General features: G+C 40.1%; 2 protein-coding genes across 2 annotated transcripts; both read right to left on the bottom strand.

Annotated features, from left to right (window-relative positions):
* Window positions 1-4,521: 4,521 nt before the first annotated feature.
* Window positions 4,522-16,628, bottom strand: RHAG (Rh associated glycoprotein). Its single transcript, XM_079332686.1, has 10 exons — window positions 16,415-16,628; window positions 11,401-11,584; window positions 9,559-9,709; window positions 9,217-9,364; window positions 8,345-8,511; window positions 7,387-7,524; window positions 7,030-7,151; window positions 6,271-6,356; window positions 5,376-5,449; window positions 4,522-4,707 (listed from the first exon to the last, which is right to left on the bottom strand). Exons 1-10 carry the CDS (start codon window positions 16,545-16,547, stop codon window positions 4,630-4,632), a joined length of 1,281 nt encoding a protein of 426 aa, XP_079188812.1. The 5' UTR covers window positions 16,548-16,628; the 3' UTR covers window positions 4,522-4,629.
* Window positions 16,629-27,695: 11,067 nt separating this feature from the next.
* Window positions 27,696-62,192, bottom strand: CRISP2 (cysteine rich secretory protein 2; the record flags this gene model as incomplete). Its single annotated transcript, XM_079298251.1, has 15 exons — window positions 27,696-27,947; window positions 28,135-28,223; window positions 28,989-29,083; window positions 29,540-29,685; window positions 30,088-30,178; window positions 31,354-31,485; window positions 32,340-32,401; window positions 38,683-38,759; window positions 54,101-54,299; window positions 56,355-56,443; window positions 58,069-58,163; window positions 58,907-59,052; window positions 60,188-60,275; window positions 60,747-60,866; window positions 62,133-62,192. 15 exons carry the CDS (start codon window positions 62,190-62,192, stop codon window positions 27,820-27,822), a joined length of 1,617 nt encoding a protein of 538 aa, XP_079154377.1. The 3' UTR covers window positions 27,696-27,819.
* Window positions 62,193-69,220: the final 7,028 nt, after the last annotated feature.

The raw sequence follows: 69,220 nt of genomic DNA, 5'->3' as shown, positions 1-69,220 counted from the left end.
AGGCCTCTAATAAATCTGTTGGCCTGACAGTGTGTTATTCTTCTCAAGGTTTGCAGGCTTTGAGGAAACAGGACACCTTTCCTGTTTTCAGATTGTGTGTATTCTGCTTTCTTCCATGCTTCCCAGGGCTTTTGTGGCCTGCTGTTTTCTCACAAAACTGTTGATGGGTGGCATAACTTTGATTCCATTGAATTCATTGGGAATTTGAAATCACATTATTATTGAGGTTGGAAGGGACTCTGGAATTTGTCTGATCCAATCCCCCTTTCAAGCTGGGCCACCAAGTGCCACTTGCCCCAGCCTATGTCCAGACATGTTTTGAGTATCTCTAAGACCTAAAAAATGATACAGTAAGGAAGGAGACTCCACATCTCCTTGGATCTCTCACAATATAAAAGTGTTTCCTGATGTTCAGAGGGAACCTCCTGTGTTTCAGTGTGTGCCCATGGCATCAGGTCCTGAGGCACACACTGAGAAATCTGGCTCTGACCTATTTGATCCTTCCCCCAGGTGTTTAAACTGAAAAGATCCCCCTGAGCCTTCTCTCCTCTGGGTTAAACTCCCACCTCTCTGTGTTTCCTCATATAAGTGATGCTCCAACCACTCCAGCATCTCTGTGGCCTTTAGCTGGACTCTGTCCAGTCTGTCCATCTCTCTTTGGTGCTGGGAATCCCAGAACTGGACACAGCACTGGGAAAGGATGTCCTCTGCTGGCTGGAGAAAGGAGAGAGTGAACAGCACAGGAGGAGGTGTTGAAAGAAGAAGCCAAGGGAAGACTGGACAGAAAAGTTGAGACACAGCACATAGAACATTGTTTGAAAGAGTTTTTTAGCAGAAATCTAGAACACTAAATTGCACCTGGCCTCAAAGTCAGAAGCTGAAGGTCGTATGAGGTGAAGTGCCTCAAGGCTGAGCCCTTCATCCTTCTCTCCCAAAAAGTGTCAGGGTCCCTGCAGAGACATGAGCAGAGGCAGAGGAAAGGGGGGAATGGGGGAATTCCCCAGGGAATGGGGGTGCAGAGACCCAGAGAAAAGGAGCCCTGGCACACGGCTGGAGTCTGGGAGAGGGGCTGGAGCAATCTATCTCTTGGCTTGGCTCCCCCTGAGCCTGCTGCTGTGCCCAGGGGCTCCCAAGGACAGACCTGGACATTTCACCTACCTGGAAGGTCTCTGGAAAAAGTCCAGGGACAGTTTCCACCTTTGTTCCAGTGGGCCTGATTCCACTTCAGCTTTCCAGAGTGGGTAAAAAGGCACTGAAAGTGTCTAGTTTTCCACATATATCTGGAATTTAACTAATAGCAAGGAACTGAGAGGAGGTTGAAAGGTGAACATTTTGCAGGAGGCTTGAGAAGAACAGGAAGAGCTCTACTTTGGCAAGAAGAGACATATTTTGTTAATATATTTTGAGAAAAAGTTGATCCCAGTAAGAGAGAAAGAAGCATGCCCAAGAAATGTCAAACAAATACAGCTGGTCATGCGATCATTCAATTAATGCATTTATTCAGATTTGAGCACAAATGTTAAAAAAAAAATTGTAAGCAAATATTCAGCCAATGGCTTTCAAATAAATTTTCAGTAATGAAATACAAAGATACTGCTCTGACAGGCAGAAATGGAGAACTAAAAGACAGCTTTCAAAGCTATGGTCACCCCCTGGTATTCTGAAAAGAGCTGACAGTAAGCTTGACCTTTGGTTAATTTAAAGGAGATATCATTAAAGTTTTTACTCATTAAAAAAAGTCCACAACACCTTATATAAGCTCTTTTAATATAAAAACAAGTCCAAGTGAGAACAAAGGTAAGACACAAAGAGTGTTGTCTGATTGTTGGAAGGGATAAAACATTACCAGTCTTTTATGAGAAAGAAAAGAAATGCTGATGATTGTGATCCTGAGATTTAGAGTAGTTATACTTTAACTTTTATTTACTTTTCAGTCCCATCCTTTAAACTCGTCCTCCACTTTGTGTCTTGTTTAACTCCTTACTTTCCTTTCCTGACAGTGTAAGACTTCCTTATGGAAGAACAAAAGGGTTCTTAGTAAAATATTTTAAGTTTCTGTCTTTTAAGTGTCCCGTCACACATTACACAGAAGTTGTAACTGATTATCAATGAAGCTCTGCTGATTCAAGGTATTCAAAGCTTTGATTAATTGCAAATAACCAAACAAAGAAAACACCTTGAGCCAGACAACCAAATGCCACTGGTGTCTGCAACGTGGAGGTGAGCAATTAGGGTAAAAAACCTTTGGAGAAACAAATTGCATACTTTAAAGGCACAATCACATGGAAAAGAAAATAACATTTAAAGCTCTGTTTAGACAAAGGGATTAATCTCCTTACTCTGTTTTATGAGACAACCTAAAGGACTGATTTCTCTGGGGGAGGAATATTCTGAAAAAAAAGTTCAGGGACAATAATGAGTACTTAGAGGATGAGAGTATGGATTACTATGGAAAGATTATAAGGAGGACTGAAGAACAAAACTGTATAATTGTTCTTTCCCTTTTGGATAAAAAAAACCCCAAAAATGATAAATGTTATTATTGAGAGCATCAATCACCAGGGAAGGTTTAGGTTGGATATTAGGAAAAATTCTTCACTGGAAGAGTGGTTAAAATTGGGACAGGCTCCTCAGGGAAGCAGGGGAGTCACCATCCCTGAAGTGTTCAAGAAGTGAGAAGACACAGCATTCTCAATGTGGTTTACTGGCCATGATCATGATGCATCCAAGGCTGGACTTGATGATCTTGGAAATAGTTTCAAACCTTAAGAATTCTATAATTCAAAGATTTACTGTCAGAGGGTGGTGCTTCCTCACTCAGGTGCTCCTCTGTGGCCAGCACTCAAACCCAGTGAAATTACCTCACCCCTTGAAAGGGGTGAATGAAAAATCCTCTGAATTCCCAAGTAGGAATTTGAGGGGAGAAATTAATGTATTGAATAATATAAGATTTCTACAAGCTGTCCATAGATGGAATATTTTTCAACTACTTCAACACTTTGTATATTATGCACAAAATACTTCTAAAATATTTACAGATTTGATATTTACATTGTGAAATGCTTCCCCAATTTTCACAAAAATGAATGTGTGTTAGCTTTGAGAGGATAAAGGACAGTTTACAGCTAACAAGGTAGAAGAGAGTCAGTCACTGCATATCTGCAAAAGAGCTTATCTGAACTAAAGTGTGATACAACAAATGTGTTTTTATTCATGGATAGAAATCTGACATATCTAGTAGTATACAGCAGGTGTAACATATGGGACAGCCCTGCCTAGTATCTTTCTAAAGATTTTCAAGGAAAAGCACATCAGCAGAAATGGAAATATGAGAGTTTTCCTGTTAAGTCTGATAAGCAAAACTTGAAATAAGATCCTAGTATTAAAAAAAAGTTGAAAGCTGACCCACTTTGGCCTGTTATTCAGGGACATCAGCAGCAGCTTTTCCTGAATGATGGATTGAAGCACTGTGCTCCTTTTGTTTGATTTCCACTTCCCATCCACTGTCTCTCAATGGATTATCCCAAGGCACCTCATGGAGTTCCTTCAGCTGCCTCAATTTTGTCTCTGAACTGAGCAGCCACTGTCATCACTTCTCCAATAAGTTAATTTCATTAATTTAGCTTCAGTTTTCTTCTTTTGCTTTTACTTCTTTTAGGACAAAGTGATTTCAGAGTTAATGACTTTTGTCTTCTGTGGGTTGAACACAGTTTCTTTCCAATCTGTTCCAAACAATTTTTTTTTTTCCTGGAGCTGGCATTAGTTTAGGTTATATCTCTTGACATTAACACTGCCACAATCCACTTATTATTACACTTACTATTATATTACAATCGACTATTGAATAGAATATGACTTATTATGCAATCACTTGCTTTTCATAGCTCCTGCTCAATTCCCTTATTATGTTCTTGAAGCTAATTAAATTTATGTCAATAAATAAATAGATCTATGACAATTATTATTTCTTTTTTACAATTTCACTTTCTTTTCCCTTTTAATAAGCATATTCACAATGAATCTATGCTCATATTGCCTTATGAATCACTGTATTCTGTGCTTTGCCATAAGAATTGTTTCAACATTTTACTTCCTGTCATAATCAAACTTTAAAATACTGCACAGTTCCTCCTCCATCAGAAAAGAGGATACACTTTCTTAGAAAGTTAAGCTGGGATACTCTGGTGAAAAGTTTTTTTCAAATCCATATAAAAATATAAATTCACTTCTTCTTGATTACCCCTATACTGTTGAAGGATGTAACTCAGAAATCTCACAATTAAATATATTATCCTTAACAATCTTGAAACCCAAAGTTTATTACAATAGCTATATTGTTGTCAGTGACAACAAAAGATAAAATATAGATAATTTTAAAGAGCAGTTTGTGGTGCCTTTTTCTGATGAACAAATATATTATAAGGAGCTAATTTATTCACCTGAGCTTGGCATAATGACTAAGTAATTTAAATCAAGCTTGTTTTCTTTTACAAAAATATAGCTATCTTCAGCCTTTTTTAAAAAAAACTGGTATGGTCTGGACAATACTTGGATGTTGTTTCATTGTTTCTTAGCATTAGAAACAGAAAATACCATAATTAGGGCAAATATTGCAGATTAATTATTTTTCTACATGGCAGCTTCAAATCTGCTGCGATCATCACGGTGGCTGGAGTGAATTTCAGGTACTGTCTCCTCCTCTGGAACCTGCCATGAGAAACAAAGAAGAGTTCAGGTAAGGAAATCTAGATTTGCTTTTGCCATAAAAGAAGACTAAAATGTGCTGAGAATGTAATTCTATTTGCATTTATTATATAATTGTTTATTAACATTGGCACAGCCTGATAAGAACCATCAATTCTGGATGCTGAACTCAGGGTTTTCTTCATGGCAGAAGGAGTTTAATTCATTAAAAAAAACTAATAAAATTTCCTTTAACTTCACATTTTATTTGCAAGGAATTTATATCATATATTACTTCTTGCCTTGCCTTTTTGGGTTTGTACTGGCATAAAGGATCAAGTTCAGATTGAGTAAATTAAGAATATGTCATCAATCTCTGATAAGGAAGAGAATTCCTAACACAGTGAGCACATAAGAGAGATAAAGGCCTCCACTGTGATATCAATTTGTTGTCTCTATTTCTGCTTTTTATTCAAGGTGAGTCCAATGAAAAAGGCATGGTTACCTCAGAAGTCCAAAAATTATTCTGAAGGTGGCCTTGATAAATTCACAGCCAGAGGTAGATCAGCATTTTTGAGTTTTGAAGAGGCAGCCTTTCTGACACGTGTGCAAACCACAAAACCCAAGAGAGTGGGGCTGCAGTGGCTGCACATCCTCCAACAGAATGAAAATAAAATACAATTGTGTCTTACCTCCCAATAAGCAGAGTCATCAAAGCAGTTCTGGTCAGATACTTGTCCCAAGAAGGGCAACTTTAGAATAGCACCTGCAGGAAAACCAGCATCAGAGGTTTAAAAAAAGGAAGAAAATAACCAAATAAATGTCCCTGAGATGTGCCTAAAGCAGTCAGCAAATCTTTCTGACTGATTTCCTCATCTACAGAAATGCCCAACCCTCTTGGCACATCAGGTGAATTCTTCTGAGAGGTGGTGCAAATTTCTTCATACAAACATGGATTAGAACATAAATAAATGCTTGTTTTTAATTGACCAGATTTCAGACCAAAATTTTCTATTTCAGCCTGTTTTTTTGTTTGTTTGTTTGGAAGTATTCACAAACACATGGAAATTGGTGACACGTCATTGAATATTATCTTGATCACAAATAAGTTACTGCTCAGAATTTGAAGTGTCTGAATCTAGAGAAGAATTCCTTCTGGAACAACACCTTATTATTCCTACAGATATAAAAACTCAGTATCTTTGGAGCATGTACTCAGTAAGATATATGGAATAATAGAAATATTTGGGTTGGCAAAACCTCCAAGATCATCAGGTGCAATGAGCCAGAGCAGAGCCCTGAGTGCCACATCCAGTCACTCCTTTCACACCTCCAGGGATGGGAATTCCTCCACTCCTGGGGAAGCCCCTTCCAATGCCTGACTACCCTTGCAGTGAAGAAATTCTTCCTGATGAACCTGAACTTCATTTGAAGACAACAACATTGGAAAACTGCTTTTCCATGTTTGAGTTTCTGGCGCCGGGACCCATTATTCCAATTTTGTATTATGCACACAAAATTGTTGATACATTTTTTAAGTTCTCCATGGAGAAACCTCTAAACTCACATGTGTTTTTAGTCACTGACCTGTGAGTGCTCCTCCCACCAGAGCAATGCCAAGTGTACTTCCCAGGGCAGCAGCCTGCATGGCAGGAGTAAGCAGGTGACCATTCCTGGAAAGAGTAGAAAATCCAACCATTGCCCATTAAAAAAATGTTACACTTCGAGGCTGATGATCAGTCTTACAAGATTGTACTTGCTGCAAGCTGGAAAAGGTGACTCATAGGAAAATATCCTGGAATGTTTATGGTCATTGAGATAAGATCATTGAATCCAATCAATCCTGCCATTGCTGTGTACAATGACTTTAATTTAGCTTTGTTTTAGGCTGTAGATGAAATCAAATTCTTTGAAAAGGTTATTGATGTCCTCTAAGCCATTAGAGAATACTCTCTGTTGTCAAAAACACCAGCATTTCATCTTTTTGAAGTCTTATGAGAGAGTGGAAAAAAACCATTTTGCCTTTTAAAATTTTTTTTAAGTCTTACAAATACGAGAAGTGTAATTGTAGAGTCATAATAAATACTTTTTTATGTTTGAATGGTTCAATGTGCTGTTTCTTTATGATGTTTAAATTAATTTATTTTTATTTGAGCTTTTAAACTGCAACAAGCTTGGCCTTTAAACAGTGTGTTAATGTCAAGAGATCAAGAAGAACCCACATTAAATGAGAGTACAATGCTTGACATCAAATCAATGACACATTTCTGAAAAAAAATTATAGCAAATAAGAACAGACCTTAAAAATAAAAAAAAACTTCTTTCTCTCTTCTCTCTATGACTCACCTTGTTTCCCTTTTTATTGCAGTTACTACAATGCCAGCAATACCTCCCAGGATGCCAGGTAATCCATGTAAGTTATGAACTCCACAAGTGTCTTGAATTTTCAGCTTGGATGCCATCACAGGCTGAAATGAAGGAAAAAAGGAAATTTATAGTGAGTTTATAGTCTCCCATGATCTCTGGATGTGGAAGATGGATATGCAGAAGAAAGAGCAGAAGTACAAGAATCAAATCATTATTAAAAGTCACCCTTACCTGGAGTTTACTGTGTCTATCCTCCCTTTGTAGCAAACCAAGGGAGCACCAGGAAAGCCAAAGAGAAATAAAAAATGAGAGCAGAGCTGAGTGTCCAATACTTACAGCCAGGTACTGGAATCCAAGGACAGAGACAATTCCAGCAATGACCCCAATGAACATGGCAGAAAAAGGGTGGATTGCCAGGTCAGCACAGGTACCCACTGCTACTCCTCCTGCCAGGGTGGCATTTTGAATGAGAACCTGCAGAGGGGACACAGGGCAAGGCAGAGGTGACACACGAGGAGCAGAGGTTTGTTTTAGGGCTGAGTTCCTCTTGCACATGGTGGGCTCACACAAAGAACTGAGCTGCTAGAAAGGATGGGTGAAAACAGAGCTGGATTTTAGGGCAAGGGGATAGAAACTGGTTTGGTTTTTGTCTGCTGTGCAGCTGCCCAGAGATTTCCAGGTCATTTCCTTGAGAGACCTATTTTGGCTGCTGTAATAAGGGAGCTGAAGAAGGAACATCTTTGGAATAAGATCCAGAAGTCCACCTCAACACTGAACTAATGTCACTAAGGTTCTGCAGGTTCTGTGGACAAGAGAGAATCATCAGAGAATCATTAAGGCTGGAAGAGACCTTTGAGATTAATAAATCCAACCATCAAACCAGTACCACCACCATGTTCCCAGTCTGCTACACTGCTTTCCAACCCTTCCTGTGAAGAAATTTCTCCTCATATCCAGTCTAACCTGCCCTGATGCAACCTGAGGCTGTTTTATCTCATCCTGTCACTTGGTATTTGCAGAAGAGACCAGGCTCCACCTGGTTCACCTTTCTTCCTCAGGGTGTTGCAGAGAGTGAGAAGATCCTACCTGAGCCTCCTGTTCTCCAGAATGAGCCCCCCCAGCTCCCTCAGCCACTTCTCATCAGAGTTTACAGGTTTTACAAGCACAATTCTGGCCATTGTATGGGGAAAGCCTCCAGATAGCCTGGACAGATAGATGGACACTAGGAATCTGCTTTCTCATCCCTATCAGAGAGGGTTGACTCATTTAATGAGGGTTATGATGTGATTCTTACCATGCTGAATTTGCCTCTTTTATCCACCAAGCTGGAGAGGGCGAATGTTACAACAGCACAGGCAGCCAAGGAGTAGTAAGTGTTGATGATGGCTGTTCCCTGGCCTTCTGGGCCATTTGCAATGGCAGAGTTAAAACTGGGCCAAAAAAGCCAAAGGAACAGAGTACCTGGATGAACAGAAGTCAAAACAAAAGCTGTTTAGTCACAAGGGCCAATGCAATAGAGTGATCTACACTAAATGAGGATGATGATTAATGAGAAACATGGAATGGACGAAATTCTGGAAGAAATAATAGAATATGCAGAAGGTTTTGACACTGGCAGCTGGGATTTTGACACATGGTCTCTTGTGAAATCTTACTGGAAGGCTTTAATGACCCCCACTCACTGTTAATGACCCCTCACCACTGTGAAGCCCCAGCCAGAGCAGGAGGCACAGGCAACACAATTCACATGCAAGTCCTTTAGCATCCAGCAATACAACTGAAAGTTTTAGCTGGAGAATTGGTCTAGGAACAGTTCTCATGGGCAGATAGATATATAGTTTATGACATTCATTACCATGACAATCACAACTCAATCATGGTTATGGACAATTGCTTTGGAAATACTGCTGAAAAGCACAAGACAACAGAAAGGAAGTCACCTCTAATGCACAGTGAAAACACATATTTAATTTGATCTTTCCATCCTTGGAAGCAAGGAAAAATATGTGTGCCACTGAAAATATGGTGCATGCATGAAACTAAAAGGAATTTGCCTCCAGAAGTGTCCTTAGGAAAATGAATGTAGCATAATAATAGGTAATCAGAAAAAAATGGAGATGGAAGAGGGATGAGCAGCTGATCAGCTCTCAGTATTACTTCACTTACCAATCATGGCAAACATGTCTGAGTGATAGGTGGATTCATCATTTTCATGTTTTTTTGCCAGACCAGGACGGTACAGGACAAAAGCTGCAGCCAAACCAAAATAAGCTCCAAAAGCATGGATGGTCATTGAAGCTCCAACATCTGTGGCCTGTAATAAAGACCCAAAATAATACCACAGATTTTATACAGCATAAAGGCAAGGGTCTGATGAATGAGAAGTCTGGAGGACTTAATTTTTTAATTCTATGGTAGAAAACAGAGCCTAGCATAAGTAAACTGGAAGTATTGCAAAGTAAAAGCATTTGGTATAAAGAAAGAACAATGATTGCTAAGTAGTTGTACCTGTAATACTTCGGTTACTAGATGTTCATTGCATGCAAAGATGGTGATCTCCAGAAGAGTCAGGATCAGCATCTGAATGGGACTTGTTTTCCCCAGGAGTGCTCCAAATGAAATCAAAGCTGTTGCTGTGCTGAAGTCGGCATTTATCATGCTGAAGTTAGGAAAAAGAAAAAGAAAAAAACCCCAAAACACATTAAAAAAAGAAATTAGTTTTAAAAGCTGTAATATCCTGGTAAAATAATAAGCTGGTAAAATTATATTATTAAAATTATATAGCTTTAACTCATCAGATACAAAATTATCAAGCTCATCTTTGTGAATAAAACCAAAATCAAACCTTTCCAGATGGATCTTGTAAGGATCTTGCTATCTAGTGAAGAATAAGTGTAGAAGGTTTTCTCTTATACAATACATGTGCTTAGCTGGTTGAAATTATGATGAAAAGGCAGATGAGAAGTGTATTGGGATGTGCAGGGATGTCATGGAATAAAAGAATCATTTAGATTGGAAAAGGTCTAAGACCATTGAGCCCAATCTTTTACCCAGCACTGCCAAGTTCACCACTAAACCATGTCCCTCAGTACCACATCTGCAGGTTTTTTAAAACACTTCCAGGGGTGGTGACTCCACAGTTTCCCTGGGCAACCTGTTCTGATGCCTGATCATTTCTGGGAAGAGATTTTTCCTATATCCAACTGATCCTCCCTTGGTGTGATATTCTCTTGTCCCTTCAGGCCATTTCCTCTTGTCCTGTCCCTGTTCCCTGGAGCAGAGCCTGACCCCCCTGGCTGTCCCCTCCTGTCAGGGAGTTCTGCTGAGACAGAAGGTTCCCCCTGAGCCTCCTTTTCTCCAGGCTGAGCCCCTTTCCCAGCTCCCTCAGCTGCTCTTCACCATCCCTGTGCTCCTTCCCAGCTCTGTTCCCTTCTCTGGACAAGCTCCAGCTTCTCAATTTCCAGCCCTGACTGCCACCTGGGCTTCAAGGATGACAGTGAGCTCTTGGGTCAGATGGTTTATATAATCCTGAAAGCCTTGCCCACCTGTCTGTCTCTGTGCATCATCTTTGCATGAGCTGTCAGGCAGAACCAGTGTTAATATGTTTTGGAGATTGGCAAAGGTAAATAAAACCAGAAATTGTTCAAAAGCTTAGAGCACAGAGAGGCACTAGCCTATAGGTCCCTCTAAAAATGCCCACCTGCAAGCTTTAGGGAGCTGCTTGTATCATTCCTGCTTTCCCCTCAGTATTGTTTGGATGCTGTTCATTTCAAAATTGTTTACAAGTTGTCTCAGAAAACAGAACTGCAGGTGTGGAAAACACTCTGTGACCTTGGGAGAGGCAGGACAGGTGAATAGGAGGGGCATCAAATATGCTTAGAGATCTTGCCCATGAGGTCTCTTATTCTGTGATCAGTGTTCAGACCCTGCTGGAGTGTGATGCTCATCAAAATCATTCCTTGAGAAGTAAGAGAAAACCTTGTGAGTGCATAGACATGCTGTTCCAGGCTTTCTTCTGTGACCCCATGTGCCATGGAAAGACAGATCCTCCCATGCCTGCTGGATGCAGGATGTGCTGTGCTATTGCTGGAAATTCCCAGCTTCCAGAGCTTCAGAGAGTCAGAGCAGTATGTCTACAGGACCCACACCTCCCACATGTAATGTAGCACCTCAAATTTCTTCACAAACTTTGGTACCTTGTCCAGGAGTGGCCCCCTCAATGGGGAAGGGCAGAAGGATGTGGAGAGGTGGTCTGCAAGGCTTAATGAAATTTAGGTAAAGTCTGACCCCATAGATGTGGTTTAGGGATTCTCCTTATTGAAATATCAATATTTGTAAATTCACATGTACCTTTCGATGCTAACAGGAATTTTCCCTCTTTTCATGTGCCAAAATCCTTGCATCAGAATTCCCCACTGGAGACCGAAGGCAGCAATGAGCATGTTGAAACCAACACTGCTGAATCCATATTTCTTCAGAAAGGTCATCAGGAAACCAAATCCAACAAAAATCATCACGTGGACATCCTGAAAGTCTGAAGGGAAAACATATCTATGTAGAGACTGTGAAGAGGGGCTGTGAAGGGTGAAAATTATAGACACAGGCAGCTGGAGTAGAGAAGAGTTCCAAACTCCAGAAATGCATGTGATCCTTTCTTCATGACCAGTCTACCAGCTGAAAACTGAATGTCTGGAAAATGCCACACCTGATTATTGATTATATTGATTTCATTATGGAAAGTCACTGGATCTCTGCACTTGCAAATTTACTTGTGTCTGGTAGTGTCCTCTCTTTGTGAAGATGCCTGGAAAATCATCACAGCTTCATGTCCTTACAGAAAAGTTATGTTCCCCTTTCAATAAAGGTGTTCAGAGCCAGTGTGTCCTGACAAATTCCAAAATTGTACATGGGATTTGTTTGGCTGAGTGTTAGGGGTCCCAGTGCAAAGGAATGCTTGGGATCCTTAAAAATTACTGTCCAATACATTGATCTTTTTACATGGATAAGAGAAAAATTAATTTTAAGGCAAGGTTTAAATTTAAAAACTAATATAGTTAATCAGCATACAATTAGTCTTCATTCATATATTTGTTTGGTTTTTGGAATACGAATTTTGTTAAAATATGGTTAGTTTTTCTATTTTTTAAAGTTAGTACTTTATTTTTTATTCTTTTTTTTTTTTTGCTTTTAATAGAAACTCAGTATATCACCATGACATGGATACTTCATATTTAAAAATATTTCTTTTTACTTTTAAGCATTATGTGATCTAATTGACTCTAAACCAGACAGGTTTGACTCCTGTAATTGCAAATTTTTCTGTGATTTTAATGTTAGTAAGAACCTCAGTACAGAGAGACCATTTTTAATAATTTTTATTTCATTGCTCTTGCATGCCCAAAAGCATGAAAAACTTGAGCTGGTTAATATAACATTTGGCTTGAAGTTGTAATTCCCATCACCTGAAGCATTCCTCACTTTTGCATTACCAGGCTTGGTCAAAAGAGGGCCCAGAAGTATAAGAAGTTACTGGGGATTCCTAATAAACTCTTTTCTATTTTCAGTGTTGTATTCCAGCCCTGCCCTAGCCCTGAAATAAGCAGTAAGAGCCTTTACTTTGCATTTAAAACACAGTATTGTTGGTTGGCTTGGGATTAGATGATAAACTTTAAGGTCCCTTCCAACCCAGGCCATTCTATGATTCTGCAGAAATGCAGGTGGTTCACAAATACCTCCAACCCTTTTCTTTCTCTTCAGGATGGATATTTTAAAGCTGTCTGGACTAATTCACACAAATGGTTTAAAGTCCTGGTTAAAAATAGGTTAATTCATGGGTGTTGAGAACAAATTCCTTCTAGTTTAGCCCATACCTTGAACTTTTTCTTATTCGTGCTTTTAAAGAAGAGTAGGTTTGGAGTGACTTTAAATAATAAAGAAAACAGCATGATTTGAACTGAACTGTTTCACTAACTAGTTGTGTTTGACAAACCATAGCACTTCTGTGAGAGAGGAAAATAAAGATTGGGAAAAACACTTGAGCAGATCCTGAACAAAGCCACTACACACAATTCTGCAAGGCTGGCCCAGACCAATAAATAACTCCACTGCAAGGTAGTCTGTCTCAACACAAAGATGCCTGAGACATATTCTAAAACTGATCTTGCTTGGCCTAAAGTTGTAAACCATAGAGCCCTGAACAAGAGTGATGCAAAAGTTTTCCTAAGCAATGAGTCACAAATGCTCACAGGACAATGTGTGCAGAATGCCAACATGAAAAAAATCCTTTTGAAGTGCTCTGAGAACCACCACACCTCCTTATTCTCCCATTCCAGTGGCACAACACACCTGAAATTCTCCATCCAATTGGCCATGCCTGTCCTTGTATCCACCAGAAATAGATATAATGCAAAGCTACACTGGGAACAATCTCAGCTTAGACCTCCTTACCTGACTGCAAAGCTATGCTGATGCTCCACTATTATTTTCATTTATTTTCTGTCCAAAACCACTGAAACAGCTTGAATTCATGGTGTTGAGGTGTCTAAGGCATACAAAATCAGGCCTTGAACTGCAGTCCTGAGAATATAAATGACCTCCTGGATGAAAGAACTAAATCTCTGGTATAGACAGGTTAACATCCTAAGGCATAGCATGGGAAGCAGTTTAAACCCAACAGTTTGGGGACTCAAGGGAAGTCCTGGCTCAATACATGTCCTAATACAACTATACAACCATAGCATTAAATTTCTGCCAGTTCCTCAGGCAAACTGCATTTTGTTTGCACTTTGTACAGATACATTTGAGAGTAAGGGGTCCTAAAAGTGCAAATATAAGTATTGTGAAAATCTACTTTTATTCCCATTCCTTATTGGGAATTACCTCTGTGAGGTCAGCATGTAAAAATTCAACATGGCATCAGTGGCATTTGCTTGGTTTATGTCTCTTGTAATCTGAACAGCCTGGCCAAAAGAAATACATGTTCTTCTCTCCTAAAACACTGTTCCCAACTTAAGAGCAGTCCCTTATCCATGCTATGCCTAAAGCCATGCCTGGCAGGAGGCCAAGGGGCCAGTTTGCATGAGCCCAAACCATTCCAGAAGGATGCTGACAGGTCAGTAGTGTGGGCAGCCAAGGGACAAATGCAGAATGACACAGCCACACACTGCCTGTGCAGGGAGGCATGGGAGGCAGCAGGAAATTCCTCCCACATTTTAGACACTGATATTAATGAAGAAAGAAGGTGATCTCTAATTGGGTAGGTTTCATTTCAAGACCTGTATTGGAGTGTCAGTACAATTACCTGTGCTGACAAATTATTCATGTGGGTTTTGGCATAATTTTCTCTAGACCAACAATCACCTCCTGGGTGACAGTGGACCAAGAATAATTTCCAATACACTGTCCAGATAAGACCACCTAATTTGGGAACTTGGATAGTTCAATACAATTTGGATAGTTTAATATGACACCAGCTAAGAGAGCTGTGCTTGCTCAGGAGAAAAGAGAAAAGAGAAAAAGAGAAAAGAGAAAAGAGAGAAAAGAGAAAGGAAAAGAGAAAAGAGAAAGAGAAGAGAAAAGAGAAAAGAGAAAAGAGAAAAGAGAAAAGAGAAAAGAGAAAAGAGAAAAGAGAAAAGAGAAGAGAAGAGAAGAGAAGAGAAGAGAAGAGAAGAGAAGAGAAGAGAAGAGAAGAGAAGAGAAGAGAAGAGAAGAGAAGAGAAGAGAAGAGAAGAGAAGAGAAGAGAAGAGAAGAGAAGAGAAGAGAAGAGAAGAGAAGAGAAGAGAAGAGAAGAGAAGAGAAGAGAAGGTTCTGGGGAGAGCTTAAACACCTTCTAGTACTTAAGGTGGGCTACAAAAAAGTTGAGAGAATGATTTCTTAAATGGGCAGATAATGATAGGACAAGAGGGAACAGTTTTAAATTAAAAGAGGAGAGATTTATATTGGGTATTAGGAAGAAATTTTTCCCTGTGAGGGAGGTTAGGTCCTGGCACAGGGTGCCCAGAGAAGCTGTGGCTGCCCCTGGATCCCTGGAAGTGTCCAAGACCAGGCTGGATGGGGCTTGGAGCAACCTGGGACAGTGGAAGGTGTCCCTGCCCTTGGCAGGGGGTGGAATGAGAGGAGATTTAAGGTCCCTTCCAACCCACACCCAAGGTCTCTTCCTTTGGCTCTATGAACACCAGTGACATGGCCAAGCTGTGTCACACAGAGGGGGCTCTGGCACAGCCCAAGTTGCCATATCTCAGGGATTCTGCCACATCTCAGTGGAGCTAACCTAAATGTAATTAGCCCCTGAGGTTCACCAGCTGACTTGCACCTGGGGCTGAATAATGCCCTCAGTCCCTGTTCTCTGACCCAGCCAATGCTCTCTGGGAGAATACACAGGATTACTCCAACCTGAGATCACATTGCCCTGGACCAGCCATGGGAAGGACAGTCAGAATGACAGAAAAAGAGGGGTACATTCAAAATTACACAGATCTACCTGCAGGAAGGGAGTCCTGTACTCCAGCATCCTCATCAAGCATGTTGCAGTCAGGGCTACCTTGCAAGTCATTGAGACCTCAGAGCCAAAAAACTGTACAATAAACCTTCAATACTGCCAGGAAAACACAGTTTGCAGCTCTGCAAATGTTTTCTATTTATTCACAATAGCCTTATCTTTGCATGAGGAGGAGGAGGGAATGAGAGAAGTGAGTAACTACTTCTCAGGCCAAGAGTTTTTCCTGATCTTCACCAAGTATTTGCAACACATCAACAGAAACATTTTCAGGCTAAACAAAAGCTACCTAATGGAGGCACTGCTTTGGAAGATAGCAGGGTGTTATCCACCTTGTCACCAAAACTGGCCCTTTTTGGAGCCCAGCTTTCACAAACATTTTATAACAATGATGCATACGCAGCTCAATTTCCACATTCTCACAAGACACTTTTCCAAACCTGGATGGTGCTAAGGAAACATTCTATTAATTTTAATTATTAAATGCAGCAATCAGAATAGAAGGTCTGACAAGAAACACCCCCCATCTGTCTCTGGAAAATGCTGGAATCTTTCAAAGTAACACACAGTTCTCCAAGTCCTAACCCGCTGTGCAAACACTAGAACTACTTCCCAGGCTCTTCTCTCCCAGCACAGAAAACTTCTCCTCAGTGAGGTAGTTGCAGAATTTTATATGTGCTCAATTTGGATTTGTCTTTGAAGTCTGCTGCTTTCACTCCTCAGAAAAAAAAAAAAAAAACGTGTTTACCCCAAAACACAACTTTCTTTTCTTTTCTTTATCAGTAGGTTTCATAAGCTATTCATAAATCTTGCTTAGGATCAGTTTAAAGAAATTCCAGCTTCTATAAATCATAGACAGAACTACTTACGTGGGTATAAGCCTGTGGCAGAAGCTGTGTCATATTCCACAAATATCCCATACAAAACAATGACAATCACTTCCAGAAAAAGCGCCAGGATCGAGAACTTGAACCTCATGTTGGTGTCAAAGTCTGGAGGCATTGCTGGAGAGCAGGTGGCTGTGAGAGCTTGATAATGGGTGTTTGCCCTCAGAGCAGCAAAGTAATTCTGTGGATCTGGGTGATATAGAGAAAAAAAAAAAAAAGAAAAAAAGAGACGTGAACACACCGTCACACCCACTATGGGAGGGAAAATGTGCAGGTCAATACAGCAATTTCAATTTCCCAGGGTACTTCTGTGTGTGAAATGCTGGCTTGCATGTGGTCCTGGTGTTTTTTTTTGTTTTGTTTGTTTTTTTGGTTTTTTTTCCCCAGTTTGTAATACAAGCCAGCTCATTCAGCCATTCAGCTGTACTTTTCACTGCCTGTATGAATTTTACAAAGGAAAAAGCCTTCAAGAAAATCTCACAGAGCCTGGTTTGCTGCACGTAGTGAGGAACAGTGACTCTCAATTGTGTTTCCTGTAGCCAATAATATTTTCAAGTTGTAGCTCTTCTTCCAATAAAATAAATAATTTTGCATTGCAAATGAAACGTGGAAAATCACCTCTCTTCATATAGGCTGGGCTAAGCAAAGAGAATATTTTTTAACAATCTGAAGAATTATTTTTTTATTTCACAGTAAAGTATTTGTTCTTAGAGCATAAGCTCTCATTTTAAACTTTTATTTAAAAAGGAAATTATTGTACTTCTTTATATATAAAAAGAGTATTCATAGTTGGTTAACAGAAAAGCTGTAATTACTAAAAAGAGTAATTTGAAGAAATCAGCTCCATTTTTCATTTTGAATGATTGCTTTTTTTTAACATTTCTCTTAGCTCAGACAATGGAAATAGGTCAGAGACCAAATCTATTATATGGTTTAAAAAGTTTAGTTTGTAAATTTTGTCACAAATGGAGGAGAAAATTAAATTTCACTTAGTTTATTGTTGGATGATCATTTTGCTCTTGAAAGTCACATTGCTTGTGAAAATTTGTCTTGTGTGTTCAAAGTTTTATGGATAAAATATTGTATTGATGTGAGCAAATTAATCTTTGTTAATCCAATAGTCAGAAAACAGGCAAAAATTGTACAGAAGCTTTTATTTAATGAAAAATTGTATCTATTAAAAAGAGGGATGATATTGTAGTAGTTGATTAATTGGTTGTGAAGAAGTAGTGCCAGGTACAGCAATAAAGTGTTGTTTCAGTCCTTGGGTATAAAAACCAGCTTAATATAGAGATGTTGGGAGGTGATGCTAAGTTGGGCTGCTGTCCTGGTGAGATACTGCTGGAAAACTGCTCACATCCTATTTTAAAAATTCAGTTATTTTTTAAGGTACTTCTATTTTAGTACAGGGCAGTGCCATGACCTTTTCTCTGTTCCTAAGTCCACTTAACAATTCTCTAATATAAAGGTAGATTATACCTTTCATATACCTACATTATCCAAACTAAGTTTAAAATTATCACAGGTTTTTCTCCCTGAAAATGACTCTGTGCATTTGGAAGAGAAACCAAAGTATTTAGAAGAAAAAACTTATCTATCACATAATCAAGCTTGTGAGGGACAAACTAAAATAAGCACATATGTGTTTTGTTGGTTTTTTTTTTTCCTTCAAAGCAACTGTATTTCATTTGAGCAGCTCAAAGAGAGGAAACAGGAACTTTGAGGAAACTTTGTTAAAAAGCTATCATTCATCCTTAGTGCACCACAGGATGGGACACACAGCCAGGTTTGATTGTGAGGACCTGAGAGCTCTGGAACTGATTAAATAAGCACAAATTAATGAGCAAAGTTCATTGTTTTTTTTTTTTTTTACTCATAGCTCAGACACTAATATCTTGTGTATTCATTGCATAAAGTTTCTCCTAGTGAAGATCTCACATGACATATGTGCAATTCTTATGCGATCCTTCAGGGGTGCAGAGAAGTTTCCTTGCTGAAATCTTATCAGGAAAAGAGCCTTTCAATAGTGTTTAGAATTTAAAATGGGTCAAGTCCATTTAATCAGGGCTTTTTCTGAGGTTATTATTTTATATCTTAAATCTTATGCAAGTACATACACACACAGGGACACACAATCTGCATTGGATGAGTATTTATCAATTTTTTTTTCTTTTTTCCTTGGCCAGGAAGAATAACTTAGTTTTTTTCCCAGCGAAGTGAACTAATGCCCAAAAGTCACAGAATGACCTCTAGACATGTACAGGTGATTTACACACAAATACTAAAGAAATGACATATCACAAACTTTTTGTAAATAAATGTGAACAGTTATGGCAGAGTTTCAAGCTTCTGGAATGATAAAAACAATAATTAAAGGGGTTGCTTGGGCAGTTCCTTACCTAAAGAACGAGAAAGAACGTGCATTTAATACTCTTCTTACAGAATACCCTCTGGCATCATTTAAGAGTGGCATTCAACTGACCAGACACACTCTGTGCATTTCTGTACCTGACCTAACCTGCAATGTTTTCCTTTTAAATCACAGACTCATGAAATCATTAAGACTGGAAAAGATCTCTGAGATTGGGAAGTCCAACCACTAACCCAGCACTGTCATGTTCATCACTAGACCAGCACCACCAGCTATACTCCCTCAGCACCATATCTACAAGTTTTTGCTTTTTATTTTTCAGAAGAAATAAAAACTTCCAAGGGCAACTGTTTTCATGTTAAAGGAAGTTATCTAAAATACCTGGTTAAATAGGCCAGGTGAATGGAAATGCCCTTTTGGGTCATGTTTGTTGGCTGACACAGCTTCAAATCAGGTTCAGGATGTCTCCTGGAAGAGGCTGATATTATTTAAGACTCTGTGCTCAGTTCACTGAAGTCTGGGCTACAAGGATACCTCAGTCAATTTGGATTTACAAAGCATGACTTGTGTGCACACTAATCTTCAATTTTCTTCTTGGTGCATGCTCTTCTTGTAGACACAGCTATGGAGACCAGCAAGATAGAACAAGGTGCATCTTGCCTCCACACTGGGACACAAATATTTCTTAGATTTCCTGAATTTTGAGCTAAGTTTTCTTTGAGAACATTTATCCCATTTCTGCAGCGTTGCGGGAGAAACATTTTTTTCATCAAACATTAATTTCAATTTTTCGAGTCATCAGACCCCTATCTCTCCTCAAGTAGAAAGCTCAGCCAAGAAAATGCAATTTGTCCATACAGTCCTTAAATAGCCTCCTTCACCTTAAAGAGGGAAGTGACATCCAGTGGATTTTCTGATTCCTTAGATAGCAAAAATAGGATCACAGGATGGGTTGGGCTGGAAGGGACCACAGGGGCTCATCTGGTTCCTCCTCCTGCTCCAGCAGGGCCATCCCAGAGCTCAGGGCACAGGATTGTGTCCAGACAGTTCTGGAATATCCCAGTGAGAGACTCCAGACCCTCTCTGGTTTCTGTTCAGGGCTCAGTCACTGCACAGTAAAGAAGTTCTGCCTCCTGTCCAGCTGGAACTTGCTGTTCATCAGTTTTTCCTCTTTCCCTCTTTGTCTTCAATGAATCCAAATCACCCCCACCAGCCTCTTAACTGATATCTTGTAAATGTGGGTTGATATTGCAGTATCTCTTTCTAAAACAAATGTGTTTTATTTTTCCATTTCAAATCTCACAGACTTTGTTCTCTAAGACCTTGCTTGGTTGCTAGACAGTATTTTTAATATTTCCAGTACATCAATAGAAGGCACCACTAGAAAAAAGAGCTTTTTTTCTTTCCTCTAAATAGAATAGTCAGGCTATGTTCAGCTAAAGCATGACTAGTTGAAGGGGATCATGTTTCACTTAAAAACTTCACTCTTTCATTTCTGCTTTTATTGCATGAATGCTGCAAAGCAGGGGTTAAATGCTGAAACAGAAACTTTTTGTGGAGGTGTATCCCAAAGTTGCAGGAAAGCTGTTTGCTGGAGATAACAGGGTTCTGCTGTCCTCTACAAGGGCCAGTGGCCTGTCTGAACTGCTCTTGTGATAAAAAGGAACCTCAGCTAAGAGGAATGCTTTGCACAACACCTAGAAAGTCTACCTGTTATTTTGTGAAAGCAGTAAGAAATGCTAACAGTTAGATGTCTATGTTATAGTCTCAGATGGTGTGAGTGATGAATCATGTATTTTTATTGACTTTTCTTATGTTAATGTGCTTCTCATGCTCCCCATCAGTGCTTACTTGTGTCAGGGTACTTGATGTGGCTGTTTTTGTCTGTGTGAAATCCCTTACAGAGCCTGGTTCTAAAGGCAAGCAGGTCTTCAGCTTCTGAAAAAGTAAAAGGAGATGACTTCAGGTGGCATGGCAGTGAATCATCTCAGCTGTATTTCCTTACAGGGCACTGGCTGCCTCTAGGTTTCAAAATCCACTCTGAGTACACCTGGCTTTGTGTTCACTCTTCACATCATGCCAGAAGAGCACAAGGAAAGGACTCTTGTAAAGGGAGTTGGAGACAATTGCATTAAGTCTTGGATATTAGGAAGAAATTCTTCCCTGTGAGGGTGGGGAAGCCCTGGCACAGATCTCCCAGAGAAGCTGTGGCTGCCCCTGGATCCCTGGAAATGTCCAAGGCCAGGATGGATGGGGCTTGGAGCAGCCTGGGATAGTGGAAGGGGTCCTGCCCATGGCAGAGGGGTTGGAAATGGGTTATTTTAGGTCCTTCCCAATCCACACCATTCTGTGATTCTGTGATTCCATAAATCTTTTGTTCCTCAATGACCTTTCATGATGCACTCCTTACTTAAATCAGCAGATACTGAGCAATCCCAAAAAAACCTCCTGCTAAGTGTGGCTCTTCCATCATTTATACAACCATCAGCCTCTGGATGAGCTGTGATGTTCTCAGTGGTGTCATCAGGGTGTGGTTTGGTGGTGCCATGAAACAGCTGGTCTGATCCACACAAGGATTTGTCAAGCCAGAGAGGGACAGTAAATGTAAAATTTCTATGAGTCAGTGAGTGTTGTAAACTCTGAGCTACACCACAAGTTAAACCCCAACATAAGCTGTGTATTTCATCCATGTGTTCACACTGACCCACAAGGTCTGATCATTTTGACCTTGGCACAAGTTGCAAATGTGGGTAGAACAATTAGTACATAACTAATTCCTATAAGAAACTCCCATATTGTTTGTTTTTCCTGTGTACAACTAACATCTCCAGCTGGCTGAATGTTAGGCCAGTGGGGGCTTTGTTTTGCAGTTTGAATGCTGACCTGATGGAAGATATGATTTGGGACCTTCATAATTAATTTATATGACTGTTTTTTTCAATTGTCAGGAAGTAGGTGCTAAATCACTGAATATCCCAAAGCAGTTCTGTGCTATTGAACTGACAAGATGAATTTATTATTTCCTTACAATGGGCCAAGGACAAATTCAATGTACAACTACAACTCAACTTACTATCTAAACTACAACACCCCTTCCGGGACAAGCCAAGGCAGGAGGTACTACAATCAATTGGGAGCAAATAAATATGAGTATTGCAGGAAAAATTACCTCAGTGGAAAAATCCAGGCTCTGAAATGTTCATCCCAAGCTGTGAAACGTACAAGTTTTTGTGCTATAGCTCATTAGATGCTACATTCTCCTTAGACACCTCTCATTTACCTCTAAAACATGCATAGAGTGTTAAATAACACATATAAAGCTGGATAAAAACCTTTATGTTGGTTTGTTCAGATCTGTCTAGATATGCAATGGCTCTTAGTGCAAGGCTACTGGAATAACTAATATCCAAAGACTTCAGCTTGGTTTAGGACATGTTATGGTTAATATTGTGTTAAAATGGTCTGAATTGGTTTTCTGTTCCAATGCACCTACCTTTATGTTTATTGATTTCAGAAAGGGTGGCCCAAGGCTCTTTCAGGAGGCAGGGCAAAAAGCAAGACCAGAGACAGCCTGAGCCCAAATGGTGCTCCTGGGCCATGGGAGGTGCTGGGAGAGGCTTCAAGGAGGCTGAAACCTCCTCAAAGCTCATTATTTAATACCGGGCTCAGATGATTGTTGATATTTCTGGCTTTTTTTACCTGTCCAGCAAATTTCCACATCTTTGGGTGGCTTCTCCCTTATCACAAGGTTTGTCTATCTGCCTTCACAATGTACAACTAGTTTTCCTTTCACCTTTCCCCTCCAGGTTCTTTACACATTTCTTTTCCATTGCCAATTTTCTCCTTTCCCATTTATAAGCTGATTTCCTCATGAGCACTGAGCCACTGCTGTCTCTGGAAGAAGCATGATCACTGCTTCCAACACCTAATTTATTGCTACTGACATTTTTTACCTCTTCAATCACCCAGCATTTGTCTCTTCAGGAGCATGGAATTTTTAGGTCATTGAGGACTTTTCCTGCAATTGTAGGTAGGTCACCACATAACATCTTCAATAAATAATTTGCTCTAAAGCTTTTATGTTCTTCTGCATTCAGGTGGAAGGCTGCTGCTGACCTGTCCAGTTTTATTGCTTAGAAATTGACTTTTTCATTAAATTTCTTAATGAAGTATGTATATATCTTCATTATTTTTTGTGCTGAAAATAAAGAATAAAATGCAAGATGTTGAGAAATATCTCCTGCCATAAGAAATAGTAACATCTGCACAGAACCCACTCCTAGAAAGAAGCATCAACTTAAGAGTCTCTTTAGGAGATATTTTCTGGTATGTTGTTGGGTGAGTGTGAAAAATCACCTCCATCATATTACTTACATAAGATGTGAATTAATTCTTGCTTTGAATTTACAGAAATTTTGTAATTTCTGTGCTTCAGAAGCTGTAGTACTCAGAAACTGTCCCTGACTCCTCAGTGTGTCAGTCCTGTGCAAAAATCACAAGGGCTGCAGTTCCATTTTTATGAAAATAAGCTTCTTTTGACCCTTCAGCCATCACTTTGTGGGAAACTTGCCATATGTGCCTGCACAAAGAAAGCTGTATATCATTAAATAAAAAGAACACCTTTAATATAAGATAACACTTCCTTTGTTATTTTTAGTGTAGTTTTCTGGACTTTGTTTACATTGGGAAAAGACTTTTTTAAGAGGATAAGTGAATGGTTTTGAACGCCCTAAAAAACCCTGATGGCTTAAAATCAGTGAATGAAATAAACAATTTGTGGTTCATTCAACAAAATAAACAAAAGCCGTAACTTGATTTTAGTGTGGTGTCCAGGTCTTTCCTCTTTTACTTTCAGGACCTTGTGGAGTAGTGGAAGAAGAGAAGAGAAGAGAAGAGAAGAGAAGAGAAGAGAAGAGAAGAGAAGAGAAGAGAAGAGAAGAGAAGAGAAGAGAAGAGGAGGGAAAGGGAGAGAAGAGAAGAGAAGGGAAGAGAAGAGAAGAGAAGAGAAGAGAAGAGAAGAGAAGAGAAGAGAAGAGAAGAGAAGAGAAGAGAAGAGAAGAGAAGAGAAGAGAAGAGAAGAGAAGAGAAGAGAAGAGAAGAGAAGAGAAGAGAAGAGGTGTTAATAATGCAAAACACCAAGTGAAAAATATAATTTGATTTTAAATGGTCATTTCTGTGAAGGAAAATCGCCAGGAATCTGAAGATAATGATTTTAAAGAGTAATGTTTGGTTACATGAGTTGAGCCTTGGACTCTCCATCAGTGGCTGAATGAATATTTAACATGGCTCTTTTCCATGCCGGTTTGCTGCCTCAACTCTTCCTAAAATTTGCCCTTCTTCCAGCGTTGTTGCTGATGCTGGGGTCAGAGTATCTGCTAGTCCTGGGGGCAGTCTGAGGGTGGCATTTCACCAGCCCCAGAGCAGGGGGTGAGCCCAGCCCATGAACCCTCAGATGTCGCCTGTGGGTCGGAGGGAGTGTCCCGTCCTCACTTCTATCTCCCAGTGCCCCCTGTCCCCTTTGCCTTGTGGTTACACTCAGATATAATTATGCTGGAGGTGTGGCTATCAAATGTGATATTATAATTTACAGGACTTAGTGCTTGGTGGGCTCTTTCACTAATTAATCTTCCTTGTCCTGGCTGTGTGGGTTTATCTCTGCCTCGCAGTCCCTGAGGCTGAAGCTCACAGGTCAAATGTCTTGCTTGGGATTAAAAGTCTTGCTCAGAGCCCAGAGTGGAGACAGGAGCTGTCAAGAAAGTTCTTAATCAAAGAGTCCATCTCCTGTTTTTCACAGTTTAACCACGGCCTTTACATTTAGAGGAATCCCATTTTTGGCAGCTTGGCCTAGAGAGATGGGAGCAGCCCAGGGGTGGGGAACATCCTCTCCTGTCCCTGCTCTGATGGACCTTTTCTCAGCTCTGATATCTTGCCATTATTTTATTTTATGGGAATAACTTGGATATTCTGACAATACAAATTTCTCATGTCAGGTGAAGGTTTCCAACCCTTGCTTTCTATTTAGTATGAGGTCTTGAGGGAGTAGCCTCAAGTTGTGCCAAGGAAGATTTAAATTGGGTATTAGGGAAAATTTCTTCATGGAAGGGGTTGTCAAACATTGGAATGGACTGCCTTGGGAAGTGGTAAAGTCACCAACCTGGGAATGTTTAAAAAGCATATGGAAGTGCCACTTGAGAACATGGTTTAATAGTGAAGGTCTTTTCTGACCTTAATTATTCTGTAACTTCATGCTAACCTTTTGGTGAGATTTATTAAGAGCAAGAGTGAGGCAAGTTTTGTGGAAGATTTGTTCTAACACAGCAATAGGTGGAGGAAAACAGGGGAGGTACAGACCCATGACACTCAGCAAGACATTGGGATAGAAAGGGAAGACCTTCCCTTTGCTTTAGCCTAGAGGCCAAATTTGGTGATGAAACTACTGCTGTTGGTGCATTTTAAATATCAAAACCAATTTTCATTCAGAAACTGTCAGATTGTTAAGTTAGTTCATAACCTTTGTTCAAAACTGTGTTTAAGGCCCTTGTCATATGGGTTAACTGCTGAAGAGCTTTTACACCCCTCTCCACAGATAAGGCTTAGACTTGTTCTGTAGTAGTTGCTCTTATCTTCTCTCAGCATATGTGCTTCTTGTGAAACAGAATAGAAATTGTAAGAAATTCTTGGTGTTATTTGCTTCTTGCCTGGACTAACACCTAAAAGGTAGCACAATTCAGCATAAAACCAAAAAGCACATTTCATCAGAAATGAAACCACTGTCAAGACATCAGTATGAAAAATAACTTTGTGAAAATACAGGCAAGTGAAGGAGAGGAATGTTTGACATGCTGGATCTCAGCAAATGTCATATTGCTTTTACCCCATCTGTGTGTGATAAACTCACATTCAGCAGCATCTCAGCTTTTCCAGGGACATGAACAGCAAAGTGAAGTATCCCAAGCACTCCTTGATGTCAGCTCTGAGAAACAGGAACACCCAGGCAGCATTTCATCTCACCTCCTATTTGTTCTATTTCACATCAGTAGGGATTCAGAATCTTTTGAAATCTCCTACAAAAGCACAAAGGTTGTGCCTGGATACCCTGGAGTTACCCAGCAGGGTGCCTGGTGCTCCAGGGTGGCACTTCAAGTTGTAGGAGATCCCTTCCAGCTCCTGCTGTGCTCAAACATCATAGCTGGATATCCAGAGCATGAAACTTGGCTCTCTGGGGAGGAGCTCTAGCAGAAGTCTCTGATAATAAACTAATTCCTTGTTAAATATTCATTGGCCAAGATGAAGGGGGAGAAAGAAGAAAGGCTTGGAAAATTACCCAGAAAACACCTGAGAGTTTTGCCAAAATTATGCAACCTCCCATAAGGGAATTGGAGTTTTGCATGTTAGTGCTTTCTGAGGAAAGCATAACTTTTGTAGGAAATTTTCACCTGTTTTAATTTGAATTACACTCTCTACAAATCATAGAATCAAAGTCTGGGTTGGAAGGGAGCTAAAATATCATCTTGTTCCACTCCCTGCCATGGGCAGAGACACTTTCCACTATCCCAGGTTGCTCCAAGCCCTGTCCAGCCTGTCCTTGGACACTGCCAGGGACCCAGGGGCAGCCACAGCTTCTCTGGGCACCCTCTGCCAGGGTCTCACCATCCTCAAAGCAATAAATTGCTTCCTAATATCCAATCTAACCCTGCCCTCTCTCCATTTGAAGCCACACACCCATGTCCTATTGCTCCATGCCATTGTAAAAAATCTCTCTGCAGCTTCTTTGGAGCCTTGCACAGTGGCAGTGGCCATGAAGTTGAAATTGAGCTTCAGGAAGGTAGAAAAACAAGGCTACCAGAATTGGTAATTTACACCCTGGAAATTCTAAATTTCCCTAATTCGGCTCTCTCAATTGTTTTAATATGATGGTAATTTGACCAGCAGAAACAGGATGAAACAATTAAAGGGAGGAAACCACTGCCAAACTGTTTCTATATGTTTTGATTATTTATTGAGCCAATATTAGCTAAGAAACTTTGTGCAAGCGTTAAAATCAGGCAGGAGTAGGCCCAGAGCTTTAATATCTAATAAAAAGAGATATCCTTTATACAGGTAGGAAAATGAAGAAGTAATGCAAGTTCATGTCTGGGTATGGCTCACCCTCTTGTGTCTTTATCTAGAATTGCAGTCTTGTGGAGAAAATTATTTTTACTGGCCTGAAATAAGAAGGGGAAGTGGTGAGTTCTGCCCTGCTCAGGGCTGGTTTATGTGATTCAAGGGCTGTGAAAACCCTTTCAGGAGCAGCTGGGTCACCCCAGTGTGGTGCAAGGTCAGTGGGAAAGAGCCACAGGAATAAAGTTGTCATTTATCACCTGCAGGCAGATGTAGCAGAATTTTTGTGATTAGGTCAGAGGAAAAATTGTAGATACAATGTGTGCCTCTTATTTTATCTGCACAAAAAATTAACTCCCTTTATATATCTTTTCCTTTCTCGTCCACACTCACATGAACTATAAAAAGAACCTCAAAATATCCATAAGGAATTTTTCAAATTTAAAAAAAAAAAACCCACTTGATTCATAAATAACTTTAATTAGAAGCTCTGTTTGTGAACTGGTGGTAAATAATGTGTTTATTTAGCAGGAAGATATTCCATTGATAATCAACAAAAGGTTAACAGAAGAAAATGTAGTGGCATTTAACAAATTATGCAAAAAAAAAAACCTTGAAGTGTTTTAAAAATGGGCTTCCCATTAAAAAGAAATAAATCAGTGGCAGACCCACTGCAAGAAAAGACACGAAATAACACATTAGTAGCTTAAACAGGATTTCTACAAAACCTAAAATAACATTAGAGGTTATTTGGAGCTACTAGCCTAATTTAAGACTGAAGTAATGGTCAGATTTCAGATAAAATTATTACCTATAGGTCAATCTGAGCAGATGCACTGAGAGTGAATTCACTTTACAGTGGGTTCTACTCTTTTCTTATAATCTCACAGCAGTTGTGATGACACCCAGCAGGACTTTAGATGATTTGAGTGGTGCATTTACAGCTTGCAGGACACTGCTTCTTCACCAGTGAGTGGCTGCAGCCAAACAACATCTTCAGATTTTTGCAGTTTCCAAGGAGGTCCTGATACTTGCAAGGGTTGGCTAAAATAAAAGAGAAAAGCAAACACATGAAATATTATTTGGAAACTGAGCTCTGCTTTGATACTTCTGCATTTTCCAGAAATTCCAGTTATTCATGCCTATATAAATATTGTACTTTTGCTCTGCTGTTAAAATGGCTTAAGTATTATAGAATGTGGGTTTTTTAAAAGAGAATGGAGTGACTTACTGCAAAGTCCTTTGTCACAGTGGCCAGGACAGTCAGCACATCTTGGTCCACTTCTGTAAGGCATAGCTATTTGCATTGGGTTGTTTCCTCTGAAATTTGAAAGAATAACAAGACAAAACAAGATCAAAATGAAGCTCTGAGCCATTAACAGGAGTCTGTTATTTATTGCAATGAAAGGCATCCAGAAGTTTTTGGATAAAAATATTTTTCTAGGCAGTCATGATTTAGTTTCAGATATTTATAGAATAAAACAAGAAGATTTTAAATAAGAAGGACAATAAGGTTTAAAGAAACAAAATTAATTTATTGCACATGTACAGCATTATCTGGTAAAAAAAGTATGTGCTTCTTAGCTCTGCTTCTCTAATAGATTTCAGCTGATTGAGGTAATCATACAATCAGAGAATCATGGGTTTGGGTTGGAAGGGACTTTAGAAATCACTTAGTTCCAACACCCTGCCATGGGCAGAGACAACTCCCACTAGACCAGGCTGCTCCAAACCTCAGCAAAACCCTTCTCAAAGTTCTTTGCCTGTCTGAATATTCATTTGCTCTTGGCTTACACTTTACATCAGATTTTCTCCTTTGTGGCCAAAATCACAGCATGATCTGTGCTTGATGCCTGATTCTGACAGAGATAAACCCTTGTTCATCTGCTAAAATTTCCCTAATATCTCTTTAAATGCAAAATAAAACAAATCTTGGTATCCAGCATGCTGTTAACCCACAATTCACATTGGTGTTTTCAAAAGTATGAATGGTTAAAGTAGATTGCAATTGTTTTATCCTGTAGCCCAGGATGTTTTGGAAAATTATCCATGATCATCATGAGTGAGTAAGAAGGCAGTACATACGCAGGGCAGTATTGGCAAACATAAAAATACTTGTAAGGTCCTGTGGGACAGTAGGAAACTCCACATCCCACCTTGTAACTGTTATACCAGATTAGCTGTAGATTAAAAAAGAAACATGTTATTTCAGACTGAATTCTTGTTGAAAAAAAAAAAATCACAAAGTAACAAAACCAGAAAATAATTTTTTTTTGTTTCATTTTTTTTTTCTAATCAGCCTTTAAATTTAAAGTTTAACTGTCATAATTTGCTTTGACACTTCTTAATCCCATATTTCAATCCCCTGTATAGAAAATATTTATTTCTAAATTAAATGTTTTTCTATAGACTAATATTTCCTTCCTGGAAAGCTCTTCCAAACTACTGGTTTCATTGCCTCCTGATTAGATATAAAGGTATTTTAGCTTATCATTCATCTTTGGATCAGAGTATGAATTATGGATAATAGTTTAATGACACTGATAATTTTTTCTGATTATAAATAGCTCCCAGCTGACTTAAGTGCACTCCTGTGATTCTGGTATATCCCTGCAGTTTGTTTCAAGTCTCCATACCTGAGTGTAGCTCTCAACATTGACATTTTTTGAGGTTGCTCCATATCCATACTTGAAATTGGAGGACTGACTGTACCACACTTGAATTGTGTCAGCCCATGTTCTTGGGTAGGATGACAATAACACATTCTCACCACAGGTGACACCTGGAGTAGAAATAAATCTATTTTATTAGGGGAGAAGCAAACTGTAAGGTGGGAGGTGGGACAGAGGGGCTGTAGCTATATTCTAAAAAATGCCAATGATGCCACTCATTTGCCCTGTGATTTTAAGGACTTACAAAGGGATGTCTTTCAGAGTGTTCATCTGACAAAAATTATGTTTTTGTGTTTAATAATCACAGAATCACAGAATGGTTTGGGTTGGAAGGGACCTAAAGATCATCTTGTTCCAACTCCCCTGCCATGTACTGGGACACCTTCCATCTAATAGTCCTAAAATTATATTCTACAACAGATTAAAACCATCCTTATCTCTATTTCACATTGACAAGGGTCATCTGCAAACTGTCATTAACCCATCAGCTCAGGCTCCATCCTTGTCATTACCATTAATAACTCTCCTGTCTCTTGGACTGACTTTCATTGCACACTGACTTGCCCATTTCTGAGCATTTTTGGCAGCTTTGTCACTCCACACCTGAAAGACACAAAGGAAGAAGCATCCAGGTTACAGAGAAGTTAATGCAGGCCATGAGAAGGAAGAAAAGAAATGGGGAATGGGTTGGTGTTGAGCACTGAATGCTCCCATGGCCCTCAACAGAAAGAGGAGGAGTTGTGCTGATTTACTCTCCTGGGGCACAGGAACACTTATCTTTAATTCTTAAAAATTTCAGAGCAGATTGTTCTGCACAGTTCTATCACACAGTCCTGATCTCCAGACGGTGCAGATTAAAAGGGTTTTTATGACATACTGCTCAGTTCTTTCAGCTTTGTGTCCCAGTGAGCACTGCAGGGTGCACTGGACTAAACAGTATAAAACTGATTTTCAGCCCAGGTGCAGCTGAGTTGTGATGATTAACATCAGCTGGGCTTTGATCCTGGGGAAGATTTCAGATCTTGCTATGCAAGATTAACCACAAAGCATTGACCAGCTCATCTGCTCCAGGGACAGGGGTAACAAGAACTGCCAGGGGTGACAGGGATGGGGAAGTGTTGCAGATTTAGGTCTCTTTTGCCCTCCTGGCAGTGTGAGATTCAGAAGCTGCTGCTTGGCCTCCCACTCCCCCTTTGCTTTACATGCTCTTTCCTTCATCCAGGGATTGTTTATCTTTTTAGGTTCAGAGAATCAGAGGTAGTTTGTGTTGGAATGGACCATGAAGGGTCATTTAGTCCAACCCTGGTGCAATGAGCAGGGATATCTTTAACTGGACCAGGTTTCTCAGAGCCCTGTTCAGCCTGGCCTTGACACATCCAGGGATGGGACAGCCATGGCCTCACCACCCTCATCATAAAAATCTTCTTATATCTAATCTAAATGAATTCTCTTGACTCCTGAAACCTCTGTGCTAGTTTGTGCTATTGCAAGTGGCCCTGATAAAGTGTTTTCCCTCATTCTTACAGTGCCCTTCAGGCACTGGAAGGGGCTCTGTCTCTGGATCTTTCTCCTCTCCAGGTGAACACCCCCAGCTCTCCCAGCAGAGGGGCTCCAGCCCTTGGAGCATCTCCATGGCTCATGCTGAGTTTCTCATCCACAACACCTCCAAGTCCTTCCCATCAGGCTGCTCTTGATCCCTTCATCCCACAGCTTCCCTCGATGCTGGGTCTGTCCCATCATTTCCCTAAAGGGAAAAGCAGCTGTAGCTCATGGCTCACCATCTTCAGCATGTTCCTGGCTGTGGGAATCACAGATCTCCGAATTTCATTGTGCAGCTCAAGGATCAGTTTATCATTTTGAGACTTAAAATGAGGAAAGGAGAAAGCGTTCATTTTTTTATATGGAAAACCCTGGAAAAAAACAACAGTGAAGGTCTCAGTTAACAGAATTATAATAAACAAGATAAATTATGAGCTGCTTGTCACTTTAGTTTGGTAAACTGAACCTACTCCAATAACTGGTCTCATAAATCTTGTTTAACTTAAGACATTTAAGATGGTAGAAATAACATCTCAGCCAGTTGTTTTAGGCTGCAGCTATACTCAGGTAAAGGAAAGCATCAACTTACAACATGGTTCACCCCAGATTTATTGAGGAAAATTATAATTTTCTTTCTTAAAGTACTTGTTTCTTTTCATTTATTAATAAGATGTACTTGATAAATAGCTCTCATGCAAGTATCTGCATAGCAGATATCTTATAAACTTAATCATCTCTAGGAGGTTTGTGAATGAGATTTCTGAATCTTAATTTATTTATTTATTTATTTATTTACTTATTTATGAAAAATGTCTTTTTTAAAATTAGTCCTGAGAAAGGAAGAATATTTCTATAGGCAGAATCACAGAATTATTTGGGTTGAAAGCTTAAAGAGCCAATAGCTGCAAAAGATCCCTGTCATGTACAGAGACACCTTCCACTTGACCAGACTATACACTAATAATAATAGTAATAGTAATAGTAATAGTAATAGTAATAGTAATAGTAATAGTAATAGTAATAGTAATAATAATAATAATAATATACAAGCATCTGTATAAAATGAGAATGCACTTCAATGCGTTATGTTAACATATTAACTATGCTTGCATCCCTGAATTCTAAATTCTGAATTCTCTAGAGATCACAAGCTCAGACTAAATCAGGTCAGATTTCTATACAAAGGAGTCAAATATGGGTGTTTTGCACAGATGAATGTTCCTACCTGTCCATCAGATTGGTGTAACAAAGCAGCCAGGAGAATAATTGCAGTTAGTAGATCCATTTCTGCAGGGGGAAAAAACCCAAAAACAAACCCCCCAAATCCATTAGTCTCTGTTACATACATTTTATGGCATTATTGATATGTGAGTAAGATACAAAACTGTTGCAAAGTCAAGCCTGCACAAAGAATTTTATTTTAGTTGATCCTGAATATGGATGTGCTGAAACTGTGCATAGGCACCACTGCCTCCTACAGAGAGAAGATTGCACCTTGCATGGAAGCAGGGACTGTAAACAGCATAAAGTTGTGTTATTTGGAATTGATGGATCAGCCCCCTTTTGATTCCTTTATTCAAGATATCTTGAATTTGCAGCATTTCCTTCATGTTTGCCTCCCTGTATATAAAAAGAAGCCCATTAATGTGTTCACTGCTGTCACATCAGAGTCCTCCTCAAGCATCATCCACAGTGAGATTTGGTGTTTTGGGTGGAGCACTGAACACATGGACTGTTGTCTCCATTTCTTTCCCACTTCCCTGTTTCCTCATTAAATCAGCATCATAATCAGCTCAGGAAAATGGTGGTGATCACCCTCATGTTTCATCTGACATAAAGAAATCCTTAAAATATGATGTTATTGACAAATAATGTTGCTGCCCTGATTCCTGAGACACCTCATGCAGGTGTACACAGACACTCTGAAACTCACTCATATCCACAGGATGCTTTTCCTGCACATCAAAAGAAGCAAAAGTTACATATCTTTGTATTGATGAGGATATATGGGGGAGAAAGGTCTTTTTGGCTGTTAAAAAGATGTAGCAAAATGCCAAGGTCTCCAGGTTGCCTTAAACAGGCAAGAGGGAAATAGTGATAACAAAACCCAACAAATATGAAGTGCCTTAGAGCTGGCCTCTGAGAAAAATCCATGGTGTGAGCAGGACAGGTCAATAGAAGTCTAGGAAATGCTGCTTGACAGAGAAACTATCATTATTAAAAAAGAAAAAAAAAAAAAAAGAAGTTCCCCCTTTAGTTTAGAATCATCTTTGACCGAATAAATTTGGTCATTATCTTGTTTTCCTGTAGTTTCATAAGGAAATAATTTGAATGAGTTAGAGGCAGGGATCTCACTGATATTGATGAAGAAGAAATTCTTAAGCTTCAGTGATATTTTTCAACATTGAGGGGTTGTCTTGACCTCCAAGAAACAAAAACTTTTTGGGATTTCCCAGATTAAGTTCCACAAAGGAAATGTTAAATATTTCTAGATCCAGAGTTAAAGCTGATTAAATGCTGCTGCACATCTTCACCTTCCAGATTCCACCATCAAATCTGTCTCTTGGACTAAATGTGCTGGGCTTTACTTTCAAAGGTTGATGATTGCCAGACAATTATCCTTCCCTGTCAATCCACTAAAATCACTTCCATGCTTCTGAAAAACAGATGCCAGCAATGCACTTTAGGTTCTACTTGAAAACCTGAGGTTTGATGAAAATTTGATTGAGTGTAAAAACAAATAAAATAAATATTGATAGCTTCAAAACTGTAAACAAATTTCTATTTGAAAAATGCAGTCTTTATGTTTAATCCTGGTGTTTCATTGCTCAACAGAACCTTTCTGCTTACATCTGATAAAGCTTTCAGAGCATAGCAGGTTTGAAGGTTTTGCAGAGTGGGAATATTTGTCTTTTCAGTTATTTTGATGTATTTTTTCTTTAACTTTCTCTGAATTTACTTCTTTAAATTTCATTAGAGTAATAAATTCACTCTCCATTAAGAAAAGGCAATCAGCTTATTGCATACTATAATATATATTAGACATTTCAGCAGCATATATACATGAATGTTTGGACAGATAGTTGACATTTAGAGGTGACAAAATTCTGAGTTCAGCTGTGCTGGTATATCCCAACACACAAGTGAAATAAATTCAACACCAAAACAATTCAGAATACATTAGAAAAGCTTTTCCTATGACTGATGACCCCATGCAGAATGGATTCATTTATGTTCATTTCAAGAGGGAAGCAAGTAGGTCCAAGTGTTAAATTTTGTTCTAAAGAAATACTGAAGCAATTTTTCACCCCTACTCATGGAAGGTGTGAAGAGATTACATTATTTTACATTCTTCCTCTGAGATATTATAAGCAAAGATTTGCTTTCAATTATCACATTTGGTACAACTTAGCTATTAACTCCACTAACCTTTGCAGCACAATGAACAAGAGACTGTATGGATAAAATCTCTAGGGCTGAAATTCAGTTCTGCATACTTTACCTTCATCCACCAGAGCCCTCCTGTGCCTGAGGAAGTGGCAGCAGAGTGAAAGGCTCTCCCTAGCCCAGGGTTCTATATATATATACATTTCCCCTTTTTTTCCCTTGTCAATATTTATTGCTGATAAATGACATCACCTTTGGGGCTGCCCATTGTGTAAGAAGAACTTTTCTTAAGGAAAAGGTGACTGAAAAGGAATCAATTCAGCTGCATTGTTCTGGATTTCTTTTTTTTTTTTTTTCTTGTCTCCAGGGCAAGGAAAAAAGAAGAAAGAAGACCTGTCCTTTTGCAGAACTTCAACTTCTAGTCTGATCAGCAAGCTACAGAGCTAATGTGTTCAGTATATATAAATATAAAATATAAAAGCTTGAGTTCCTAGCTGGTTGTTCATACAGTTCTCTTTCCTGTTTCTGGCAAAAGAGTGGGATAAATATTTTGTGACAGAGACATAAGTGAACAACATCTTAGCTGTACACAAAGTTTCCTGTACTGTGGGCATTCCAGCAATGTTTTCTTCCAAGTGGTTCCAGAACTTCCAATTGCTGAATAAAACTTATATTCCATTAGCTCACTCAGGTTGTGGCACTGGGCATCCTTTATTTACCAGTTCATGTAGTGATAGGACAAAGGGCAATGACTTTAAACTGAAAGGGGGCAGGTTTAAAATAGATATTAGGAAGAAATTCTTGATTTTGAGTGTGGTAAGACACTGGAAGGGGTTGCCCAGAGAAGCTGTGGCTGCTCAATCCCTTCAAAGGTTCAAGGCAAGGTTGGATGGGGCTCTGAGCAATCTGGTCTTGTGGAAGGTGCCCCTGCCCATAGCAGGGTGTGGAACAAGGTGATCTTTCAGGTCTCTTCCAACCCAAACCATTCTGTGATTCAGTGATTGATTCTGTCATTCTGTGATTCTGTGATTGATTCTGTGATTGATTCTGTGATTCTGTGATTCCATGCTTATTGTACACATAACTCAACCCAGATGTTGCTCAAGGTTAAGTTATTGCAGAATGGCTGCAGATATTTCTGTCTTCAGTCTGGAGAGATGTGTGGCATCTGCTGTGCTCTAGAGCAGCATAAAATGGTTGGGGTTGAAAAGATCTTAAAGATCTCCACGTTCCAAACCCCTGCCATTGGCAGGGACACCTTCCACTGTTCAGGTTGCTCCAAGCCCTGTCCACCCTGGCATCACTCTGCTCATCCTTCCTTCTTGCAGAATCTTTGTTTCCACTCTCTTACAAGGTAAAATATCACAAATGCAGCTTTGGCAGGTCCTTGTTGCTGAATCACAACCTTTCTTGCCTCCTTTCTTGCAGTCTGTTGGCTATCAGAAGGCATTTAGCATCTGCACATCTCTTTATCCTTTCTTGGTTCCCTTCCTCATCCTTGCCTTTGCTGTGGTGTGCTGCACACTGAGCACCCTTTTCACCACACTGATGGAGGTTGCTGCCCATGCTGCAAGTCAATATTGCCCCACTGTTTCCACATTTCTGCAGAATTCCTGCAGCTGTCTGCTGTTGCCAGAATTCCAATACTGTATTATAGTGCCTGTGTTGGGAAACACAGCTGCCTTTGTTCTTTCTTTGTATAGTGGGCAGCACTTAGGGGAAGTTGCCTCTGATAAGGTCTCCCATATCCTTCCAGCTCTCAGATAAGGGCAAAGGTACTTTTTTATCTGAAGTGCTTGTGACAATTTTGATGAGACCAGAGTTATCACCATCAGAAAGCCTCATGAGACATCTACCAGAGTTATTAGGACTGCATTTCTATGGGCTGTGAGAGGAAGCAGTCCAGCAGCTCCAGATTCCCAATGTCCTGGGAAATACTTTCATTTTTTTACCCCATCCGCTGTACTCAACAATTTTCATTAATTCATTATGGTCACCTGAGCTTTATTTGCACTGTTAAAATGAAATTATGCTACTACAAGTATTTCTGTAGAGCTTGCCCCACCTGTTTGAATAGTGGAAACCATTTGTTCTCTAAAGGATGACTGTCAGATATGCTACAATTCATGGTCTGTGGGTGAAATAATTGGGAAGAAATAAAAGATTAATAAAGCTGACATCCGGAACCATGGTACAAAGAACAATTTAGCACAGCAATTCCCACTTCCCCTTGTGGATTACCTGAAGGGGTGGGGTAATTTAATTAAAAAAAATAGATTGAGAATTTATTCCATGGGGTTCTGCAAATGTATGTATATTTTTAAAGCTCTATGGAAAGTTCTTAAAAAAAGATCAGGTTGAGTGATTTGACTGTGGAAGTTCTCCTCCAGGTCTTGTGTAAACCTGAACTGCAGACATCTGATTTATCTCAAACAATGAAGTAAAAAATCCAGTTTCTTCAATCTCTGTTTCCACTGAAGTCAATGACAGTTAAAGGAGCACTTCAGATTGGAATCCATGCAGCTCATTGTGGTTCAGAACATTGCAAAGATCTTTTCTTGGCTGTCTGAACACCTTGCAGACCTAACTTTGTTTGGCAAAAAGGAATATTATTGATTTCTTCCACACAACCCAACTCACCTTCCACTCTGAATTATTTATTATTATTATTATTATTATTATTATTATTATTATAGAGAGAGGCAGCAGAGTCAATCAAAATTTTGCTTTCAGAGTAACTGTACATAAGCACAGTATAATGAAATAAGGAAAAAAGAAAATGTTATCCAGAAACTTTTAGAGGCCTTCTGTTGTGCTCCCAGAAAGGGATCTGTAAAAAATTGGCTGTTCCTCAGAGATGTTTTTCTGTATGTTTCTAGAAAGTTTGCAACAAGGAGATTTCATGGTTTCCTTGGGTGATAAATGTCATTCTTGTATGGTACTCCTATTCCAGAAAGCTTTTGAAGTTTAACATACAAAATTGCAGGAGGGATTTTGTGTATGTGTGTGAAAGTCATTTTCATGAAGCCCAAAATGGATTAACAATTAATTCAATCAGTGCAATCATACACTTATATCAAAGTTCAACATGTGCCTGTGTTCATGCTCTTTTCAGTCTTTGCTAAAGTGTGGCAAAGCTGAGCACTGTAAAAATGCATAATTGTCTTTTCTAAAGTATATAGGGATTGTTAATTCAGCTTCACTTTAGATCTAGTAATTCATTAGAAACAATTTTCTAAATCTCTGCTATGGGACATCAAGAATCTGACTCCAGAAAAAAAATCCTGGAATAAAATTCATTCCATCTCCTGGGACAACCCAATAAAAAAGTGAAAGCACTTACACTTGAGTGGATAAATCACACATCTGAAGTCCTCTTTGAGAAACAACATATCTAATATATTTAAAATTATAGATTAGAATAAGAGCAAATATCAGATACAGGTCAGTGAGAGAGATGAGCTTCATCCCTTCAATCATATTTCTCCCATAAACCAAATAAACCAATGCCTGCTGTAAGTGAATTACAACAGTGTGGAAGGATGCACAGAAAGTGAACAATTCTGAGTATTAGAACAATACTAGTTTTTTTTTCAGATATGTCTTCCTCTGTGAGAGTCAGGTGCAACCAAACAAAAGCCCAGTTGATCCTCTAGAACAAATCCCTTATTTAAACTAAATCAGGCCAGCAGGAAATTGAGCAAACAAACCATAATGACTTTTCTTAGTATTTAAACTGACTTTTGAGATAAGTGATTTATTAATTTTTATTGTTTTTTAAAGGAAGAGAGAATATGCCCCTTTCTTTCTAATAGTGAAAGACACAAAGCAGTGCAGACTCAAATTATCACAGTATCTCAAACCTGTAATGATCATCTGGAGGCATTTATTACTCGTGGATAAAACAGGTTTAATTTACATGGTAATAACTTCAGACATACTTGTCTGAGAAGTACAGGCTATCCAAATTGAAGTTTTTTATGAACACCTCTTTGTTTGCTGCATGCATTTGCTGGAAAAAGATTTTCTGTAATTTAGTAGGAGTGACAATATGGGGCCTTTTACTGCAAAATCTTTTTAAAAAGTGTGGGTGTGAAATTGATTCCTTAAAATGCTTATATTCCATAAATGCGTATATATGAGCATTTTAGTTTTTTCATGCATTTGACATAAAAGCAAACCAGAGTTGTTGTAGTGGGTGCAGAAAGAAGGTTGATCTTCTTGTAATGTTGTCTGGTCAGTAGAAAACACCTTGAACCTGTTGCAACAAAAATTAATGTTAAAAAGTGTTAGAAAACAGGAAAATCTGATTTCCAAGTCAGTGAGTCCCACACAGAGCATTCTATTGAACTGGTTGCAGTAATTGAGTAAGAAATATTTGGAGCTATGAAAAGAAGCAGAGACTCCACTTAAAATCACAGAATTGAAGAGTCATTTGGAAATTATATTGCTGATTAAATACATTTTGACTCAATAATTCCTGAACCAACTGCATTTGGCCACTGCCAAACTTCTTTGTGGAGTGACTTCTCACCTTTTTTTTTTGTAGTGGCATAGATTTGACAGCAATTACTTGATAGAAGATGAATAGAAACTGCATAACCAGAGTGTATTTTAAATACCCATTCAAAGCACATCTTGACTGAGGGGCTTTCAATACTCTTCACTGAAGCTGAGCCTTTCCACAGCCTGAATCCAGGAGCCACAGAGCTGCTGGATGGGGAGAAAGGTAAGAGGGGGCATTTATTTGCTGGGAAGGGCCCTGAGAAAAGGTGCTGCAAAGGCAGACAGAGATTCCTGGTTTCTGCATCCTGCAATATTTTTCCCTTTAGAGAGATGCAATGTGATGTATTAAAAAATGTACACACAGTGCAGAAAGATGAACTTAGAACACACTGTTCTGTAATGACCAGCAGTGAAAATGATTGCTAACAAAAAAAAGTTTCCTGATTGAAACTGATACACAACTTTTGGAGCTTTGTGCTGTTGGAAGGCATCCAGTTGTTCCCAGGAGTATCAATGATATCTCAGTATGTGTGCTTGTGTTAGTGCTTTCCTGTGGTCATGTCAGGGAAATGCAAATACAGTAGAATTTTTAATAAATCAATGAATAAACTCTTTTGAGATAAGTCATAAAATACATTTGAATTATACAGTTGTCCAGCTAAAAGAGGGTACCTGAAATGTATATTTTTACTACATTTTCTACTATTATAAATTATTTCACCATAAAGAGGAAGATCTTCTAGGTTAGTGAAGACCTAAATCTCAATGTAGCAGCTCATAACAATCTCACGTAAAACAGGACACCTTTGTGGTGTTAAGGATGTTGTGAGTGCATATGGAAGAGTTGTGCCTTTCCAGATTTTATCTGGAGCCCAGGATATCTGGAGCTCCCTGCTGTCCTTACCCTGGGGAATGTCAGGAATGTCACAACTGAATTAAATGCTTTCAGGAATATGAAAGGCTGAGAGAATTGGGATTTTTCACTCTGGAGAAGGGAAGGCTGCAGGGAGACCTTAAACCTTTGAGCACCTAAAGGGGGGCCAAGAGAGCTGGAGGGACTTTTGGCAAGGACATGGAGTGACAGGAAAAGGGGTGATGACTTCAAACTGAATAAGAGCAGGGTTAGATTAGATTTTAGGAAGAAATTCTTTACCCAGAGGGTGGTGGAGCCCTGGCACAGGTGCCCAGAGAAGCTGTGGCTGCCCCTGGATCCCTGGCAGTGTCCAAGGCCAGGCTGGATGGGGCTTGGAGCAACCTGGGACAGTGGAAGGTGTCCCTGGCCATGGCAGGGGGTTGGAATGAGATGATCTTTCAGGTCCTTTCCAACCCAAACCATTCTGTGATTCAGCAATTCTGTGATTCAGTGAATATTAACTGGCTGCCATGAAGGCATTTATGTCCAACCATGAAGTAATTGATTGTATCTCAGAAATGTGAATTGAAATTTCAGTCCACTGTCCAATTACAATGATATAAATGCTGTGGCCCGGTTCCATTGCACTCACCCAGACCCTGATCTCATGGGAATCACGTTGGGTTTCACACTGGGTGCCCTCAGCTCTCCAGGACTGACATCACTGATGTTTGTATGTGTCCCCATTCCTGCTGAGACATGATTCCCTTCCTAATGTTCTTTGGATCTATACTTCATTTTCCCTTTTTCTGAGTTTGAGCCCATCTGCTTCCTTCCTTCTCACCCCATTATCTCTTTTCCTAATTCCACACCCCCCTCTGAACCTAGTTTTGCTTCCAGCCTATCCAAACCATGATACTTCTGAGCATCCCCATGGCAATCTTGTCTGTATATTGCATTACAGACACACTAAGTGTGAGAGTCACTGCAACCCAAACCTCCTCTGCCATTTTCCAGGTCAGATTTATTATATTTACTTTACCATCCTCAGCCACTTGACATAATTATTCTATTTTAGCTTTGATTCCTTCAGATGAGCACAAACAAGTTATCTTTTTGTGCCAGCAGTTTGCATACTAGAGCAGCAGAGTGACCTTGGTTCACATTTCTGCTTTGGGTATGTAAAGAGAAATGTAGGAGTTCATTTTTAAGTGTGTTTTAAGTGTGTTTTGCCATCAGCATAGCTTCCACAGATTATTGCATCACTTTTTCAATAATTTTATTCACATTTTTTCCCTGGATCAGATGAGGTCAGTGATTCAAATGCTCCCTTAATTCCCTTTTTGGGCAGAAGTTCAGTATCCATTGTTCCAATTCTCTAAATGACTTTTGTGTGATGATTGTCTTAATGAAGTTGATTGTCAAAATCACAGAATTGCAAGGACCCTAAAAATCCTGTATTTCCAATAGGCAGGGATGAGACTCACTAGGACAGGCTGCTCAGAGCCTCATCCAACCTTGCCTTGAACCTTGATCATGGTTCAAAGATTTATTCAATTACTTCTTTTAGTATTGGTGGTGAATTTCATCAGCCTTGGCTCCCCTTCTGTCATCCCACTGTTTTATTGTAGTGAAAACCATTTGCATGGAAATTTATTGCATTTCCCTGTGAATAAGAAGGGATTTAATCTAGATTTTGCCTGGATTATCCCCATGTCTGTGTGGCTTTAGAAGATAAATACGAAAAAGTTTTTACATTGTGACATTCTCATGTGACAGAACTGCAGATTTCAGTCTCACAGACCTTTTTCTTGCTTGTCCTTTCTCTGTGGAAAGCAAACACTGGGTCAGTAAAGTACCACTCCTAGCCAGGGAGTGTTTACCAGGAAACCTGTCGTTTGCCAAAGCAATTTTTCTTTAATATTCCATAATGTACAAGCAGAGCAGTTTTTCATCTGCTCCAAGGATACTTCTAGTGCCAAGCAACAAATCACAAGCTCTGTTCAATTTATCAAATAATCAAATTAACGTATATTTACCTTAAAAGAACGTCATCATCTGAGAGCCTGAGTTTTTTAGCAAATTTTTTTTCTTTCTTTCTTTCTTTCTTTCTTTCTTTCTTTCTTTCTTCTTTCTTTCTTTCTTTCTTTCTTTCTTTCTTTCTTTCTTTCTTTCTTTCTTTCTTTCTTTCTTTCTTTCTTTCTTTCTTTCTTTCTTTCTTTCTTCTTCTTTCTTTCTTTCTTCTTTCTTTCTTTCTTTCTTCTTTCTTTCTTCTTTCTTTCTTTCTTTCTTTCTTTCTTTCTTTCTTTCTTTCTTTCTTTCTTTCTTTCTTTCTTTCTTTCTTTCTTTCTTTCTTTCTTTCTTCTTTCTTTCTTTCTTCTTTCTTTCTTTCTTCTTTCTTCTTTCTTTTCTTTCTTTCTTTCTTTCTTTCTTTCTTCTTTCTTCTCTTTCTTTCTTTCTCTCTTCCTTTCTCTCTTTCTTTCTCTTTTTCTTTTTCTCTCTTTCTCTCTCTCTCTTTCTCTTTCTCTCTTCCTCTCTTTCTTTTTCTCTCCTTTTCTCTCTCTTTCTCTCTCTCTTTCAGTGCTGCTGTGATACCAATTTCCACCAGCTCTGTGGACACAGATGGCTCTGATAGCTCCTCCAAAAACCTGGGGATTTCCAATTAGCTCCTAATCCAATTTCATGGCTTTTTAATTTTTGTTTCCTTTTTACACTTAAATGTTGATGTTTCCCTTTTTAAATCATTGAGCTCATAATACACAAATCTCAACAGTACTTAATTTCTCTGTTTTTAATTTGCTGACCCTCTGCAAACTTTCCAGTAGTAGCAGTCAAGTGTGAGTGCTTGAGCCCTGAATATCAGCACAGGCAGCCCAGCCCTGGCACACATCTGAATGGAGCTCCAGATTGCAGAGCAATGGGATTAAACTCATTATTAGAGGAAAATTCAAAGTTGGCACAGGGTGCCCAGAGGAGCTGTGGCTGCCCCATCCCTGGCAGTGTCCAAGGCCAGGTTGGACAGGGCTTGGAGAAACTTGGGATAATGGAAAATGTCCCTGGCCATGGCAGGGGGTGGAACCAGATCATCTTTCAGGCCCCATCCAACCCAAACCACCCCTCTGATGTTTTCACCAAACCTCTTCCCCTGGAACACGTGGAGCCTCAGGGCTTTGAAGACTTCTTTGCAAACTAGCAAATCTCAGAATAACCAATCTGACCCTGAAATATTTAGTGATGTAATTAAGAACTTTTGGTCTACCATCAAGAAATTGGTATTTGCATTTGAGGAGAAATGCTTATTTTTAGTGACATTGGAGACTCACTGCTCAGTTTTCCACCAGAGGGCACTCCTATATTTTCAATGAAGGCAAGGCTCAGAACAAGAGTGAGCAGTTTTGTGTGTGCAGTAACTAAAGCAATTCCAGCTGTGACAGGACAAGAGCAGAATGACTTTTTTGCACATCTGGGACCCTCCACTGCCACCTGATGGGACACAGCCAGGCTTCAGAACCCTGTGTGTGTCAGGCTGATGCACACAAAATAAATAACCAGTTCATACACACGGTGTCTGATATGGCTCTGTTTAATTAAAGGATGTGTCTTCTTCCTTAGAAACAACAATGCCACATGTGTCACCAGAGCTGGTACCAGATTTCAGTATTTTCCATGGAATATTCCATATACAGTGCTGGGGTTTTATCTTTACTCATAAAAATATGCATGTTTATCAAAATTAAATCACTCCCACAGTTGATGCAGCTTGGGTCGATTGGTACTCAGCAGTTTATATCAAAATACAAAACAACTATCTGCAGTCAAATCTGTAAAAAATGAAGAATCTGTTGGTTTAGCTGGACTGTGTCCCTGCCAGAAATATATATGTATATCCCTATGTGTGTATGTATATATACCCCTATCATGTATTACAGGCCTTTTAAAGCTTTTATTTTTTAGCTTTTTAAACCTAGAATGATTTTCAGTAATTAAAGTAATGTACTTGAATGAAGAAAACCCAGGCACTTTGTTTATTGATGGCAGAAGAGAAAGCATGATTTTATGGAGATAAAAATAAAAAAGGCAAGGCTCTGAATAAAAGGTTTCAGAAAATTTGTAGTGTGTTTTATTTATGCACACAAGAGCAAACCAAATTTCTGAATAGTCTGAATTACTTCCTAAAGATGTATTAAATCAGGTTAATTCTTTAGTTACTGCAATAGTTGGAAATGGTAATTTAAAGAAGAAATAAGATTTTCTGGTAATTTGACCAAAAAATAGAGAACAGAGTAAGCAGAGATTGGAATTATGATGCATTGAGCAGTTTAGCTGTTCTGGCACCACGTCAAAAGTGACAGATTCTCACAACTACTCATAAACTGATCAGGTAAATACTTTGCCCTTCCTGTTAAGTGAGAGTGGAGGAACAGCCTGAAATCAGACTGTCACACTCAGCTCTGCTCCAAGGAAACAACTCTGTTAAACTGCACCCAGATGAGACAACTCAGGGCAGAGCCAGGCTCAGCTAACATAGGTGTAAACACGTGTCATTTTTTCAATCCTTTCTTCTCACTTGTATTTTTCCTATAGACACCTTTGGCACAGTTTCTCTCTGCCATGGTTTTGCTTTTGTTTTTCATTTTTGTTGTTGTTTTTGTGGGTGTTTCTTTGTTTGTTTGATTGATTTTTTTTTTGTTACAGCTCTGCATTCTATGGCTGTATTCTATGTATAAAGGTGACTTTGGCTGCCTGGTTATGTGGTGACTCCTTTCCCCTGTACTCCAGCAAATTCATCAGCCACTGTCTTCTCTGGCCAAATCCATCATTCCTAATGGAATCAAAGGGAGATCAAGAATATGGATGTGTGGTGTAGCAGATGACCTCTGTGCCTTCAGGATTTGAATGTGGGGAAACTGGTTCATCCAATGGGACCAGTCATTTCAATCCTCTGCAGTGTTTTGTGACTACTTATCTTAAAATATTTCTTAAGCTTCTTCTTCTGACCTACTGCAGAGAATGTCTCAGTGTTTAGCTGACAGCATCTCCACTATTCACCTCCTGGTTTTGATCCAGAACCTTTTTTCTCTGCAGACCCCTCACCTTCCAGCTCCACCCCAGCCAGACCTGCTGCCACCAAAATCAACCTCCCTATAGTTACAGGTCTCTTGAACCTGCAGCTGGTGAGGAAAATCTGTCCCTGCCAGAGCATGATCCAGCTGCCAGAGTGGCATTCATCTCACCAGGGCTCTGCTTCAAAGCCATTCTCCTTTTGCTGCTTTCAGAGGTAATGGAGGTACTTCAGGTCTGTATTTCACCTTTTCTCCCTACAGAAGATGCCTGAGACAGGCTGGATGAGCAGGTAAAGTAAATGATTGCCTTGACATCACTAATATTATTTTAAAAAAGCATTATATGAGTCAAGTCAGTCACTATTCTATAACTGTCTCCTGGTAAGGTTGAGGAAAACAATTGTTTGGGGAAGAGAGGTAAGGATATGGATGGTACAAGTTGTCTGTGATAACTTTTTGTATCTTAAGGCCACTGGTTTGGCTCTGGTCAGTAGAGCTGAACTCTGCTTCTTGAGCCATATCTTCTAAGATGCTGAAGGGCCCTTGGTGTTATTAACCTGTCAAACATGCCAAGGCTTTTCTGAAGGTAATAATATTTGGTCTAAGCCAAAATTGTGTCAAGGACTAAGATTATAAAGGGACAGAAAACCTCTTCAGTGCTCAGACCTCTGTTCTGGCTCTGTGTAACCTGTCACTACAGAGAGACATAAAAAAAGAATGGATGGAAAGGTTTCAGAGGCAAATTTATTTAAAAAGGCCTGAAATTAAAAACAGATTCAGGTCATGAATCAGAGAAAGCATTCATTTGTCCTGCTGTAGAATGGCATCAATGACGTACCAACATCACTGTGTAGTTATCCTCTGAAATGCAGGGAAGGTGTTAGACTGCAATGGACATGATTCACCTTCTCATCAGTGTGTCAGCTTTGGAGCCTGTTTGATGGTATCTCCACAGGGTCTGTGGGAAGGATTAAAATGGGCTGTGTTTCCTCTGTGAGAAGCAAAGCAAAATCACACCTCTCTCCATTCTTCAGCTGCTCACAACTACCTCATGGACATGAGTGTGCACACATCTCCCATTCCTGCCTGGATCTTGGGGCAGTCTTGAGTGTGCACTGCAGTTGTTGATGTGTTTCCTGGTCATGAGAAGGGGGCAGCAGTGCACATGCCATATGTATTCCATTGAAACACTAATCTTAGAAAATTAGGATTTTAGTTACCTTGCTGAAAATAATTAAAAGCTGAAAGTTAGAAAGAGGTAGTTATCTGAAACTTAAATAATTGATTGTCTGTCATTTTATGTTTGCTCAGCTGGGCTTACAATGGGAAAAGATGAAACTAGTGAGCAGATCCAAAGGAAAATAGACAATGCAACCAGAAACCCATTCTTTGAAAAACTGGACTATCCCCAGAAATAATTTGTATTGTCATTGATAGAAAGAGTCCTGAGTTTAGGGTGAGGAAGACTTGCCTTACTTCCTCCTTTTAAGACCCCTCCCCACGAAAACGACCCCAGACTTAATTTAAGAAGTCAATCACACATGCTTAATTCAAGATAATTATTACCATAGGAAGCAGGGGATGGGAGGGGCTGTTATTATGAATATGTATTTGTTTGAATCTTTTGTCAATAAATAGATTTTGTGATCATCTGTGATGTTGCAGTGTGTATTGGCGGATTCCTGCCCAGCACTGAATAAACATGCATTTTCTAACTTTAAATTGTTAGAGAGTCTTTTTTCTGTCACAGTTGAGTATTGCTATTAGACCAATACCCTTATTTTGGTAAATCACCATATATGCCTGCTGTTTCCCCAGAACTGAGCTGATACACTCACTCATATTGATATTCCTGAGGTTTTCATGGGCAAACTCATTTCTTTAGTTGAACCCACAGCTGTGTGGTCCATCTTGGCTAAGAAGAACTTTCACTGCTCAACATATACAATCTTGTTTGATGTTAACTGGCAATGGGTGGGCCACTGGCAATTATGGTTTAGCCTGATGGCATTGTTATTTGCTGTAATTTCCTTAAATTGAGCAGAAGGGCACCCTATGCATTGTGCATCACCTCCTGGCAGGATGAGCCTCTTGCTCCCACCCACTGCTGGCAAAGCAGGTCTGATGCTGCAGCTCCTGAAGTGAACAAAGAGAGCAGGGGCTCAGGGGAGATGCTTTATGCAGAGGATGAGATCAGGCTCAGACACTGAGCTGCTTGGGGCGATGCATTATTAAATGCTATCCACGATACGCTCCTTCTGTAGAAGCCGATTCATGACGTCCCACTTTATCATTCCTTATCTTTTATCTCCACCTTGTTTCACAGATGTACACAGCACTAACCACAGACCCGTGGCACTCATTAGGTGGTGGCTGCTCCTCACAAGTGCCATCAGATGTGCAGTTCCTGTCCCTGATTTTGCTAACAATGCTGGTTAACACGCTGCTGTGTCGCTGCGCAGGCGACCCAGACAACATGGTCTTGTCAGTCTCAGACTAGATTATCTTTTACTTATTGTTTCCTTTGACACCTTCCTCTGATAAACTGGGAGATAAACACATGACAGACCCTGCAAAGTATTCCCCCAGCACTAAAATCTTAGCAGTAGCTCTGTAGAGGGGTTTCATCTAATGAGTGCTTCTTTTGACCTGTTTTCTATTTTCTTTGAGCGTTGCAGCTGCAAATCTTAAGGCACGTTTAAACCAGAAACACAATCTTGTTTAGCTGCTCCCCATACCTCAGCAAGTGTTGTGTCTTTGTGTGAAAGTGGGTGTTTAATTCCAGCAGTACACAGCACAGGAAAGTCAAGCACATTCAGGGGCTTAAGGTCCTGCTTTTAGTTTTGACACTGTGATTGGAGGAGAGCAGTTACCCTCTCTAAGAGAAAACTAACCAGGGGAACATTTTTCTGCTGAGTTTGTGTCCTGGATTATGTCATCAAGAGTTCATCAGGCACAAAGACACTTTTCTTGAAGATGGCTAAAACTGCTTTGGTTACTTCTCATCACAACCAGATGTATATTTGGTGAGGAGGGAGGAGTGGATTAGGGAAAGGTAGCATCTTATTACTGGTGGTAATGGGGTGAGTCTTGTGTGCCCAAAGACTGAAGATCTGTCCCTCATCCTGAGGCTGCACCTGATCCTGGGAGCTCTGTGCTCACCACCAAACCATGTCCCTAAGCACCACATCTTCACATTTTTTGCGATTCCATCTTTTCCTTGGACAATCTGTTCCAATGCCTGATCACTCTTTCAGTCAAGAATTTTTTACCAACATCTAATCCAAACCTACCCTGGCACAATGTCCTGAATTATCATTAATTAGTTCCTTCTGTGGATGGCTGACTCAGTACCAGCCAGGCTGTGGATCATTTTCTGCCAGGTTAGGAAGTGAGATCAATTCAGTAAGGAGGAAATGCAGTGGAGGCACTGGGGATGATCTTCCTCTTCCAAGCTGTGTAACCCACCTCAGGTAACTTTCCATGGTGAGGCCAGAACAGCATTAACTGCAAAAATTTATGAAAATTAACAGCAATTTTTTGATACTAAATGATAATCCCATCAAACTATAGCTAAATGTATTATAGGCAGAGTAATAAATGGGCAGTGCCTGGCACTTTAAGCTGAGAAAATAAGAGGATTTTTAACATATTTCAGCAAGTGCTGGTTTGTGGACAGGCTGAGACTGAGATTAAAGGATCCCTACAGACAGCTCAGGGAGAAATACAGCTGCTTAAATCCAAATGTGTGGTCCTATCTGCCTCTCATAGCACTTTGCCATGCCTAAGGAAATCTTTAACCCTTGTGTATACCCCAGCATGGAGAGAGGGGAAGGATTAAAACTTTGATTCTTATTAAATTGAAATAGGTCACTTCTTGCTCAGTCATTTGTTGCAATTAGCATCTAATTTGGAGACACTTCCTTCTCTTGTTTGGGCAGCCTGAGGATTTTGGGTGACACAGCTGGATGTCAGGGTGCAAAACATCAGGTTCTGGAGCATTTCTTGTATCAGCTGGGGCACAGATGTTCTCAGGCACCTCTGTGATCTCAACATGCTTCTCCTGAGCATAGACCTGATGTTTTCTTTTCCAGCTACAAAATGATAAAATAATAAATTAAAACATGTAATTCTATAGATTATTTCTATTTTCTTTAAGTTTTGTCTCTTACTTGTTCAGCAATCTGATATAGCAGAGCAGAAGGACAGTGACATGAAGTCAGGAAATCTGTCTGAAAAAGGCCCAGTTAGAATTAGTATAATGTTCATTTCTTCATTGTATAACACTTCTCTAAAAAGTGGCTTAATATCTTATGTGGCTAAATATTGCAGAGAAAATCAATAAGGATTATCTCCATACAGATAGAAAAGGCAGCACCTTTCTGCTTAGATGATTAATATTTCAAATGCCACAGTCCCCTTTTTTTAAGGTCATTATAAAGGACATCAAATCTGGAGAAAGAACAAACTCAGTTCTGCTTGCCACAAGATTTTTCCATCTGCCATTAAGGGACATTCTCTTTGTAATGGCAAGAGATGGGACACTACCTTGGCTGAACTGTCCCCATCATCATCATCACACATCACTATGTTCCTCTTAAACCACTGCACAAGTGAGACAATTAGAGACAAACTCATTCCAAACTAATTTTTGATCAGAAAGTTGTACTAGGTAGATCCCTTATAACTGAATTTATCTGCCCTATCCTATCCTATCCTATCCTATCCTATCCTATCCTATCCTATCCTATCCTATCCTATCCTATCCTATCCTATCCTATCCTATCCTATCCTATCCCATCCTATCCCATCCCATCCCATCCCATCCCATCCCATCCCATCCCACCCTATCTATATATTTTCCCACAATGAGCCAGGAGATCCATCATGTGGGACATAATTCAGGCCCTGCCCCAGAGCAGCCAGCTCTCTGCAAGGAGCTCCCTCAGGAGCAGGTGAGAAGGAGGAATGGGAAATAATCCCTTTCCATGTATCCATGGCATCTCCTGGTTTTCTCTGGGTCCTTGCTAAATGTATCAAGGGTTTCTCCTTGAAAGGTGGAAGGAAGCAGGAACAGGATGGTAAGAGGAAAGCCTGCTCAGCTTTGGGGGTCCCAGTGATGACAGGAGCTATCAGGGACAAGGTAATCTGCCTTGCAATATGTTGGGAAGTGTTTATTATAATGGCTTTAAGTCTTTTACCAGCACTGCCTGATTGCAACGTGGCCCTTTGGTACCACAGTCAGTCACTAAATATTTCTTATGCCCTAAAAACATCAATAGCTGGGCCTCACATTAAGCAGTGGTTTTAGAGCACAGGGCACAAGATTGTGTGTCCAGACAGTTCTGGAATATCCCAGTGAGGAGACTCCAGCCCCTCTCTGGTCTCTGTTCAGGGCTCAGTCACTGCACAGTAAAGAAGTTCTGCCTCCTGTCCAGCTGGAACTTGCTGGGATCAGTCCCTGCCCGTTCCTCTGGTGCCATTGCTGGGCCCTGGAGCAGAGCCTGGGACTGCTCTGACCCTCCCTGCACACAGGGACACACAGGGACACACAGGGACACTCAGGGACTCTCAAGGACACTCAGGGACACCCAGGGACACCCAGGGATGAGGTTCCCTCTCAGGATCTCCTCTCCAGGCTGCACAGCCCCAGCTCCCTCAGCCTTTCCTGGGCAGGGAGATGCTCCAGTCCCTTCATCATCTTTGTCACCCAGCACTGCACACTCTCCAGGAGCTCCATGTCTCTCTTGTCCTGAGGAGCCCAGAACTGGACACAGCACCCCATATGTCCCTCATGGGGTCTTCTTGCTCACAGAGAACACTCCTGGGTCATGGACATCTTGTCATCCACCAGGACCCTGAGGTGCCAGAGGTCTCTGTCTCCTGCCTCAACCCAGGAGCATCCATGGATGTGTGTGTTCAGCTGCATGGCTGTGCCCTGTTTTAGTACTTTTATCTGAACTGCCCCTCCTGATTTTATTACTTAAGCCATCACAGCATCTTCTCATCTGAGTGACTCACTGAAGAGAGTTTGTTTTGGCAAGATCAGTTCACGAAGGATCCATGTTGATATTTAATAATCTACTGATTACAAAAATGACAGGTAAAAAATTTGTTTCATAATCTTCCTAGAGATCTAAATTAGGCTTGTTGACCTTTATTCCCTAGGTCAGATGTGTGATGATTGATTTTTACCTTATTACATTACTTCTTTCCTGTTATGAGTGACTGAGAAATAAGTTCTTGTGGCTTGAGTTGCAGTGGAACCTAACAGAAATCACTACAGGACAGGCACTGAGGGGCTGGAGTGTGTCCAGAGAAGGGAACAGAGCTGGGGAAGGTCAGGAGCACAAGGATGGTGAGGAGGGGCTGAGGGAGTTGGAAAGGGGCTCAGCCTGGAGAAAAGGAGGCTCAGAGGAACCTTCTGGCTCTGCACAACTCCCTGTAAAGAGGCTGTAACCAAATGGAGAGGTCAATCTCTGCTCCCAGGTAACAAACAATAGGACAAGAGGAAATGGCTTCAAAGCTGTGCCAAAGGAGGTTTAGATTGGATATTGGGAAAAAAATTTACAGAAGGGGTTGTCACATATTGGACCAGGCTCAGGGAGGTGCTGGAGTCACCAGCCCTGGAAATGTTAAAAAAATATGTAATATGCAGCTCTGGTCCTTAGAGACATGGTTTAGTGGTGGACCTGGCAGTGACAGGTAAAAGTTTGGACTCAGTGATCTCAGAGGTTTTTTCCAGCCTTAATGATTCTGTGATTTCTTGACCCACTATTCATGGTGGAGTATTTTGTGAGTGAGCGTAATGGCTCTCTCTACTTCCTTATTGAAAACAGCACTGGATTAACTATTGCAATATAATCATTCTTACTTAGACCGGTGGTAATTATTTCAGAGGGCAGTAATTCACATTCCAGCACTCACACCTATGCCCTGGCATTGCTTAATTTACTTTTACAGCTGTCTCCAGGTGAGAGGGCAGTGTGCCATGGAGGGAAAATTGGTGAAGACGAATGAGGGAAAAACCAACCCAAATAATAAGCACTTTGGGTTGTGAAATTGAACTTTTAACTTAATACTTGCCTTTCACACTAGAAGAAATAACACTGGAATGAAGGAGTCAGAAATGTGTGGTGAAATTATTCTGTGCCAAGGACTCTGGGACTTGAAATCTTAATTATGACAGCAGCTTCCTTACTAAAAGGCGACTGGAATGTGCAACCTTGGTAAGGTGAGACTGAAATAATATTCAGCCCCATTGTAAATGCACAGAAGAATACCTATTTCCCAAAGGTCACGGAGTGGGGATTGCAGGTTATTTAGTTAATTGTTATTTCTCTCTGAAAGGGAGTCTCATGAAGATTTGCTTGCCTGACTTCTGTTTTTGCCAAGGAAGTCTTCTCTCATAACCTCTTTCTGTTTAATATTTAGCCTTTCTTCAGCACCTAATGCTAATAAAGTCACAACATTGGTGAAGTTTAGAGAATTTTATTTCATGGTAATAAGAAAAAATGAAAATTATGATGAAGTGGTTGGTAAAAATGAGTAATTTAATGACAGATACAGCAAAAGAAGATATTAAAAAATTTGAAACACAGGTCTACTTGTTATGAAATATAAAGTTTCCATATGCAGAGACCTCCCTTTTGACTATCTGTTATTGTGAATTAAGCCCTTACCTCAGATGTCCTTTTTCTTTACAAGGCAGGTTTGGTTACCTGTATTTAAATACAATCTTATGCTATAATCAGGATTCTTATTTTGAATTAACTACATTTGGTTTGTTTTTTTGGGGTATTTTTTGTGTGTGCTGGTTTCACGTGCAAGGGGTGGATTCGCCTGGGGGAAGGCACCGCACCAGGGAATGGAGGGGCTGTCCCATCTCTGGGGGCTTCCCTGTGAGCTCTGGTACAATCAGAGAGCTGATTTGGTGAAGGACAACTAGGGAAAACAAGTGAAAGTTATTTTGCTTTCGTAAATCACATTGTTAAGGCTAATTTGTTCTGTTTGGCCTTCCAGCTGCCAGGCCGATAGCAACCCCTGGTGGCCCCTGGCCTGGTGGCCCCCGGCTCTTCATGGCTCTGACACCCTGGCCCCGGCACTGCAGGGAGCCCCTGGCCCAGCCCTGGCTCCACATGGCCCCCGGCTCCACATGGCCCCCGGCTCCACATGGCCCATGGCTACACATGGCCCCTGGCTCCACATGGCCCCCGGCTCCACATGGCCCATGGCTACACATGGCCCCTGGCTCCACATGGCTCCCAGCTCCACATGGCCCCTGGCTCTACATGGCCCCTGGGCTCTACATGGCCCCTGGCTCCACATGGCCCATGGGCTCCACATGGCTCCCAGCTCCACATGGCCCATGGCTCCACATGGCCCCTGGCTCTACATGGCCCCTGGCTCTACATGGCCCCTGGGCTCTACATGGCCCCTGGCTCCACATGGCCCCTGGCTCCACATGGCCCCCGGCTCCACATGGCCCATGGCTACACGTGGCCCATGGCTCCACATGGCTCCCAGCTCCACATGGCCCCTGGGCTCTACATGGCCCCCAGCTCCACATGGCCCCTGGGCTCCACATGGCCCATGGCTACACATGGCCCATGGCTCCACATGGCCCCCAGCTCCACATGGCCCCTGAGCTCCACATGGCCCCTGGCTCCACATGGCCCCTGGGCTCCACATGGCCCCCGGCTCCACATGGCCCCTGGCTCTACATGGCCCCTGGGCTCCACATGGCCCCTGAGCTCCACATGGCCCCTGGGCTCCACATGGCCCATGGCTCCACATGGCTCCCAGCTCCACATGGCCCCTGGGCTCCACATGGCCCCTGGGCTCCACATGGCCCCTGAGCTCCACATGGCCCCTGGGCTCCACATGGCCCCTGGCTCCACATGGCCCCTGGGCTCCACATGGCCCCTGGCTCCACATGGCCCCCAGCTCCACATGGCCCCTGAGCTCTACATGGCCCCTGGCTCCACATGGCCCCTGAGCTCCACATGGCCCCTGGCTCCACATGGCCCCTGGCTCCACATGGCCCCTGGCTCCACGTAGCCCATGGTTCCACATGGCCCCTGGGCTCTACATGGCCCCTGGCTCCACATGGCCCCTGGCTCCACATGGCCCCCAGCTCCACATGGCTCCTGGCTCCACATGGCCCCTGGGCTCTACATGGCCCCTGGCTCCACATGGCCCCTGGGCTCCACATGGCCCCCAGCTCCACATGGCTCCTGGCTCCACATGGCCCCTGGCTCCACGTAGCCCATGGCTCCTGGCTCCACATGGCTTCGGCTCCGGCCCTGTTGGCCCCTGGCTCGGCTCCCCACATGGCAGAAGAGGCCTCCAGTTGCCCATGAGGCTTCTTCACGATCTGAATACAATTTTAACTCTTTTTAATGCCTGGATAAGATTCTCGATCTTCTGAGCTCCCCTGAATGAGAAGAAATAGAGCATGGAGTCTACAGAAGTCAGTGGAATAAAGATAAAGTTCCTGATGGGAAGAGATTGAAAAGATGCAACTGATGAGTAGATGAAAACCATTTTTTTTGTGGGGCTATAAGGGGACTGTGACCACACTAAAATTCCTTTAAACTGTGAAATATACTTGGGGAGGATGGGTGTTCGAGAAGAAGACTTTTTGCCTTGGGAAATTGAGCTCTCTGTTTTGGGACTGGAATATGAAGAGACATTTGATAGAGAAGGAGATGAAGAGAATTTTGTTTTTCAGCAGCTTGCCTTTAAAAGTAGTACCCCATGTATGCATCATAACCCATAACACGGCTCTGGAAGGACTGTGGGAATGAGAGGAAAATTCATGGTTCTCTAGGTTCAGGGCAGATACAGACTGTGAAAGTGAAGACACTGCTAAGCCTAAACCAGAAAAAGGAACTTTTCTCTCTTAAGTGAACAGAAATGATTATTTGGGTGGATAACTGACTGAAGTGTTCTCTTTATATTGTTAAGGAATGTGGAATGAAGGAAAGGGGAGGAGAGAACACTCTAGGAATCTTATTCTGAATTCTTGTTTTTTTGTGTTGTTAATGAATTTCTGCTTATACCCTTTTAAGTTTTGAGCCTGACTTGTCTCTACTCCTAAATCCTATCTCTAAAAGAAATTAGATATATTAAAATTGGCAAACCCAAATCACACCATGACATTGTGTTTTTTCACAACTGAGCATTTTATGTACAACATATGTTAGCAACAGATTCTAAACCAGAATAGATCTGGAGGAAACTGCTCTGATCTCCTAATTTCTTTTAGGAATTACATATTTCAAGCAATCTTTTGTCTTCTGGTCCTATTAACAGTACAATAATTTAAATTTTCAATTAAATTAAAAGTAGTTGCATGGCCAAGCAACTATCCATCTATCCCAAGAACATAATAAACATATGGAAACACAGACCTTTAAAAATGTTTATTAGATAATATTTGGAGAAAAGAGAGATGAGAAAAGCTAATAATTAAATATATCTGGCAAACAAGCAACAACTTTAGATTAAGATTTCTACCATGTTCTGGATCATTATATAAATAGAACATCTACATCATCCTACAGGTTTTTCTTGTGTGAGTCACTATACTATAGTGAAGAATTCCTTAAGGAGATTGATGTCCAGGAAGGTAAAAGCTGAGCCTGTTATTTTATTCCAGTTTTCCAGTATCAGGAGCAGAGCAGTAGAGCAGTGGACTTGACAAAGCTCTGGGTACATCTTCAAACTTTCAAGGTTTGGCTGAAAATTATTTGAAACACAAAATTAATCATGAGTGGGAAGTGAAAACCTGCAGCATGTCCTTTCAAAATAAATTTCATCAATGTTATTTTCTCTCTAATGTTTTCCTCTCTGTTACCATTTACTCCCCAGCAACATCCCAGCTACTAATTTGACCACACATAGAAAATAAGTGGCTCTCTCAAGGAGATTTCTTACTCATAAAGGTGTTTTAAATCTTTCTTTCTTTATGCTACAGTCTCTGGTGAGAATTTGGTTAATTCCATAACACAAGACAGGAATTAAATCTTGTATTGTGAAACTCAGCCCATATGTTTTCACTTCCTATTAGAATTCCAAAAACTCAGGTTTGCCACTTGCTCTTATCAATTGTGTTGCTACTTCGATTTGATCTGCCACCCTTGTTCAAAGGATGAAGAAGAAAAAAAAAAAAGGTAAAGTCATCCCTCCTTCCCTAGGATTTCTTAGGTTCAAGGGTGAGATTTATCTCTCCTGGGCATGGAAAAGCCTTATCTCACATAGGTAAAGCAGACAGCATGGTGAAATGAGATTCCCTGATAGTACTTTTGGCCTAGTATTTCAGCAAATAATTAAAAAAAAAAATCAGTTTGCATAAATTAATTGCTATTTAAGGTTTTTTTTAAGCATCAACTTTACCCAGGTCAAAATTAAAATGTTTGGAACTTACTGCATAATCCATCCTCACAAGCATTGGGGCAATCCCCACAGGGCTCTCCTTTCTTGTAAGGTGTGTTCAATGAATTTATTAGGTTTCCCCTGAAAGATCAATGTTACCAACATCAGCTATGAAGTCACTACACCATACCTGAGAGGAAAACTAAATTATAAAGATGTTTAGATTTACACTCAGTTACTTATGGAACTTCCATTTACCCTTGGTTTTTGGTTACATGTCAATCAATTTTTACAGGTGTGCTGAGTTTATTGGGAGATTCTTTGGCAGTGGGCAGAAAGGGGGAGGAATTTGGAGGGGTGGCTTTTGTGAGAAGACACCAGAGGCTGTCTCTGTTCCAGACAGGGCCAGTGTTGGCCAGCTCCAAATTGGACCCATGTGATGGTGATAGTGGCTTTGTGATAACACATTCAAGGGAGGGTAAATTCTGCATGCAACAGCAGAAAGAAGAAAACAGAAGAAAAAAGTGAGAAGAAAGCAACCAGAAGAAAAGAGTGAGAATATGTGGGAGAAATCACTCTGCAGACACCCAGGTCAGTGCAGGAGAGGCAGGAGGTGCCCAGGCACTGCAGCTGGGACTCCCTGCTGCCCATGGACAGGCAGCTGTGCCTCTGCAGCCCCTGGATGTCCTTGGGGGTGCAAAGATCCACCTGCAACCTGTGGAGGACCCACACTGAAGCAGGAGGATGCCTGAAGGAGGCTCTGATGCCATGGGAAGCCCTCACTGGATCAGGCTCCTGACTGGACTGGTGACCCTGTGGGGGACACAGGTTGCACAGTCCAGTCTTGAAGGAATGGAAGCATGGAAGGAATCCGTGCTGGAGCAGCACAGGAAGAACTGCAGCCTGTGGGAAGGAGCCACACTGAAGTTCATGGAGGACTGTGACCATGAGAAGGATCCAGAATGGGATGGGGGAAGAGCATGGGAGGGAGGAGTGGCAGAAATGGCACATGATGAACTGAGCAGAGCCCCCAGCCCCATCCCACTGTGCTGCTGAGGGGGAGGAGGGAGACAAAATCAGGAGTTGATCTTGGGAAGAAGGCAGGGGTTAGTAGAATGTGCTTTAGATTTAATTTTACTTTTTATTATCCTAGTCTGATTTGATTAGTAATAAATTAGTAATAATTTTCCCAAGCTAAGTATCTTTTTTGCATGACAGCAACTGGTGAGTGAACTCCCCTGACCTCATCCTGACCCATGAACTTTTTGCCATATTTTTTAATTACTCCATCCTGTTGAGAAGAAGAGTCAGAGAGGCTGGATGAGCTACTGGTGGTCAGTCAAGGTCAACCCACAACATGATACTGTGAATGTGAAAATTAATTTTAAATACTATTTGAAATCATCAGTTTACCTTAGCATTCCCATTAAAGTTTTTTGTAGCAATTATTGTCTTCACGGTACTGTACATATTGGTATGCCTTTCTGAATTGAGATTTCAAGTAGAAATGCAAAATATTTATTTCTAATTAACTATTATGAAAATTAGGATTTTTAGGCACGTGACACTTAATCTGAAAACCAGTGTCCCTTTTATATATTTTATGCATTTTCTTGTTTGACAACTCTTTCCATGAGTATGTTTCTATCCTTTCACAGTCTTCAGACCTGTTTCTCAGCTATTGGTGATGTGCCCTGTTACAAATTTCACCACCCCTGGTTAATTTTGATAATGTAAGAAGTGCCAAAATCAGAATCAATACGTACGCAGGGCAGTACTGGCAGACGTAGAAGTGGCTGAACCTAGTGTTGTTGCAGAAAGCCAAACCACATCCAACTTTATAAGAATTGTGCCAAACCATCTGTAGGTATAGGAATAAAAATCATGGGAGTATGAAAAATAGAAATTTGAGAATCATTTAAATAAAATATGCACCATAGAAATGTTTACAATGATGTTAAGTCACTTTATTTACCTTCTATAGTGAAAATACAAGCCTCATTTTACTGCAAATCTGCTTTCACCCCTATTGAACCAAAGAATATTAGGAATATAACAATAATAGTTCAAGACTTATTTTTATAAAAACTTTGATTTTGTATTTATGTCTTAATTCAATTGAAACTGTTAATATGGGAATGATGATGTAAAATTTTGTGTCCTGTATTTTGTACAGGTACCGTAGAAGTTTAGGATAAGCCACTGTCCAACTCTTCTGAGTCAAAAGAATTCTGTTGACTGCAACAAACCTATTTGTATTTCCTTGCTGACACTTCAATAATCCTGTTTTTCCAGCGTCTGGGCAATTTTCAGATGTTAAACAAACAAATAAATTGTTACTTCCTGAAGTCTTGAAATACCAGTATCCTTACTCTTTACTCCTACACACACTTAGGCTATTATTCTGATTTTAATTTTGCTATTTTACCCATTATTTTCATTCTAATTCTGTTTCTTTGGAAATTTTAATCTGGTTTTCTTAGAATATCTCTCATGTCTCCATTGTATTTATTTGCTTTAAAGATGAGAGGGAAAACTTGCTTAGCTAACATTTATTTGTTCAGCCTGAAATGCAAATATGTGTAAATATATAAATGCATCTACCTGAGTGTAATGGCCAAACACAGCACCTTTCTTTTTTGCCCCAATTCCATATTCAAAATTTTTCTCCTCATTGTACCAGGCCTGAAGAACACCTGACCATGGGATGGGGGCAGAGGACATGAAGAGATTCTCACCACATTGTACATCTGAAAAGAAAGCGGTGCTGAGAAATGCATAGAGAATACAAGCACGTGAGAAAAAAAAAATCCCGACAAAACAAACCAGAAAAAGGTGGGATGATTTCCATAGAAATTCTCATCCTAAATGTGGCAGCGGGATGTTTTTTCTTTTTCCAGTTGAGTGACATCACCCTTTGTAAATACTGCAGGTGTCACTTGGCCAATTTGCAGCATGACCTGTTTGGCTGGTGGTTGGTTGTTGGTAGAACATAATTCTGTATAACTGTAGGAACACCTGCACAGCTGCATCACAGGTTCATGACTGTAAATTTTTTTATAATTTGGAAGTCACCAATATAATCATTACCCAGGTCACAGCCCAGTAATCTTGGGAAAATCCCAATAATCTAAATTTTACTCCTGGCACACAAGAGAGTGTTTATACTGCTCTTATCTACTGTTTTTATTCAGATCTAACCCCACTGCATTGGTCCTCAAATGGGATTCACCCTGGCAAAAAACAGAGGATTTGGATTTTAGGAAATAAAGCATTGACAGGACTGTCCACATTTTTCATATGGTGTGGGCAGAAGTCAGACTGCAGCCCACTGGGCTGTTAACATGGTACAGCTGTAAATTCAATATCCAGTGACTGACTGAAGTGTTAATCTGAATCTCAAAGGCAGTTTGGGGTTCAACTTACCAGGGGATTTAAAAATTCTAAGTCTTGTCTATGCTTAGCACCACCAGCCCATTTTATACCTTTGCCTTTTGCCCTTTTCTTCCCAGATATTTTAAACCAGCACATGTAAACTGATTTCTGCATTTAACTGGCTCTAGATTTCTAGATTTGTTTTTTTTTTTTTTTTTTTTTTTTAATGGATATTTTAGGAGAATATGCTTTATCACTATGATTTAATTTTTTCATCTGCTGTAGAAAATGGGATATACCTATGTAAAACTGGGATGAGAATAGGATTGAACTTCTCTCACTCATTGGGCAGATTTCTACCTAGAAATTTCCATTTATCACGATGACAAAAAAAAAAAAAAATCAATATGGAATTAAAATTGCATCTTATTTTCCTCCAAGAAACAAAACTCCAAACTGATCACATCAATAACTTGTGACTTTCTCCAGTTTCACTCATGCTTCACTTACTGGTTCTCCTCAGATTAGAAGGACTGTGCCTTAAAATACAGTGATTGGCCCAATTTTGGGCATTCTTTGCAGCTGCAGGACACCATTCCTTAACAAAAGAAGAGAAAATCAGTCACATACCTATGAATAACCCCTCATAAAACAGCAACATTTATAAATTACATTTAAATAAGAAAAAAGACAAATGTAAAATCCTTTTCATCCCATTTTTTGAGGGGAGAAGTAGGTAGGAGCAAAGTTACTGTGCACCAAGGGAATAGAAACTGTGAAGCCTGATGAAGAATGCATCAGAAAGAAATCAATTATGCTATGGATCTTTCTTCTCCTTTTCATTTTACTTCAAAAGAGACATAACTGTTGATACACCACCAAATTTTCCAGTTTTTTTTCTTCCACCTGCCCAGCCTTATGGTTCTCTTTGTGCTGGCTGTGCTCAATCCTTAGGAAAGGTCTGGGGAAAGAATTTGCAGCTAAACAAAATAATGTGACCCTGCATACAGTCCTGTATCTCTCATAGAATCCACTACTCATTAAAATAGATTTGCAGCACACAACTTACCATCTTCATCATGTTGCTGGCAGTTGGTTTTACTCCTCTCCTGAGGGCATTATGTCTGTCAACAATCAGCTTTTGCTGCTCTGCTGTGCTGCTTGACAGAGCACTGAGAGCTTCAGTTCCCTAAATTAAAAAAAAAAAAAAAAAGTTTCTGTTTTATTTGTATGTTACTAAATCCTGCATCCTGTGTAGGAAATATTAAAATACCAAAATTTTATTATCAACCAAGGAGATCATCCCTGTGGGGGAGGAAGGACTGTGGTCTTTGCCTCCTAAGTGTCTCCAGGGGTGCTTCCATGTGGAGCAGCATTTCAGTGGTTCCACAGTGTAGAGCTTGGCAAAATAACACTGATTCCTGTATTGTGTCTTCCAACCCTCCCTGGAGGACTGAGATATCCTGGAATGTCTCTGTGCCTGTACAATTAGGCAACAGAACCAGATGTATTAACCATTATTATAATTTCCTAATAAGGTTTTGTGGAAAGAGCATCTAAAAATGATCTGAATGTATGAATTGTGATTATGGTGTGTTTCTCTTCTGTGTAGTTTTATCCCTATCAATGTTTTTCTATTGAAGAAATATGTTGTTTAATCACAGGATCATCTCAGGCCTCTTGTGGTACTTCATCAGGACACCCACTCAACAGAAAATGTTTATACCTTTCATGCCATAGATTTTCTTCTAATTCTGTCATAACTGATAAAATTTCTCATGCTTTTCAGATGTTCTCTAATTAAAAAGTAGCCATTGTGAGGAACTCCTCTTTACATCTATTCTCAACTGGTCTAGACTGCAGCACTGAGAGGAGAAATTAAAGAATTAGGGGAAAATGCAGTCAAGCCATCAGTCACATCCACTGTTTCTGATGCAGAAGTAGCAAAATACAGATTTCAGACTAGTTTTGGGTTGGGAGGAATCAATCTGTGTGTGAATTCAGAATTAATTTAGCTGTTTGAGGGAAATTGGGGATACAGGCTGAGCAGATGGGACTGTGAGGAAAGGGAGAGGCAATACCTCAGGAACTGTAGGATGAGAAAGGAAAAGAGGCAGGTAAATGATGTCTGTAAACCTGTGTGGAATTAATGGGAGAAATGCTGGATCTTTAGGAGGTCCAGATTATTGGATTTGTGTATGGAAACTTCTGGAAAATACAGTTATCTCTGACCCAACTTACATGCAATCCTGAATATTTAGATTTTTTTTTGTGCAAATGTGGAACCAGACAACTGCTTTGAAATAAAGCAGAGTTCAAGGATAAATGTTTTCCAGATCCTAAATATCTCATCAGACTTTTTCTGCATATGTTTGGTATATTCAGCCATATTCAGTTGGTCTTCAAGTGCCTCAGAACTCACTCAAATTTTACAAATAAGAGATATATATTCTACCTGTCCAGTGAATGGAGACAGCAGAGCTGTGAAACACAGGAACACCACTGGTAGAAGCATCTCTGAAAAGGTGAGAATTAGAAATTAATTTTTTATATAGCTTTCACTTCTCTGAATACAAAATACATCTTTCTCCTGTGTGTTTGCTGGCTTTTGGTCAAGTTCCTTTCCTTTCCCTTCCTTCTTTCCTTTCCCTTCCTTCCTTCCTTTCCCTTCCTTCCTTCCTTCCTTCCTTCCTTCCTTCTTCCTTCCTCTCTCCTCACCCATAATTCCCCCTTTTCATTTCAAAATTTCTATGCACCATCTGCTTTTTACATCTCACACTTCTTGCTGTAGCCCTGATGGAATCTCCACAGGTGTTCACAGGTATTTTTGCTGCCCTTCCTGCAGGAAGCCTATTGCTCATTTTCATACTGCAGGATGGGATGAGATGCTGCTCTTAGCTCGTTCCTGTGTTTAGGTGAGTCTGAAAATTCCCCTGCTCCCCCTTGGCTGCTCTGACAGGAGTGCTTGGGTGAAAGGGGAATTTAATAGACACTGAATCCATGTGATCCCTGCAGTCAGGTGTAGGAGTCAGGATACAAAACCCATTCAAAGCCTGATGACCAGCACTGTGAAATCTTGCATGGGAGCTGGGGCAGAACTGGGAAAGACCTGTTTCAGGAAGATTTTTTTTTTTTTTTTTTTAATCTGTTTAAAGACAAGTCTTGATTATATTGCAAGTAACAAGAAATGAGAACAAAAACTAGAGCCTTCCCTAAAAATTGTGATTCTTGGTATCTCCTGTGCAGGGTCAGGAGTAGAACTTTGATCCTTGTGAGTCCCATCCAACTCAGTTTATTCTGCAAATATCTGATTCTAATTGAAGAAGCATCCACCAGACCCTGGACTAAAAGACTCCACTGGCCTGGGAGGCTCAAAGCAGCACTCCAGTGACCCAGGAGGTCACTGCAAAGTTCAGGTATCTGCAATCAGTCACACAAGTTACATTCAGCTTGTTTCTGTTCACCTACCTCCAGCAGGCAAACAGGTGGCTAGAGTGGAATTTACTTGTTCTGGCAATTTTCCCAGCCTCCCACTTGAGGAAATTTATGGACATGTTACCACAGAGGTATATTATTAGCTCAACTTATTTGGTTTTGAGGGGCTGCTGAGTTTAGTTCTAAATTATTCTTGGGGAGAATCCAGTAGGATTTGCTGATCCTTTCATATTCAGAAAAGCTCCTTTACCTCGAGGCAAGCAGTTTATATAAAACACAGGGTGCTCTGGAGAACATGTGGTTAAGAAAAACTGTTTTTTTTCCAGGTGTTACAGCAAGGCACCAGTTCTTCACCAGCTTCTCACCTTGCACTGGGGGTGACCCACAGTGCTCAGCCTTAGGCAGGGATGCTGCTCCAGCTCTGCCAAACAGCAAAGCCCATGGACTGTGACTATGGGCAGAAAAAAAACTGGAAAGACTGGTCACATCTGCCCAATTAAACTCTCACAACCTTCAAAATAGGGTGTATTATTCCAAGCACTTGTATTTGGGGGAAGATCTAGTTAATCCAGGGAAAAACATACAGATACTTAATAGAATAACTCATTCCTGTTCTTAGTGTTGCTTTATGTTCCTTATTTTTAATTTTGACATCACCTGTGCCTCTTTGAAGTACTTTAGAATCACAGAGTTCTTTTTCTTATTAACTAACTTCTCTGATGTGTATTTATCAGAGCCATTACAAAACTTTGCACTTTATTTGACTTATGTGTCTAGCAACAAAAGGTTATACTCCTAATATCATGAAAAATAATGTTTTTCACTCAATTTCTAACTAGAGTAAATAGAATTGAGGTTATTTTTAGCTGTACTCAAGTTACAAGCAAAAATATGTCTTTGAGTGCAAAATATGATGAGATGCAAATAAAAAGAACCCTTTTTGCATGTAAAGCACTTTTTAAAGGAAAAATAACTCTTCACTGAAATTGTGAAGCTTTCTCTTTTGCAAATCAAGCTGAAGAAGCTAACTTAGAGATATGGGTGAAGTATTCATTCACTGTAATATTTTCTATGAATTAACTTACAATTAAATATAATTGGTAATTTAATACACGATACAAGTTTCAAAATGCCATTGCAATGTTTTTTAAGACCCAGTGGGTTTCCCACTCCAAGATATTAACATACTTTTGGCAATCCCACTGATTTCAACCAAATGCTTACAGTTTATGAGATGTAAATTTAATTGCTCTGCATTAATTTCTAGGCACTGGTCCTAAAATCAGTCTCTCTCTCCCCCTCCCCTGTTCCCCCTCAATCAAACATAAATCAGGACATGTGCCAAGTCTTACTGACTTTCCTGCAAATCCATCTGTATACTAGGATCTGCCACTAAAAGATGGTGCTTTAGCATCCCTAGTTTGTATGAGTTTGGCAAACTCATGTGAATATGTTTTTTCCCCGTCTCTCCTTCTAAAATAAAAAATAAAAAAGGTGCATCCTAAATTATTCATTTAATTGAAGGACCATTTCAAAATAAAAGAAATCCCAATTACTTATTATTATCCTTGAAAAAGATCTGAAACAAAATAATGTTCTGTCATTGCACTTGTACACAGCATTATTGCACAAAGGCTACTTAGCAGGCACTTTGCAGAAGAGGAGGCAATTAAACAAGGTGGTGATTTCCCCACTCTGAAAATAGGTGGTGGTAGAAACATGAACCAATAGAACTAGCTGAGCTCAATATATATCCCATTCAATGTGTGTTACTGTCTCTCTATCCCTTTCTCTATGTACACATCATTTACTAAGATGTTGTTTTCTTGATATAAGTGACTTTTCTTGTATTTTTGATTTCTCATCCGTGTTCTCTACCTTTTTGTTTTAGCTTGTGTTGCACTATTACCTATATAATCCTTATTTTTCACTGAATGAGATAATCTTCTGTGACTGTCCTAAATTTTTCAAGAAGTCTTCTCATGATAAGTTGTATTTTAATACATGAAAATAATCACAATATTTTAAGCCAACAAACCAAGATGAATCCTACCTCGTACTTCCAGGAAGACCAGAAGTTTCTTCTGTCTTTCTTCAGGTAGTTGTGGAATTGGCTGGAATTCTTTATTGGAGGGTTATTTATAGCTCTCCTGTTTCCTGATAGGACAAGGTGATTCAACGTCACAGGTGTTACAAAATTCAGGTAGTGACCAGATAGAACAGCGTATTTTCCAAGCTCAAATCCATCCAAAAAGGAGCTTGTTTGCTTATGTTCCATTTTCATTTCCTCTTGCTTCTTTTACTGGAAGAGATGGAATACTCTGAAATGAATTTTGGATGTATTACATCTTAAATCTGAAATTTGCAGGTGTAATGCTCTCTGCTAATGATTGACACATGCAGGCTAATGATTGACACAAACAGTTTTAGTAACATTTAATCCCCAGCAATACAAATAAACACAGCTGGCTACTGAACTGTTTTATTATTATTATTATTAATATTATTATTATTTACCAATGCCTCCAGACTGACATTGTTGTTACCAAGAGGGAATCTTGCCCATTGATTTTTCTATGGGAGTTTAAAAAATCTTGGGCCAAGTTCCTGTTCCTGCTGGGGCTTTTTTACATCAGGTAAAAGTAAAAGCCAAAGAAGGAGACAAGGATATTTCTGTAATTTGTACTTTTAACCAAAACTGGATAAAGTTTAGAGACTGCCATGTGCACTAACATTAAAACACAAATTTGTTTAGGCATTTCTGGGCACATGGGGTGAGATGGGATGGATGGGAACACTGCCAGATCAGAAGGGCTTTTGCACATGCACTGACTGTTTCTGTCCTTGTTTAGTCTTCAGTAATCGCTGACCAGAACAGCTGTCATTGTCTGATTTTATATCAAATGTTGCTGGTTTTCTATTTAAATTCAGATCTCCCCTCTTCACAGTCACTCAGCTCCTCCCCAAGCCCTCATGCTGTGCCTTCAGAACAGGTCTTTGCCTTCCCACACCTGGGAAAGCAGCACCTTGGCTCTGCCAGAGGAAATGACACTGGGCTGGTTGGGTGGTTTGTAATTATGTGGAGAGGAGCACATCATCAGCAACTTTGGGGTTGACACCAAACTGCAGGGAGCAGTCCATATGCTGGATAAAAGGCTACCATTCAGATGGATCTCAAAAAGCTGGAGCTGTGATTTGACAGAAAAGATCTGAAAGCAAACAATTGAGAGACACCAATTGTCGAGGGAACAGCTCTACAAAAATACAACAGGGGTTGGACTTGATCATAGAATGGTTTGAGTTGGAAGGGACCTTAGAGATATTTCCTTCCAACACTCCCACCACAGCCAGGAATGATCTGAGAGGTCTTTTCCAAGGTAAATGATTCTATGAGAAGTTGCACAAGAGTCACCACACACCATGAACTGCAATGGATTAGCCAGTGCATAGTGTATGAATGGAAAAGAGTGATTAAACCCATTTTTGAGTAATTCTGAAATGGTGTTGGGACTGCTGTGCCCAGTTTTAGAGTCCCCACCAGAAAAGGGTTGCTGTGCTGGAATGGGAGAAGGCAGAGCTTGACTCCTCAACACAGACTCAAAGTTGAATTTGGTGTTGATGAGCTTCAGAGACCCTGTGCAACCAAAACTGTTCTAAGGTTGTGTGATTTATATGTTGTTTACACTGGAGAGGAACAAAATGAGACTTGTCTTATTTTATCCTTTGACAGATATGACAGTTCAACACATTCTAGTGGGAACCTCTAATTTTGCTGTATGAGAAAACAAGTGTTATTACCATAACCATTATAACCATTAGTAAAGCCCTGTGCAGGTGATCAGTGAGCAATAGATCATAAGGTATAGACTGCATCCTGTTGTGTTTTTCAGTCATCCCTCTGCCTAATATACCCTGAGACCTCGTGAATCACCTCCCCACTCAAGTGTAAGAGCTGCCTAAAAACCCAAGAGAATGATTCAGAACAACAACCTGTACCCGATAACATTTCTGTGAATAGTCTGTCATGACACTTCAGGGGTTGTTCCTATAGTTTATTTTCACAGAATCACACAACATCTCAGAAGATCATTTCTCCAGCCTGTTGAGGTCCCTCTGAGCAGCAGCTCAGCCACCTGGTGCAGGAGCCCCTCCTTGCAGGTTTGCATCAGGCTAATTATGTAAACCTCACTTCTCTAGCAAATCCCATGAAGTCTCAGGCATTTATAGCAACTCTATATGCCTGGCATTGCTAGTAAGAATTCAATGCCTTGCCTTTAAATTTTCATGCCAGCTCCAAATCATCAGTCATTGGCTACAGTTTCCATTTTTCAGGTGTGTAGAGCCCCTCTTTGTCTCCTGACATTAATATTTCACCCACTTTTCAGATTTTGACCATGATTCCTTCAGCATCTGCTGATGAATTTAACCTGTTCATTGGTATATTTTCAACATCTTTAGTTTTGTTATGGGAGAGTGATCAATAGATATTTGCAGTTTCTTCTGGATTTTCTTTGTTTTGATGCCTACAAAATATTTTGGTGCAGTAAACTAGATCTAGTCTGTGGATATTGTCTTATATATAGATCAAACAAATTTTGTTTTTATTTTCTCCATTTACTGTCCTTATTTATTTGTACCCCTCTTTTATTTTGCATCCAGCCATCCATTATCAAGGAGGAAAAGCATTTACTCATCTGATTTCTACAGCATCTTCTAGAATTCCCAGAGCAGGATCCCAGAACCTATCACACCAAGAACAAAAAGTACTAATAAACTATATAAAGGATTTAGATTTCTCTCAACTATTTGCATATTCCAAATGATACATATCTAGAACTATATAGGTGTCCAGATTCTCTCAATATTCAATAGACAGAGACACCTTTCTGTTTTCCTATCTTAGATTCCCATCTTAGTAAATTAACTTCTGAAAGTATTGTTCTCCTTCTGTTGGCCACACAGTGACCCCGACTCAGAATAAATGTTACAAAAGCCTCTGAAACTCCACTCTGTTATTTTTGTGTGTGGAAGGCAGTCTCTAGATAATCTAGATGCTCCTGGTATTTTTCTATTTCTTGGTTAAAGAGAGAAAATTAGAGGTAGAAATAATTAGATTTTTTCCAGTGGAAAAAAAAATACTTGTTATCATAGGTCAGGATTAAGCTAAACTAAATTTATCCATCTAAATATTATTTTTAGGTCTTTAAAATGGTGGGTAACCTCCAGGTTCATCTTTGAGACCAACCTTGTGACATCCCTGTTCACTGAATAAAGCAGAGGCCTGAATTGAAGATGTCAAAACATTTGAGATATTTTACCTTCACAACCCCATGCTCCCTTTCTGTTCCTCATTCCTGCATTATAAATGGGTGGAGCTCTCTCATTTTCTGCCCACCACAAACTGAAAGCCCAGATGCTCAGCTGGAGTTCCACTCCTGTTACAGAAATGGAATGGTCAATAAATATATTGTTTGTAAAGACTTTCTTGGCAGTGTTCCCACTGGAATTTGAGATATAACCAACCACATTCTTTTCTCATATTCCATATGATAAAAATTTTCTCAATTATTAGAGCATATAATTTTTTTATTAGCCTGAACAAAAGTGTATTTTTTTCTATGTATCATATGCATTTATCTCAGGGAGTTAATTCAGTGGAGCCTCAGATTACATGGCTTGATAAATACTTTGAGTCCATTACAGAGATTCCAAACTATTTTAATAATCCTTAAAGAAAGTTAATGCCTCAGCTTTTATTTCTACCTCAGTTTTGTGTTTCCCAGGGCTTTAATTCTCCCCAGGCTCTCCTGTAGCTCTTCTCAGTAGCTCCAAGCCAGCAGGACTCTGAAGAAGATTATTTTTTTTAGTATTTTCAGATTTCTGCCCTAGCAAATGCATTTAGCAACAGTGCATTTATTTCCAAGGATTCTGCTTCAAGGATCTACTCGACCAGGCAATCACAAGAGAAATGCAGCTAAAACTGAAATTAAATTTGCATAATTTATCTGAAAGAAGTGTCGCTGTGTTTAGGGTGAGATGTTGTTTGCCACTATCTTAGCAGTATAGCAAGGCTGTGTCACATCCTTTTACCATACCACACTTTTCTAT

This window comes from Erithacus rubecula (genome assembly GCF_903797595.1).
Source record: "Erithacus rubecula genome assembly, chromosome: 2".
NCBI lineage: Eukaryota > Metazoa > Chordata > Aves > Passeriformes > Muscicapidae > Erithacus > Erithacus rubecula.
The sequence above is the reverse complement of the archived record's forward strand: the minus strand, read 5'-3'. Positions and strand labels throughout refer to the sequence as shown.

Coding starts and splice junctions, on each gene's coding strand:
- RHAG (XM_079332686.1), bottom strand. CDS start 16,547: ATGCCTCCAGACTTTGACACCAACATGAGGTTCAAGTTCTCGATCCTG. Junction 7,525..8,344: donor AAAGAGGCAAATTCAGCATG/GTAAGAATCACA, acceptor TCCCCTCTGCAG/GTTCTCATTCAAAATGCCAC. Junction 7,152..7,386: donor TTGGATTCCAGTACCTGGCT/GTAAGTATTGGA, acceptor CCTTCATTTCAG/CCTGTGATGGCATCCAAGCT.